Source organism: Neovison vison, chromosome 1 (assembly GCF_020171115.1).
Source record: "Neovison vison isolate M4711 chromosome 1, ASM_NN_V1, whole genome shotgun sequence".
Lineage (NCBI taxonomy): Eukaryota > Metazoa > Chordata > Mammalia > Carnivora > Mustelidae > Neogale > Neogale vison.
Genome location: NC_058091.1, coordinates 282,091,173 through 282,163,261, shown reverse-complemented (window position 1 = coordinate 282,163,261; position 72,089 = coordinate 282,091,173). Strand labels below are relative to the sequence as shown.

Below are 72,089 nucleotides of genomic sequence, written 5' to 3'. Positions count from 1 at the left end.
AAATTATTTTATGAGACTAATAGTCTGAGACATTGCAAAAAAAGCAAACTAAAGACCAATATTTCTTGGGAATATAGACAAATAACTTACCAAATATTAGCATAACAAATAGTAGCACAAAAAAACATTCAATCTTGACTACACAGTGTTTTAAATGCCTTTTTAAAAAAAGATTTTATTTATTAGAGATAGAGAGTGTGTGAGCAAAGAGGCTTGGGAGGGGGAGCCTGACTCAGGACTCAAGCCCAGGGTCTCAGGATCATGACCTGAACTGAAGGCAGAGGCTTGGTGCCCTTAATAAGATAAATATGTAAATCAAATATGCTAAATCTTGACTAGGCAGGGTTTACTTTTAAAATATCCTATTTTAACATTTAAAATAAATATTAAAGCAAAGAAAAATATTTGAATATTTGAATAAATGCAGAGGAAAAAAATATTTGAATATTTGAATAAATGCAGAGAAAAAATTGAGAAAATTCACCCATCTATGATAAAAATTCTCAGCAAAGAATAAGATGAGATTTCCTTAATCTGCTAAATGACATATATAAAAATAGATAGCTAATAACATACTGGTTGATAGAATAATGATTATTTTTTCCTAGATATTGGAAACAAGGTAAAAATACCTATTGTCACCACTTTTATTTAACATTGATTGGAAGTCCTGGGTAGTCATTGGAATAAGACAAGATATAATCATTTTAAGATATAAAGATCAGGAAGAAAGAAAATTGTCTGTAATTCACAGGTAATATGATTTTTTTTTAGAAAATCCTAAGGAATCTATAAAAAGTACTGGAAATTAAATTTGACAATGACATAGGATATTATGTTAATATGGAAAAAAACCTATGTACCTTTACAAACTAGCAGTAAAAAATTGAAAAATAAAGTATAAAAAATTTTTGTTGGCAATCATGTCACAATATGTAGAGTACTTAAGGGCAAATTAAGCAGTAGATATACGAGCTAGCGACACTAAAAACAACAAAACATTCTTGAGAGGAATTAAAAAGACCTACATAAATGGAGTGATATACCTTGTTCATAAATTGAAAGACTCAGTATTTTTAAGATGTTAATTGTTTCAAAATTGATCTGTAGGTTCCATGTAATCCTAATCATAATAGATTTAATTTGTAAAAATCTAAAATGATTCTGAAATGTGAATAGCCATCTAAAAATCTAAAATATTTAAAGCACTCTTCAAGAAGAATAGAAGATTTAAAGACTTACTGTAATTCTGCATCATCAAGACAGCATGGGACAGGCCAAAAAAAAAAAAAAAAGTGACAATGGAATAGAAGAGAAATTTGAGAAACAGATCCATACTTGTATGGTGATTTGATTTTCACCAAAATTACTTAAGCAATCCAGTGGTAAAGGAAAATATTTTCAACAAGTGATGTTGTAATAACTGGGTATCCAGATTAAAAATTAAAAAAAAAAAAAGATTTAATTGAGATTGAGGATTTCCAAGCCAGCATGTAGGCAGCTTAGAAGTCATAACAACTGTCCTAACAACAAAAACTGGAAAAACTGAAAAATCAGCAACTCTTCTTAGATCTTTTTTTAAAGTTTTATTTATTTATTTTTAGAGAGAGTGCAAGTGAGGGGAGTAGCAGAGCGAAAGGGAGATTCTCCACTGAATATGGAGACCCTCACGACTGAGATCATGACCTGAGCTGAAATTAAGGGTTGGACACTTAACCCAATGAGCTACCCAGGCACCCCTCTTAGATCTTTTTAGAGAAGTGAGATCATAGATCAAACACTGACCCAAATATTGGAGAGACAGGCAGATACAAGGAAACAGAACTTGCTAGAGCAGAAATGCATGAGCAGATCTCTCCATAGGAACCAGCACCAGGGCAGGAAAATATGAATTGTTATTGACAAATTGCTGGAGGACAACTCTGAGAATTAAAAACCATGGGGACCCAAACTTAAAATTCTCCACAGAGAATTTTACTTTCAGGAACGCTACCAGGTCCTCACAGTGAATATTGGAGAAAAATCTTCTCCAGCTTCCACAAGGGGAAGAAACAGAAACCATGTTTAAATATTCCAGAGCATTACATTCTTCTTAATGAGGTTTCTATGCAGGAAAAATTATTTTATAGGAGTATAACCTTCTGAGTTTTATCAGAACCTAATTTAACTATTGGAAAGGAAATGTCCAACTTTGGCAGGCCCTAGCTTTCTATATAGAAGAAAGGAAATACCAAATCTAGTCCCTATGTAGCCATCCTGTTCCATCTAAGGATAGGAAGGTGTACTGAGAAGTCATGGTGAAGTTCATAGTCCGGGGTGTAGATTCATCAAAAGGCAGACATAATCATAGGTCCACAAAATGCTTTTCTTCCCCACAGCTTACCATTGCATTATTAAAGGCCTATTTACCACAGTCCCTTTTAACAAGTACATCATGTCTGCCTTTCAGCACAAAATTGCCAGGCATGTTAGAAGGCAAAAAACATTGTTTGAAGAGACTAAACAAGTATCAAAACCAGAGTCAGATAAGGAAAGAATGTTGTGTTTATCAGAGATGGAATTTTTAAAAACTGTATTAATATGCTAAGAAATTTTATGACATGATAGATTATATGCAAGAACAGACAGGTAATGTAAGTAGAGAGATGAAAATTCTAACAAAATAAAAAATGCTAGAGAACAACAATAAAACTGTAATCAAAATGAAGGATACCTTTGATGGACTCATTAATAGACTGGACATGGGTGAGAAAAGCATCACTAAGCTGAAGGACATGACAATAGAAACTTCTAAAACTAAAAAGCAAAGAAAAAAAAGAATGAAAAAACAGAAGAATATCTAAAACAGTGGGATAACTGGAGAAGATATAATGTATGCACATAGGGAATACCAGAAGGGAAAAAAGAGAGAAAGGAACAGAAGTAGTAATTAATTCCCCCCAATTAATGTCAGAAGCCAAATCATAGATTCAGGAGCCTCAAAGTGTACTAAGGCATATTATATTTAAACTTTAGAAAATCAAAGATTAAGAACATCCATTTTGGAAGATACCAGAGGAAAAAATACCTATAGAGGAACAAAAATAAAAATTACATCTGACATCTCAGAAACTATGTAAGCAAGAAGAGAATGGAGTGAAATATTTTAAAATGTTGAGAGAAAAAAACCTGCCAACATAAAATTATATACCTTGAAAAATTACCATTCAAAAGTGAAGAAGAAAGAGACTTTTTCACACAAATGAAAACTGAGAGAGTTGTTTGTCAGTACATCTGTCTTATAAGAAATTTTAAAAGAAACTCTTCAGAGAAAAGGAAACTGATGTAGGTAAAAAATTCTGATCTACATTTAAAAAAGGAAGAACATCAGAGAATGAATAAATGAAGGTAATTTTTTTTTATTTTTCTTATTCATAATTGATATAACAAATAACGGTCCAAAATAATAGCCCCTCTGTATTTGATTATATGTATGCTAATATATACTGTTTATAGGAGAAATTAAAGATAACAATGATACAAAGTATAGGAGGGAGGAATTAGGAATATTTTATTATTAGAAGATATTTGCACTACCTGTGAAGTGGTATATGTTATTTGACATTGGACTTAGATTAGTGGTAATGTATATTTTGAACTATAGGACAATACTAAATATGATTGATATGCTAATGAGAGAAAATGGAATAATATAAAATATTCAAATCCATAAAATATCTGAAAAAATGTGGAGGATAAAAATAGGAACAAAGAACAGAGCCACAAATAAAAACAGTAATAAATATCATGCATATTAGTCCTGCAATATCAGTAAGATCTTACATGGCAATGATTTGAATGTACCAACTAAAATACAGATGGTCAGATTGGATCAAAAAGCAATATCCAACCATATGTTAACTATAAGACACCCACTTTAAATATTAAAATACACATAGATTAGAAGTAAATTAATGGAGGAAGTTCTACCATGGTAACACTAATCAAAAGAAAGCTGAAGTAGCTATATTAGACTTTAGAGCAAGGAAAGTTATCAGGGATAAAGTTGGACATTTCATAATGATGGAAGGGTCAGTACTCCAAGAAATTATAATAATTTTGAATGTGTGTGTCACTAACAATAGAACATCAAACTACATGAGGCAAAAACTGACATACTACAAGGAGAAATAAATGAATTCACTTTCATATTTGGAAGATTTTTAAAACATTCTATCAGAAATGGCAGGTAAGGTCAGAGGATCAGTAAGGACATAGTTGATCTCAACAGCACCATCATTCAACTAAATATAATTGATATTTATGGATTACTTCATCCAACAACAGCAGACGAAATACTCCTCTCAAGTTCACATAGAACATTAACCAAAATAAGTCACATTCTGGGTGATAAAACACACCTCAACAAATTTAAAAATAGAAATCCTGCAACATTTGCTTTCAGGCTAAAATGAAATTAAACTAGAAGTCAGTAACAATTAAAATAACTGTAAAAATTATCCCTAAATACTTGGAGATTAAACCACACACTTCTAAATAAAACATGGTTCAAAAAAGAAATATCAAGAGAAATTTTAAAATATTTTGAATTAATTGAAAATACAGCTTCCCAAATTTGGGGGATGTAGTAAAAGCAGTGCTTAAAGGAAAATTTGTAGCATGAATGTATATATCAGAAAAGAATAAAGAGCTAAAATTAAGATCTAAGTTCCCACTTTAGGAAACTAAAAAAGTGAGAAGATTAAAGAAGAAAAATAATAAATGTACTGCAAAAAGCAATGAAATTGAGAATGAGCAAAACCAGAGCTAGTTCTTTGAAAAGATCAATGAAACTGATATGCCTCTAGCCACAATAATTTAAAAAATGAAAACAAACACAAATTATTGATATCAGAAATAGGAGTCATCACTACAGATCTAATGATTAATAAAAAGATAATCAAGGAATATTATGAATAACTCTCTGCCCCCAAATTTGGTATCCTAGATGAAATGGATCAATTTCCTGAAAGACATAATCTGCCAGAACCCACAGAAGAATAAAGAATCTGAACTTGACTTTATCTATTAAATAGGCTGAGTCAATAATTATTAACCTTCCAAAATGGAAAGCAGCAGGCCCAGATGGATTCAGTGGTGAATTCTATCAAACATTAAAGCAATAAATTATATATATTCTCTACAATCTGTTTCAGAGGCTAGAAACAAAGAGAATATTCCCTAACTCATTTTAGGGAGCCAGCATACCCTAATACCAAACAAGACAAAGATATTACAAGAAAAGAATATTTGCCATGAATGCTCATTCAAATATATTTAACAAAATATTAGCAAATCAAATCCAACAATGTACAAAAATAATGATATACTGTGATCAAGTGAGATTTACCCCGGTATGCAAGACTAGTTGAACATTCAAAAATAATTAATATAATCTATCACATTAGCAGACTATAAAAGAAAAATCATATGGTCATATAAGTAGATGCAGAAAAGCACTTGACAGAACCCAACATGTATTCATGGGTATAAACTCTCATCAAACTAGGAAGAGAAGGGAAAACTTTTAAAACTTGATAAAGGACATCTACAAAACACCTTCAGCTAACGTCATACTTAATGGTGAGAAACTCAAAGTTTTCCCACTAGATCCAGGAATAAGGCAAAGATGTCTTTTACCTACTGCTTTTCATCATTGTACAATCAATGTAGCTAACAAAATAACCCAAGAAATTAAGGTATATACAGAATAGGAAGAAAGAAAGAAACCTTAGCAGATGACATAATTATCTATGTAGAATTTTTTTTTTTTAGTGTTTTTCTGAGATAGAGATAGCAAGAAAAAGAACAAATTGGGTGGAGAGGCAGAGGGAGAGGGAGAAGCAGGCTCCTGGCTTAGCTGGGAGCCTAATACAGAGCTGGATCCCAGGACCCTAGGATCATGACCTGAACTGAAGGCAGACACTTAACCAACTGAGCCACCCAGGTGCCCCTATGTAGAAAAACTTTAAAAACAACAACAACAAACAAACATCTCACAGAGCTGAAGCATTTATAGTAAGATTGCAGATATAAGATTAATATACAAAAGTCAATAACTTTTCTGTATACCAGTAATAAAGAATTAGAATTTGAAATTAAAAACACATTTACAGGGTGCTTGGGTAGCTCAGTAGGTTAAGCATCTAGCTTTGTCTCAGATCATGATCTCAGGGTCCTGGGATCCAGCCTGTATCAGGCTCTCTGCTCAGCAGGGAGTCTGCTTCTCCTTCTCCCTCTGCCTGCCACACCCCACTCATGCTCAAATAAATAAAATCTTAAGAAAAAAACCCAAAAACCCTTTAGATTAGCATCCCCCAAATGAAATATTTAGCTATAAAACTAATAAAATATGCACAAGATCTAGATGAGGAAATCTACAAAACTCCGATGAATGAAATCAATAACTTAATAAATGGAGAAATATTCCATGTTTATGAATAACGAGGCTAAATATTGTTAAGATGTCAGTTTTCTCCAACCTGATCTGTAGACTCCATACAATCCCAATTAAAATCTCAGCAAGTTATTTTGTATAAGCTGGTTCTAAAGTTCATTTAGAGAGGCAAAAGACCCAGAAAAGCCAACACAATAATGAAAGAGAAGAACAGTTGGAGGACTGACACTATCTGACTTCAAGACTTCTAAAGTTACCAGTAATCAAGACCATGTGGTATTGGTGAAAGGATACACAAAAAGATCAATGAAATAGAATAGAGAGCCCAAAGGTAGACCCAGAAAAATACTGTCAACTGATCCTTGACAAAGGAGCAAAGACAAGACATAGAGCAATGATAGTCTTTTCAACAAAAGGCGCTAGAGAAACTGGACTTGTACATAAAAAAAAATTAATCCAGACACATACTTTCCATCTGCACAAAAATTTACTCAAAATGGATCATAGACCTAAATTCAAAACACAAAACTATGAAACTACTAGAAGACAACATTGGAGAAAACTCAGATGACCTTGGATATGCCAATGACTTTTTAGAAACAACACCAAAGGCATGATCCAGGAAAGGAAGAATTGATAAGCGGGGCTTCATGAAAATTACATACTTAAGCTCTATAAAAGATCATCTCAAGAGAAAAAGTAGACAAGTATAAACTGTGAAAGAATATTTTCAAGACACATCTGGTTAAGGACCATTATCCAAATAGACAAAAACTTTTAAAACTCAACAATAAGAAAATGAACAACTGAATTTAAAAATGGGCAAGTGACTTTGATACCTCACTGAAGAAGATATATGGAGGGCAAGTAAGTATATGAAAAGTTGATCAACATCATGTTACTAGAAAATTCCAAATTAAAACAACAACAACAAAAATACTACTACATGCCTATTAGAATGGCCAAAATCCAGGATATTGACAGCACTAAATACTGGCTACAATGTGGAACAATGGGAATTCTGATTCATTGCTGATGGGAGTGCAAAATGGTATATCCACTTTAGAAGACATGCAGTGTCCTAAAAAACTAAACCTATGCTTACCATGTGATCCAGCAGTCATATTTCTTGGTATTTACTCAAATGAATTTAAAAACTTACGTTCACACAAAAACCCACACAGAGATGTTCATAGCAGCTTTATTCATAACTGCCAAAACTGTGGAGCAATCAAGACATACCTCATTGGTAAAGGGGTGAATAAACTGTAGTACATCCAAAGAATGGAATATTACTCAGCCCTAAAATGCAATGAGCTATATCAAGCCACGAAAGACATGGAGGAAACTTAAATGCATATTACTAAGAGAATGAAGCCAATCCCAAATGGATTCATATGTACTGTATGATTCCAACTATATGACATTCTAGAGAAGGTAATACTATAAAGACACTCAAAATAATTAGGGGTCACCAGTCTTGAGTGGGAGGGAGAAATGAATGGGCAGATCACTGAGGTTTTTTGTGATAGCGAAACTACCATGCGGTACTATAAATAGTGGAAACATGTCATTATACATTTGTCAAACTGAGCGTAAATCCAAATATAAACTATGAACTCCACCTGATAACAATGTGTCACTTATAACAAATACACCACTCTGGTGCAGGATGTTGATAGTGGGGGTAGGTTATGCATGTGTGGGGACAGGCTGTACGTGGGAATTATTGAGGAATGCGGTCTCATGCATTCAGTCTTTTGATCCCCCCTCTGCTGTAAAACAAGGATCCTTGAGTCTGCAACTGTAACTCACCAACAGATGAAGAACCTCACAGCCTGTGCGGGATTTACCACCTTGTCCGCAAGTATCTTTTCCTGTTTCAGGAGCAATGAGTGTTCCTTTGTTCTGCTTTGGCATGGAAGTCATTGGCCCTCAGGCATTCCCCCAGCTTCAAGTATTGCAGACTCCACAAGAGAGTCCCAAGGCTAGAGCAGGATATAAGTGAGCAAATTGTCCTGTATTGGCTGTGGGGAGAGACCTGTTGGCCATGTGTCACACACAACATGGAAGCTGATTTTGCTCTCTTTTCTCTATGTAAGCAAAGTCTTAGTTCATCTAGTGCTTGATTGTGTTGTGTTTTCCTACTAAGATCCAGTGGACAGAAATATTTGTAGTTCCACCCTGAGCCTGGTAACTGGTAATGCACAGTACCCTGACTGACAGGAGCTCTCTGTGCTTTCTGCTCAGTTTTGATATGAACCTCAAATTGCTCTAAAAATAAAATATATTAATTAATAAAAGAAATAGCTTAACTCCTACTTTGCTATACACAAAAGTTAATTCAAGATGAGTTATTAACTAAAATGCAAAAGCTAAAATCATCAAACTTTCAGGGGAAAAAAGAAAAACATCAGAAAATGTTCTTTCCCTGTGTGTATAAGCAAAAGTTTCTAAGGTTACAGAAAGCAGCAACTTTAAAATTGATAAATTATACTTTATCAAAAGTTAAAACTTATGCTTGTCAAAATACAAAATTAAGAAAATGAATACACAAGCCACAGATGGGAAGAAAATATACATAAAGCATACATCTGACAAAGAAGTAGTATCTAGGATGTAGAAGGAAACCCTGTAACTCAATGAACAAATAACAGCCTAATTAAAAGTAGGGAAAATATTTGAATAGACATTTTATAAAATAAGATATATGAAAGGACAATAATCATATGAAAAATGTCCAATATCGTCAGGCATCAGTGACATAAAAATTAAGCCTGATTTCTGCAATTTACTGTGAAGTGTATAAAAAATAAGATGGCTGTATGGAATGAGGATAGAGAAGGAAACATGATAACACAAATACAGTAAAATGTTACTGGTCAAATGTAGGTGATGCGTATTAGATGTCTGTTGCAAGACATTTTCTAGTTTTTAAACATTTTTCATAATCTTGGAAAATACAAAGATAAAAATGCAATGATGAGAACTGAATGTGATTTGCATTAATGTATAAAGTATCCAGCATAATCTAGGATATGTCAATTATTGATTTTATTTAAATGTGATAAACACTACAAAAGAAAGTAAGGGCCATATAGGGACTGGGACATTGGAGATGATTAAAAAATTCCAATAGGATTGTTAGAGAATCTTCACTCTGGAGACCTGATATATCTTAAGAATGACTCTGACCCCTGTGTTGAGAATAGATTATAAGGGAACAAAGATAGAAACAGAGAGATCATTTTAGCAGATTGAGCCAGGATCCAGGAAAGAATGATAACTTAGACCAAAGATTGTGACAGTAAAGATAGTGAGAAGTGGTTATATTCTTTTTTTTTTTTTAAAGATTTTTTATTTATTTATTTGACAGAAAGAGATCACAAGTAGGCAGAGGCAGGCAGAGAGAGAGAGGAGGAAGTAGGCTCCCTGCTGAGCAGAGAGCCCGACGCGGGACTCGATCCCAGGACCCTGAGATCATGACCTGAGCCAAAGGCAGCGGCTTAACCCACTGAGCCACCCAGGCGCCAAGTGGTTATATTCTTTTTTTTTTTTTTTTTAATATTTTTTATTTATTTATTTGACAGAGAGAGATCACAAATAGGCAGAGAGGCAGGCAGAGAGAGAGAGGAGGAAGCAGGCTCCCTGCTCAGGGAGCCTGATGCGGGACTCGATCCCAGGACCCTGAGATCATGACCTGAGCCGAAGGCAGAGGCTTAACCCACTGAACCACCCAGGCGCCCCGAAGTGGTTATATTCTAACATATATTAAAACTATATGGAAAAATTGAGTTCGTGTGGGAGAGAGAAAGTGCAGAGCATTGCTAGAGTAACAATGTTCTTGGGCAGGAAAGGAGGGAATGAGAGAGTATATGGACAGAGACATTGGATTTAGAGAGGAGAATGGATGGATCATTTGTGACCAGTGGAAATACATGGTACATGATGCAGATCCTGGCCAGTGGAAATGTATCTGAGGCAGTTTGTGAAAATTCTTCTCTGTTTGCTTCTATTTTCTCAGGGATATAGGAAACAAGGTCATCAAATGAATTTCTCTTTACCTTTTAAAATTAGAAACCTTTGTACTTTTTGACCCGGATATCCCACTTTTTAGTATCTCTCCTATTGTAATAAAACACTGGCATATAAGGACATAGGTACACAAGTTTTTAGCTTAGCATTATTTACAGTGACATGCTTTCCCCTCTCTCTCTGCCTGCCTCTCTGCCTACCTGTGATCTCTCTCTCTCTCTGTTTAAAAATAAATAAATAAATAAATAAATCATCTGTGACAGTACCACAATTTTCAGTCTTCTGCCCAGATTCCTCCCCCCCCCCCCGCCAAATGTCTTTTATTCCTTCATGGAGTACCAACCCTAGGTGTGTTGCACTTTGGCTTCCAGCAGCCTATACCTTTGACTATTCAAAAGAAAACTACTTTTGCTTGCCTGTGAAGAGAGCTAGAAGTACCTGGTGTTGATGTCTGCACAGGGTGACTCCTAGCTAATGCTGTCTGGTACAACACAGGGGTGTGAAAGGCACTCCTTCTCTGGGACAGGATAATTCTGAGGTAAGCCTACACTCCAGAAATCCCTGGTGGAATCAGGTTGCTACTGTGCTGCTGGGGCAGGGGGCTTTGCTGAAATTGCATTCTTGTTTGGGTTTCCCCCCTCCCTGTGTCCTCTTTCTCCCACTCCCTACTGGCTTTTCCTGGGAGCGCTTGCTTCATAAATCACTTGCACATGAATTCTTAGCTGGGTCTATTTCAGGGAAATCCAATCTAAGAAAGTTACACTCAAAAAATACTGCTATTAAATTCTCTCCCTGTCATAATCAAACCTTTACTCTTTAGGCCTCTGCTTTGTTAGGTGACAACAAATTAAACTGTTTCAAAAGAGGATGCATGACTTAGTGTTTTGCTGGTGTTCCCAGATTTTATGTAAGTCTACTCTCAGTAATTGATTATTTTCCACCAATGACTTTAGCGGTTAAATTTCAAAAGTCTTTTTGAAAATTGAGTCAATAAAGAATATGTTTAGGAAAAGCCAAGATCTATGGGCTTTTCTCAAATCAAGTTACATTTGTTATGATTTATTTCACATCCCTAGAAGTCTTCTCCGGTAGAATTAATTTTTATCCTAATGTTTTAAAGCCAATTTGCTCACTGTCTGCTCTGTCCTATTTAATATACTGGTGTGTTCTACTTTACAAACCACCTAAAAGAAGGATGGCCAAAATCATTAGATCCTGGTCATTACCTCCCAGTTCCCATTTTTGACCCATTGTTTCTTAGTGTAGCCTTGCCTGGATTCTCTTGGCTTTGACTCTGAGGCTTCTTTGGTTTGACAGCACATTTGGACACATTTCTGCAAATTGACCCTTGGCATCTCTTCTTGGAACACAAGTGGTATTTGGATTCTGGCGCCATTAAACCACAGATGTAGGCAAGAGCTTTGCTACCTTCTGAGGAGGCCCCTCAAATTCCAGCCAGCTAGGCCAGGCCTGTCCAGGCTTTCCTTCAGAGAGGGGGATTGGAGAGTTGCCACTTACTGATTTTCCCAAATGTCATTGTTTAACCAGTTTTCTGAAGACTGAGTTTCATGAACATGGATTCTTGCCTATGGTTACAGTTCTAAAATATAATATCCTATTTTCAGCCTTAGCTTTGGTTGTTTATTTCCTAAATTTATCTTGAAAATGCCTATTATCTATTTAATTTGTCCTAATTTTCTGATCTTAAGAGAAGATCATCAATGAAATCATAGTGTAAAGTTTCCAGGAATTACTTCTGAACTCTACGCTAGACTTTTAATTTTTTTGAAGATTTTATTTTTATTTAATTGTCAGAAACAGAGAGCACAAGCAGGGGGAGTGGCAGGCAGAAGAAGAAACAGACTCCCCACTGAGCAAGGAGCCTGAAGCAGGACTCAGTTCCAGCCATGCTGGGATCATGACCTGAGGCAAAAGCAGACACTTAACTGACTGAGCCACCCAGGCATCCCTAGACTTTTAAATTTTTAGTGAAATAGGTTTTATAGTAAATTCTATGAAAGTTACCAAGAAAATAATAAATAGCACTTATAATAAGGTAGTATATAGTTTCTGTAAAGAATATTATTTCTGCTTTATAAACTGGAACTTTGGAAGCCACTTGAAAAAGATGGCAGGACCTTCTTCATGTGTCTGTGACCCTGAATGAATGAGTGAATGAATGAATAAATTCTCATTGGTCTTTGCTCAAATTTTACATCTCATCTAGATTTCTTTCTTTAGTCTCTATTCCTGTATATATTCCTACCAATGTTTAGGCTCATCTCAAATTCTTAGGTTCATCTCAAATACTACCAATATAAATTCCTACCAATGTTTAGACTCATCTCAAATTTCTAACAAAGATGCCAGAAGGGTTGGATTGGGGTATGAGATATGACTGGTGGGTAATTTTAAACAGTATGACTGTCAGAACATATATTTGCTTCTAGTGATTTTCTTTTGAGGGTTGATGAGTTTTTTGGAAGTAGAAAACTACATTTTCTCTTAAATACTAAACCTGCAGATATAATTTATGGTTCATAAGAAAGCTCCAAAAGCCAAGGTACAAGGAGGACCTTGAACCTTTGTAGAAGTTCTTACATTTAGCCACATGGACTAAAGATCCTAGTGAATCCAATCTATTGTAAGAATCATGTGCAGATCTTAGGGACATGAAGTGCTCTTCGTGTGGACTGAAAAGCTGTCTGCTATATTCTGAAACACTAGGCTTAGCCTATTGCCCTTTAAAAGTTTATGAATTTTTATTGGAAAGTGATTTCCTGTGTTGGTACCACATTTCCAAACTATTCTTGTCATTATGTGTTATTACCATGACTGAGTTCTGTCCCATCGATTATGATGGGAAGTGATAGTGCTACTTCCTGGACTGGCTTATAAAATTCCACATGGTGCTCCTCTGTGCTCCTTTCTTGTTTTTAATACCTGTAATGGAGACCTCTCCCAGGGAACTTTGGAAGCCACTTGCAGAAGATGGCAGAACCTTCATACATCTAGGTCCCTGAATGACTATATGGGAGATGGCTGTACCACCAACATGTTCTCCTACCTAGTTCTATCACATGATCAAGAAATGAACTTTTATTGCTTTGAGCCTTTTAGCGTTTTGAATCTACTTGGTGTAATTGTAAGTCTATCCTTTCTGGTACAGATGCCCAACCCATCCACCTATGGAACCCTATCCTTTTCTAATATAGTAAGCTGGAACACTGCAAAGGCTACCGACATACTGCAGTACTGTTAGGGCTGAAAGCATTAATTGCAGATGAAAGGTAAGAATAGGCACCTTAATTGCAGATGAAAGGTAAGAATAGGCACCTTAATGGGTTCAGAAGCTTGTATGAGATAACCAGAGCATCAGTGAGTGTTAAAGGTAGAGCTTGGAGTAGTAGGGCGGGGAGCTATGGTTTAGTTAATGTTGGAGTGCATAGAAGACCCTTGCTGCTGAAGTGGGGAGAGGGTCAAGGCATTTGAGTTCCTGAATAAGCAGATGGGAAGTTGGAAATAACAATATTTGAGTACTAATATTAATGTGGTCTAAAATGTTCCATAGGTTGGTGAGGCATATGGGCATTGTATTATGCTATCCTGTAATCAGGCACAAAGCAGACATTCAACAGATGTGTGACTCAATAGATGTATGACAGCTGTGTTGATAACTGAAAATGTTTATTGAAAATGCTCTAGTTAAGTAGATCAGGACTCTGCAATAGAATCTATGCTCTTAGGTGATTCTAGGCAATCAGATTATTCTAATACTTATAGATGGAGTAAAAGTGTCAAGTACTCGAAGTACTCATTCAATCGCTTAGGTATTCAGAAACATTCACTGAGCATTTCTTCTGCTTATGGACAATGCTAGGCATGGGTGATAACACATATGATAACAGAAATGAGACCTCTGGCTCTGCTTGGGGTTTATTTGCCAATAGGGAAAATAGCATAAAAATTAGTAAGTGAGATCAGAAATGTTGAAATTAGTATTATGAGGGAAATAAAAAGGGCCCTTTAATAGAGAAGATCAGGGGATGTGCAAGTCAAACATGAGAAGAGTGTTGTAGTCAAAGGGAAGAACAAGCCTAAAAACACCGTGGCAAGAAAAAGCTTGGGAAGTTCAAAAAGCTTAGAAAAAGCTGATGTGGTTAAAACATGGTTTATAAACAGTGGTGTTGCTTGATACAAGACTGCCAGTGTTGGTAGGGGCCAGATCAAACATCTGTGGGTCATGGTGAGAATTTTGAGTTTTTTGTTTTTGTTGTGTGTGTGTTATTGAATACATTTGACATATAGCATTGTGTAAATTCAAGGTATATAACATCTTAAATTGATAAATTTGTATATTGTAAAATGATTGCCACTAAAGTGATAATTAGTACCTCTATGATATTACATAATTATCCTTTTGTTTTAGGGAATAATTAAGTTCTAGTCTCTTAGCTAGTTTGATGATTATATGAATATAATATTGTCTGTATTAATTATGCTGTACATTAGGTATCTATGGCCTATTTACTTATTGTAAGTTTAGGATATTGAGTTTTATTCTAAAGATAATGAAAATAAAGTGAGAATTTTAAGTATGGTAGTGAAAAAGAACTGAGAGGAAGTGATATAACAAATTAGGGGGCTACAGCCATAAACCAAACAAGAAAGGATGGTGGCCTGGGGTGGTGATGTCAGAGATGCAGAAAAGAGAATAGGTTAGAAGAATATTTTAGAGGTGGACACAACAGGTTTTACTATGCTGATAGAAGGGAAGGGGGGTGGTCTAGGGTTACTCTGAATTTCTTGTGCAATTGGGCGGATATGCGATGATTAGGGATGGGTCAAGTGTAGGACAGAAAATCAAATAGCCTTTAACATGTATTCTCTGAAGTATCTTTAATAAAGCAGATGTAAGTAGCCACAGAACACAATGATATTATCGTCACACCTGTGCTAGCTTACCCAAAGAATATACAGCTTTAGGAAAGCTAATAGTTTGTATGAAACAGCTCCATGTAAGTTGGCTCTTACATTGGACTCAAGATAAAAGATAAATGTCTCAGCTCTTAATTATAGTCCTTTATATTGATTACTAGTTGTTAATAGTATATTTCTGTGTAACCAACTATCCCAAAAATGAGAAGCTTAAAATAATCACTGTTTTATTATATCACATGGGTTCTGTGAGTGAGGAATTCAGGTAGAACTCAGTTCTTTTTCTCCTTACGGTATCAAATAAAGTAATGTAATGATGTTCAGTCAATAGGCTGGTCTGTAGAGTCTACGATGCCTTCATTCATTTGTTTGACACTGCAGCAGTGATACCTAGGACAGCTGGCTTCAGTGGGGACTGTCTGCATTAATGCCTTTGTGTGACCTCCCCAGCATGGCAATTTCAGACAAGCAGAATAGATTTCTTACATGAAAGCTGTCCTCTCCCAGAGTGATCATCCCAAGAAAACCTGAAAGAAGTTGCAAGGCCTTTTATGACCTTGCCTGAAGTTATGTAATATCATTCTATTTGTTCAAGCAGACACAGGGCTTCCCAGATTTAAGGAAAGAGGACATACCTTTGGATAGGAGGAATTTCAAAACAAAAACAAAAACAAACAAAAAACCCCCAAAATAACAAACTAACCATTTTCGAAAACTGCCACGTTAGTATAAACAAACTTCCGAGACTTACACCTTCTAGTTCCATAGTTCTTTAAGTTGTTTTTAACTTCTGAGTGCCTTTAAAAAAGTGAGTCCATTATTTTCAGGTGAATGTTAATTCAGTAAACGGAAAAATGAAGAGGAAAAGGAAAAAAATAAGTTCTTTAATGCCAGAGACCTTGGATTGAGAGGATTCTCTCAATACAACATCTCCTAAGGGAAGCAAAATATAAAGAAAGAAGCATAGGTCTAGAAATAAAGGAAACCATGGTTTCTTTTATCAGTTCTTTACTTTGGCTGGTTAGAACACATAGGTAACCAAGAAGCTGAATTTGTAGGAGAATGCAATTCTGTTTTATAAAAAGCAAGTTGGTCCATCCTTCTTTTGTGTTGTAGTTAGTAAAGCATAACAATTAATTTTATATGTCAACCTACCTAGTCATAGTACCCAGGTGAACTACTCTTCTAAATGTTGCTGTGAAGGTTTTCTTTTAGATGAGATTAACATTTAAATGAGTAGACTTTGAGTAAAGTGGATCACCCTCCATAATGTGGGTAGGCTTCATCCAATCAGTTGAAGGCTTAAAAAAAAAAAAAATTGAGGCAGAGGTTCCTGATGAAGAGGATACTATTTTCAATCTGTCTGCAAACTTTCCCCTGGGTCTCCAGCCTGCTGGTCTACCTTGCAGATTTTTAGACTTGCCAATCTCTACAATCGCATCAACCATTCCTTAAAATCTTTTCTTTTCTCTCTCTCTTTTTCCTTCTCCCTTCTTCCTTCTCCATATGTGAGTGACTTTTCTAGTTTTCAGCTTCAAGGGATAAGCCTTAATAGTTTAGTGCATGACATCAGTTTGAATTGAGCATTTGTACTATTTGGATAATTTTAAATGTTGATGGACCCTGACTGTGAAGACTTTTTCCTGTTACTAAATCTTTTTGTTTTGAGGCTGTTGCCATGTTTTAATTGCCCTTTGTATTTGTGTCTGTTTCCTTAAGCTTTTATTGGAAATGTGAATCAGTAGAAAATCACTTGTGTAACTTGCCAAGAAATGCACATTTCATAGCTTTAAATCTGTAGTTAGTAATTTAAAAAACCCCAAAATATATAAAAATGTTATGTAGAATATATGTATTTTACAAATACAAATTTATACACATATATATCTTTTTTCTATTTCCCTGAAGAACCTTGACTAATACATAGAGCTTACAAAAGTTATGTTCTGGGACAGCTGTCTAACCAATTAATACATGAAAGAAGATGGTGTAGGGGATCCTTTCACTACCACTTGAGAAACAGTGAATTGGCTTTATTGTAAATGTGTTTACCAGCCTCTTCTGACCTACAGAAATTAACGAAATTAACTCAGCAAAAACAAATTTTTTCATATAATACAATAAAATATATCTAATATCTGTTATTTATATCTGAGGTTCTCAACTCTGGTTGACATTTGTATCACCTAGGGAACTTATTAAAAGATACTGTATTCTGAGCCCCACCCTAGACCAACTGACCCAAATTCTGGAATAAGAACCTGGACATGTATAGTTTTGTTTTGTTTTCCCTCATGCAGTGATTCTAATATCCACATAGAAATAAAAATCCACATAGAGTCTCATGTCCTCTGCAAAGAGTGAGAGTTTGACTTCTTCTTTGCCGATTTGGATACCTTTTATTTCTTTTTGTTGTCTGATTGCTGAGGCTAGGACTTCTAGTACTATGTTGAATAGCAGTGGTGATAGTGGACATCCCTGCCATGCTCCTGACCTAAGAGGAAAAGTTCTCAGTTTTTCCCAATTGAGAATGATAATTGCTGTGGTTTTTTCATAGATGGCTTTGATGATATGGAGGTATGTACCCTCTATCCCTACACTGTGAAGAATTTTGAACAAGAAAGGATGCTGTACTTTGTCAAATGCTTTTTCAGCATCTATTGAGAGTATCAAATGGTTCTTGTTCTTTCTTGTATTAATGTATTTTATCACATTGATTGATTTGCAGATGTTGAACCAACCTTGCAGCCCAGGAATAAATCCCACTTGGTCATGGTGAATAATCCTTTTAATGTACTGTTGGAGCCTATTGGCTAGTATTTTGGTGAGAATTTTTGCATCCATGTTCATCAGGGATATTGGTGTGTAATTTTCCTTTTTGATGGGGTCTTTGTCTGATTTAGGGATCAAGGTGATGCTGGCCTCATAAAATGAATTTGGAAGTTTTCCTTCCATTTTTGTTTTTTGGAACAGTTTCAGGAGAATAGGTATTAATTCTTCTTTAAATGTTTGTTGGAATTCCCCTGGGAAGCTGTCTGGCCTAGGGCTCTTGTTTTCTTGTTTTTTGGGAGAATTTTGATTACTGCTTCAGTCTCCTTACTGGTTATGGGTCTGTTCAAGTTTTCTATTTCTTCCTGGTTCAGTTTTGGTAGTTTATACATCTCTAGGAATACATCCCCATCTTCCAGATTGTCAAATTTGCTGACATACAGTTGCTCATAATATGTTCTTATAATTGTTTGTATTTCTTTGGTGTCAGTTGTGATCTCTCCTCTTTCGTTCATGATTTTATTAATTTCTCTCTCTCTCTCTTTCTCTCTTTTTTTTTTTTAATGAGTCTGGCCAGGGGTCTATCAATCTTACTGATTCTTTCAAAGAACCAGCTTTCATTGATCTGTTTTACTGTTCTTTTCGTTTCTATTTCATTGACTTCTGCTCTGATCTTTATTCTTTCTCTTCTCCCACTGGGTTTAGTCTTTTTTTGCTGTTCTTTCTCCAGCTCTTTTAGGTGTAAGGTTAGGCTGTGTATTTGAGACCTTTCTTGTTTCTTGAGAAAGGCTGTATTGCTATGTACCTCCCTTTTAACACTGCCTTTACTGCATCCCAAAGGTTTTGAACAATTGTGTTTTCATTTTCATTTGTTTCCATGAATTTTTTAACTCTTCTTCAATTTCCTGGTTGACCCATTCATTCTTTAGTAGGGTGCTCTTTAGCCTCCATGTATTTGAGTTCTTTCCAAATTTTCTCTTGTGATTGAGTTCAAATTTCAAAGCATTATGTTCGGAAAATATGCATGGAATGATCCCAATCTTTTGGTACTGGTTGAGACATGATTTGTGACCTAGTATATGATCTATTCTGGAGAATGTTTCACATGCACTCAAGAAGACTGTGTATTATGTTGTTTTAGGATGTTATTCTCTGATTATATCTGTGAAGTTCATCTGGTTCAGTGTGTCATTCAAAGCCCTCATTTCTTTGTTGATCTTCTGCATAGATGATCTGTCCACTGCAGTGAGTGGGGTGTTAAAATCCCCTACTATTATTGTATTACAATCAATGTGTTTCTTTAATTTTGTCATTAATTGGTTTATGTAATTGGCGACTCTCAAAGGGGTATATTTATAATTGTTAGATCAACTTTTGGATAGATCCTTTAATTATGATATAGTATCCTTCCTCATCTCTTATTTCAGTCTTTGGTTTTAAATCTAATTTGCCTGATATAAGGATGCCACCTTTCTTTTGATGTCCATTAGCATGGTAAAGGTTCTCCACTTCCTCACTTTTAATCTGGAGTCTAAAGTCTAAGTCTTTGGGTCTAAAATAAGTCTCTGGCAGACAGCAATTGGTAGGTCTTGCTTTTTTTTTTTTTTTTTAATCCAATCAGATACCTTATGTCTTTTGATTGAGGCATTTAGCTCATTTACATTCAGAGAAACTATTGAAAGATATGAATCTAGTGCCATTATATTACCTGTAAAGTCACTGTTTCTATATATTGTCTCTATTCTTTTCTGATCTATGTTACTTTGGGGCTGTCTCTTCACTTAAAGGATCCCCTGTAGTATTTCTTACTGGGCTGGTTTAGGATAAAAAATTCTTTTAGTTTCTGTTTGTCCTGGAAGCTTTCTTTCTCTCCTATTTTGAATGACATCCTTGCTGGATAAATGCTCTTAGCTACGTATTTTTCTCCTTTAGCAACCTGAATATATCATGCCAATCCTTCTGGTCTGCCGGGTTTCTGTGTTTAGGTCTGTTGCCAGTCTAATGTTTCTACCCTTATAGGTTACAGACCTCTTCTCCTTAGCTGCTTTTAGCATTTTCTCTTTGTCTCCGAGATTTGCAAGTTTCACTGTTGCCTGTCAACGTGTTGAACTATTTTTATTGAATTTGAGGAAGTTCTCTGGACTTGAATTCCTGTTTCCTTCTCTTTTCCATTCAAGTCCTTCTCTGGACTTGAATTCCTGGACTTGAATGCCTGTTTCCTTCCCCAGATTAGAGAAATTCTTCATTCTAATTTTCTCCAATATGCCTTCTGACCCCCCTTCTTCTGTGATCCTAATTATTCTAATATTGTTTCACTTTATGGTATCCCTTATCTCTCAAATTCTCCCCTTGTGATCCAGTACTTGTTTATCTCTTTCTCAGCTTCTTTATTCTCCATCATTTTATCTTCTATATCACTAATTCTCTCTTCTGCCTCATTTATCCTAGCAGCTAGAGCCTACATTCTTGATTGCTTCTCATTAATAACCCTTTTTATTTTAACTTGATTAGATTTAAGTTCTTTAATTTTTCTAGAAAGGAATTCTCTTTTATACTTTTTTTTTTTTAAAGCCCACCTAGTATCTCTATAATCATTATTCTGAACTCTAATTCTAACATCTTACTTAGATCCATACTGATGAGGTCCCTGGCAGTCAGTACTGCTTCTTGTTTTCTTTTTTGAGGTGACTTTTTCCATCTTGTCATTCTGTCCTAAGAAGAGATGAACAAGAGAGCAAAATACTGAAATGACAACAACCACCCAAGAGAAATATACACTAAGCAATTCAGAAGAGATCCAGAACCAAAAAAAAAAGAAAAGAAAAAAAAAGAGAGAGAGAGAGCGAGAGAGGAAGAGAATATAATCAGACAGGTGAACAGAACAAAGCAATACACTGGATTCTGTATGTATTTTGATCCCTTTGTTAGTATCCCAAAATTGTAAAGAAAAAAACCTTATATATGTGCAAAAATAAAATTAAATGCATTGAAAGGATAGAATGTAACTGTAAAGATGAAAATTGAAAAAGACATTTAAAAAAGAGGTAATAAAATAAGAAATTGGTTGAAAAAGAAAGAGAAAAAAATTAAAATTGAAAGACTAAAGGGTTGTGGGGAAAAAAAATAAACATATATTCTATATACTATTTTCCCCTAGCTCTGGAGTTTTGCAGTTCTGTGTGATCAGTAAACATGGTCTTGGCCAGATGCAGGGATCTTGCTGATCTTCTGTAGGAGGAGCTTGTTATGCTGATTCTCAGTTGTGTTTGCCCTGGGCAGAATGTACCACTGTTGCCAGGGCACCAGGCCAAGTAATCTGCTCTGGATTGCTCTATGTGGTTTTTATTCCCTGAAGGCTTTCCCTGCCACTTTAGAGGATAAGAATGAAAATAGTGGCCTCCACTCTCCAGCCCCAGAGCCGAAAGCTCAGGGCCCCACTCCTCAGTGCACCCTCAGGGTAAAGCAGTCAGTTACTCCTCTCATCTCCAGCCCAGCCGTACTCTGAGCTCACCCAGCCTGTGATGGTACATTTCTGTCTCAGGCATGCAACTCGGTTTGGAGTCTCCAGTCCTTGCAGATTGCTGCAGTGCATACCTGAGCCACTCCTACTAGGGGAGGAAGGGAGGTTTTTGCCCTGGTTCTTCCACTTACTGGGCCGCTGCTCAGATAGCCATTGTCCCACCATGCCAGCGTTCATGGTACATGGCAACCCTGAACTGAGAGACCATTCCTGGGCTAGGTAACTGTAGCTGGCTTCCCTACTCTGATGCCTAGGAACTCTGCCACACTCAGGCACCCCCAGTGTTCCTGTGACCCTGAGGATCTAGAGACCACCCTGTCTCACTTGGGATTCTGCCCCTGCTTCACCACATGAGCAGGAATGTCCCTCGCCAGAGCAGACTTTTAAAAGTTATGATTTTGTATTCCACTGCTGTACCACTTGCTGGTATCCGGTTTTTGGAGACTCCCTCCCCACGCAGTTTGTCTTCAGATTCACTTCTCCACATCTCCTACTTCTCAGAAAATGATCACTTTTCTATTGGTAGAGTTTCAGTAATTCTTTTCTTAGGTCTCTGCTTGAGTTCACAGGTGTTCAGAATGATTTGATAATCTCTAGCTGAATCCCTGGGACCATATGAAACTAAAGTCTCCTATTCCTCTGCCATTTTAGACTCTCCTGAGTTTCTCAATTTTTATATTTTGGCATCAAGTTCAAAATTGTCTATTGTATAGTGGGTTAAATCCTATTATATTCATTACTTATGCCATGTTTTAATCCACAGGAAGGGGCAAACAATATTCTTTGGAAAAACTTAAATCATCCTAGAATTTAATGGGTGCAGGACAGCCAAGTCCATGCAATGGCCAGTACTTTGGTTTGGTTTACATGGCATCAGAGTTCTTGATATCAAACCCTTCTAGATCTAATGTTTATAAAAATTATATGTTATATTTCACTTCAAACTAAAACCACATGGAGATTCTTAAAGAGTTCATTTTATGCTATTGTTCAATAATCCATATAGAATGAGTCTTTGAAATTCTGAAGCATTTTGTTTAGGCTCTTCATTCAATTACAGGTTATTTGCCTTTGTAATCAGTGCCTCCCTTGCATGCTTAAATATCTCATGAGCATTATCATCAATTTCTGGAGCTCTAATATTTTCTTGGCCCTAACAGCTATAATAGCCTTTTCAAAACAAAGAAAATAAATAATTCATAAACTGGAAATAGGCCCCTGAATAATTGAGTTAATAACTTATATTTGAATAGATATTAGGAATCAGCAGAACACATTCCACTTTAAGTTCTTTATTATGGTACATAGATATTAATGTACATTATGTGACTCAAAGTCATAGTTATTTAAACTGGGAGTACAACCTTTCCAAGAAAGGATATTTTCTCCTACTAAGATATTCCTGAAAGTTTGGCTCTAAAACAACTTGGGAATATATCTGTTTAATCATGTTGAATATTGATTTGCAAATTCTCTGAATTTTTATTAAGATTAAAATGGATAATTGAAGCATCATGATATGATATGTTCTGTCTAGCATTATTTAAAATGTATGCAATATGTTTGGGATTAAGAAAAAGATCCTAAAATTCAGTGATATATTCTATTTTCCTTTAAGCTGCAAATTATTTTGAAAGTATATAAATAAAAATGTATTAAAATTCAAATTTATACATCCTTTCATCACATTACAAATTATTACTAATAATTAACTCAGAGAATCTCATTTACATAATGTGACTGTACATTGGTTGCCCCTTTCATCAACATCAAGTAGGATACTTACACCAACAAAAAGAAAGAAAGAAAGAAAATAGCATTTGAAGAGGAAAGAACGCTAAAGTTGTTCATGTAGAGGGTATTTTGAAGAATACCACAGGCAGTTTCCCATTACCATTCCACCATTTCTCACCAAAAACCAAGATTTTCCAAGAACAAGGTGTTCCCAATTATAAGATGATATGCTAGGATATAAAGGAATATAACTGGTATATGCCTTTTTATCATTTAGATTTTGGTTTTATTATTTACTTTTATTATCTTGATTATTATTTTCAATGTGTACTAAGACAATAATATTACTAGTTTGTTGAATTATTTTTTAATTAGTATGAAATGGGAAGAATCTCATGGCTGAACATCAGCATGTTTTATAAAGCTTATATAAAAAATATATTTCCACCCATAAAAATTTCCATTCACTTCCTAGGAAGGATTCAGCAAAAGCTGCCCAGTCACAGATGAGAGCCACTGAGGTAAGAGATGCAGTTACATATTTTTATTAAAATAAATTTATTAGCATTGAAATATAATTTATTAAAGTATTTATTTATGGGGAGCCTGGGTGGCTCCATTATTATGCTTCTGCCCTCTGCTCAGGTCATGATCCCAGGGTCCTGGACTCGAGCCCCACATCAGGCTCCCTGCTCAGTGGGGAGCCTGCTACCCTGCCTCCAACTCCCCCTGCTTGTGTTCCTGTCTCATTGTGTCTCTCTCTGTGAAATAGATAAAATCTTTTTTAAAAAGTCTATTAAAAAATATTTATTTACATATGTTTGAATATTCATTGCAAAAGCAATTTTATGTGAAACAAATTAAAGGGTAAGTAAATTTTAAGTATAGTTGGCCAGTTGAGGGTGTGTCACTATCCCTGGATTCCAGAAGCTAGCAAGGAGAGAATCAAACATCAGTTTCTGGCATATTTGGAACATGATCTCATCAAGAAAGCCCAATAGAAAAGTCTTACATATTTAACCATTATGCAAGGTGATTTAGGAGGGCAATTTTGACAATGTGGGGGAGGGTGATTTTAGCAACTTCATAAAACAACCACAGATTAATGTTGCTAAGAAGAGTTTTATGTTAATTATACTTATCAATACAACACTGGCACAAGAGAACTTGAGAGACACTGTGTGTACAGAAAGAACATTACCTAGTTTAATATACTAGATATTTAAAAAATATATATATATACTAGATATTTTAAGCCATAACATATAGTAAGCATTTAATCTAGGTCTATTAATTTGGGTCTATTCAAGCAATAGACAATAGGGAGTTCTAATATAACTGTTAAATAATGAACATAGTGTAAAACATGCTATTCTGTGTCAAACAGATCTGGACTATAAAAAACAGTTTGTACAATCATTCTCTATTTTCAGTTGATATAGTCTGATTAAAAGCAGCTAAGACGATGACCTTTCCAACAGGCTTTTAGGATAAAAGGAAAAATGGCGGGGCCAGGCAATAGAGTCACTATGGTAATCAACAATCAGGAGAAGACTGATTGTTAAGAAGCAGGTTGGTAAGGAAGGATGAACAAACATAGAAGGGAGACATTGCTTTTCAAGGAAACATTTTGGGCCAGGTTCTTCCAGAAGGGATGATGTTCCTTCTATAATGCCATAGAGGAGTCGATCCAGCCAGAGACCAGACTTCTAACCAGAGGAGTAACCATAGGGACAATAAACTCCAGTCTGAAATTCTCATTAGTAAAAGGTCCAGCTTTAAATAAGGCTACTGCAGCTAGTGATAATGATGATGGTGATGATGATAGATGACATTTATTATGTGCTAACCATGGTCCCAAATACTTTTCATATAGTAGCATATTTAATCTTTATAATAACATCATGGGATAGGTACATTTTTATTTTCATTTCACAGATAAAGAAACGGAGGCATCAGAGTTGTCATTTTACCATTATCAATGTTAAAGTATGAGGGAACAGAAAAACATACCAGAATTCAACTAATAAAGATAGAAAAGATGGTGACACCCCAATTTTTGCTTTATTTTGTCCTAAAATTTGATTCATTCAATAAACAATCCGAATTGCTGTTTATACCACGATCCGTGCTAATCTCTGGGTATGCAAAAGGTAGACAATTCAGATATGTGTTGTGATGTTCTTGGAATTTATGGTATTATTAGGGAGACTTGTAATTTCACAAGAAATATTTTCTCACTTTCTTAAATACTAAATTGAGCCTGGAGGATTCAGTAAGAGTCATCAACCTAATAGCTGAGGGGTTGGCATAATATTTAGGAAATTGTCCGTTACCTCAGTGTCAGTGAGTAAAAGAACCCTGTTTGATGTTTTGACATTGTAAATTGATATTTATTTTACTTTAAATGTAATAATTCTTCAAGACCACTTTGAAACCCAAAGAGTAAGGCCATCTTGTAACCTAGCAACAACTCTCTCATAATGACCTTCAGGTAGGGAAGGACAAAGTGCAGGAAACTCTTAAAAGCTGTTTTAGGGTTTATCCCAAAACACACCCACACACACACAGAATAGGATAGGTCACAACACCTCTTGGAGTCTAACAAGATCTTTAAAAACCAAACAGTATTTCTAAAGAAGCTTTGCCGTTATCTTTTTTGATTCTTTTTAAGTTGTGTTTTATTTTTTAAAACGTGTATATTGTGATTTCCTTAAATCTATCAATATAGTCTTGGAAAAAAAAATATTTCTTCCATTTTCTAGGTAAATATTGATGATTTCACATACTTTTGCCATTAGGTTTTTCTCTTTTCTAAATGTAGAGTTGCCAGATAAAGTTGAAATTCAGATGAACAAGGATTTATTTAATTATTCTAAAAAGTTCTTTTTTTATTTTTTAAATATGGTAAGTTTAAAGTGGTTTTCATGAGCTATCCTTCTACCACCCTTATCAATTTATTTCCTTTTTATTCATATTTTCAAATATTTGAGAACTAGTTATATGTCAGTATTATTCCAGGTACAGGGAAGTATCTCCTTGAACAAACAGGCTTTGCTCTCATAAAGCATATATTCTTATGAAAGGAAAAGCAAAGAAGCTTCATAATACTGAACATTGTGAGAAGTTAGGAGATAAAAATAATTTTTTTTTAATTTTTTAAAGATTTTATTTATTTATTTGCCAGAGACAGAGGGAGAGAGAGGGAGCGAGCACAGGCAGACAAAGAGGCAGGCAGAGGAAGAGGGAGAAGCAGGCCCCCCGCCGAGCAAGGAGCCCGTTGTGGGACTCGATCCCAGGACCCTGGGATCATGACCTGAGCCGAAGGCAGCTGCTTAACCAACTGAGCCACCCAGGCATCCCTAAAAATAATTTCTAAAACATTATCTTTCCCATGGTGAACAAAGTACCTGCTGATTAAAAACCTACTTAGAATATATAGTTTATTGCCCAGTTAAGGTTTTTAAAATTATTTCATCCCTAATAGACTTGAAATAGCTAATGTTATATTTAATCAATCAACCCATTGATCTTTTATTTTTCATTCAGTCAATGCCTGAAAAAGTAGAATAAATTACTGTATAAGCCAATTGGCTTTTATGTGAAGGAAATTTGTCTTTCTCACTTAGTTTTGTTATGACTGTGTAAAATGGGATGATATCTCTTGAGATATCTAAGCAGAGGGTTGTTGACCCCTGTGGAAGGAGGTTATTTGAGCATTAGATGGGCAGGTGGCCCGTATGGCCTGTGAGCTTCCTTTCAATCTTGAGTTTTTGTAATACTATAGAGAAACTCCTCTGCAGAAAAACATCTGTCCATGGTATTCCCTGGACCCAACACCAGCAAACTTCATCTGGATAGTTTTAAATTAACTATTCATTCCTTTCTAGCTTAAGTCAGCATTTTCTAGTTGCTTGTTCAGATCTTTCAATCATTTCTCACATCTTTCAACATTAAAAAATTGAAAAAAAAAGGAAAAAAAGCCCTGAAAACTAAATAATATTTCAGCATGAATCATTTTAATGCTCATAGTTTTGTGACATAGGTGCTATTGTTATCTCCATTTTTCAGAGGTAGAAGCTGAGATTCGAGAAGTTAAGCAGTTTTCCTAAATTCAGGAACTGAATCTGGAAGCAGTCTGAGCCCACAGTTGGGTTCTCTCAATTCCCAGGACCTATCATCTCCTCCAGTGACTCTTCTAAAAGCTTGTATTTTTCAAAATGTTTTATCTGAAAAGCCTAAATATCACACTTAGATAGATAAATGTATAGAGTAATTAATAGATTATCTGACCTCTGTGTTGAACCCTGGCATACATGTATGTGAGATGAAAATTTGGGACTTATGGAGAACAACTGGCAAAGGCATTCTCAAGTTTGGAAAGTCATACTCATTAAACTTGACATTTTATAGTGCTCTATGATCATACACAGGTATACATACAAATAAACTCCTATCAGCAGTAACTTTCAAAATGTGATAAGAGAAGCCCCAGACACTGTGTAAGCCTCAGTGACTTTATTCCACGTGGTTTGCTCTCCTTGCTCTTTCTCAAGTACTTGCCTTACCTGCACTCTAGCCTCTTACTTGTATTTGGGAGCACATCCCTATCTGTTCTGGGAAGTTCTTTTTGTAGAGGACTTCCAAAGAAAAGCCTAGAGAGGGAATTTGGCAAACTGGGTTCTAGCCCAGTTTGTGGGCTAAAGTCTGTGTCTAAAGTCAAATTTTTGTCATTTTTCTGTGCCTAAAGTTCTGTGTCTACAGTCAAATTTTTATCATTTTTCTGTGCCTAGGTTCCTCATATAAGGGATAGAGCTCAGGTGCTGTAGGAACCAGCTAGCCTAGCCCTCCCCACTCTTCAGTGCTTCAGTCTCATACTTTTCATCACTCCCAGCATTTTCTCTAAATCCTGCTTAAATACTTCTGGGCATTCCATTCTACGTACTCTGACTGAGAAAAGTTTTCTTTTGAACCTAATTCTTCTCCTATGTGGTCCAATTTTAGTTTCATTTTTGTTCTCTTGAGTGTCCTAGATCAAGGGTGCTCATTCTTTCATTTTTGAAGGCAGCTATCCCCTCTCTTGTCCCTATAACCCTTCTCAAATCTCAGTTCCAGCTAACAATTGTAGGTATTTTAACCTTCCATATGATAAATGGTTTTGAGTCTTGTTTTCTTGGCCATCTGTCTCTGGACTGGGTTCCTTACTGATGGTGTTCTGAAAATGCAGGACCCAGAACAAATAACAATGAGAACAATAACTAATGTCTAGGGCTTGTCCTGTGCTAGCTATTGTTTTATGTGTTTGATACATATTGTTTCATTTAATCCTTGTAGCAGCGTTATTCGGTAGCACTATTATAATCCACATGAAAACTGGGAGCCAGAGAGGTAAAATGGATTGCCCAAGTACAGATAGACCTGGTAATGCCAGGAATTCAGGCTTTTCTGGGATATAGAGCCCATGCTCTTAATAATTTGGATAAACTGCATTTTCTGAAATTGGTATTTGAAACCGAGTTTGTGCACCACTCGGTCGATCGGGACTTACATCTTCCTTACTCTAGATGTGAAATTTCTACATGCACAGCCTAAAATTCGATGTATATGTTTTACGTGTGAGGACTTCAGTTTTGAAGCCTGTAGGAAACATCTGCTCTGTATCATGTACTGTGCAGAACATAAGGATTTTCGGGATAAAAATAAGCCCTTCTCTGTCTAGTTGGAAAATAGACATGCAAATAAGTAACCCAAATGTAATGTTAAGTATAGTTACGTTTGAAGTAAAGTAAGAACTTTATTAAGATTAATGAGAACACGGAGAATGTAACTAATTCTATCTAAGAGAAAGAGAGATTACTCCAAGGAAGTTAGATGTGGATAGGTTCTTTAAGGATGAATAGGAGTCCACTGGACAAAGAAGAAAAATCTTGGAAAAAATACTTTGTCTTTATTAATTATCTTTGTAAAAATTATGTCTCAAAATCAGCCAAGAATTAGCATCATGTTTATTAGACAATGCTTCACGGAAACAACTATTAAAACAAATAGGACAATGCTTGGTCACTTAGGATCTTCTAGAACTTTTATGTTCATCATGGTTTCGCAAATTCTATTCAGCAATCTTTAATTAGTATGAAATGTAATCTACTCAAACAGAAACATTTGAACTCACTTAGTGGAATTATGTGCTATAATACAACAGTCCCACCACTAACTAGCTTTTGTCCTTTGTACCTATTTTAATTTTTTACTTCTGAATCATAGATCATGGTTAGAAGCAAGCTAAAAAGTGAGGAGTTTGGTGTTCTTTTTATAATCTGTTGACAAGTTAATATTTTTTATAGATGGCCTATTTCATTGTGTTCTTCCCACTATAAAAATACCTTTAATATTAATTTTAGGTGGCTTTTGAAACCTCAATAAATTCTAGGATTCGTTATTCACTTATATGATTTTTTAGAGGTCTAGACCTCTCCTCTCTTATTTCTGTTCTTTCTTTCCTTTTCTGTATACGTAATTGTTTTTTAAGTTGTTGCTTGTGGTTATATAGAAATCCCCTTCAGAATTATATGAAATTATAGAGCCAGAATTTCTTTTTTGAAAACAACATCTCATATCATTGGTTTTGGATTTGAACCATCTTTTCTTAGGGCTTGATCTAGGAAAGACTTCTGCTGCCTCTGAAATTTGCCTTCCTGAAATCCATGTTACATGTCTGACTTCTTGCCATATTTCCTTTACTCGTTTTCAGGCATTCTACGGCCTTTTTACTCAGTGTGGTATATGGACCAGCAGTGTTAGCATCCCTGGGAGTTTGTTAGAAATGAAGACTCTCAGGTCCCCATTCTAGGCCAACTAAATCAGATGGGTTTATTAAAAACTCACTCGGGTGCCTTTTAAGTACACTGAATCAGGGAAGCACTGCTTTGAGATGACAGGGCAAAATAACTTTCTCCGAAGGTCTTCTCATTTCCACCTGTCTAACCAAGTCTTTTTTTAACAATCAGGTTGAAGGACCTTTGGTAGAAAAATACAGTATTTCAAGGCAAATAAAAAATTTGTCATCTACCTTACTTTTAGCTGAATTTCAGTAATACAAGTAAGCTAGCATTCACAGAGGGATTACTATGTACTCAGTACAACTCTTCAAATGTATCCTCTGATTTAATCTTTGTAATAGCACAGAGATGCAGTTAGCATTGCAATTCTCATTTTACAGGTGAGGAATTTGAAGCCAGTGTAGAGATTCAGTTCTTACCCAGTATCACAGAGCCCTGCAGAGCCAGGTTTCAAATTAAACCTATTTGATTCTAAAATCTATGTTTTAAATAATGTCAAAGCACTGTTACTCATGACAGGATGAAATTTTTAACAGATTACAGGGAAGCTGAAAATTTCCTGCTCCATTGTATTTGTCCTCTTTTCCAGGTCCGTATTCCCTGACTGTTTTCAGCTGCTGCCTCTACCACCTGTTAATATTCCACACCCATGTCTCATATACTAAACATCCCCTGTGAGGGTAATCCAAACACTCTCTTTGCTCTCTGTCTGTTGCTTTAATTGTGAATTGCTTGTCACAAACTTTTCCATAACATACCAGCTCACCCTTAATCCTTCCGGTTTCTAATCACTCCTATTTTCTGCCTGGTCTTGATCTTTAAATCTGCTATTCAATACTGTTATCCTTTCAACGAAGATCTAGGTTTTTCTTCCAATTATAAGACCTTTAACTCCTTAGGTAAACACTGTTCCTGATGTGACTAGACGTGGACTCCTACCTTCGGGTCAGCTCTAGGCACAGTTCCAGAATCTAAGCTTACTCTTGTTCTAAGAGAAAGAACATGACTTTCTTTCAGTAATTAGGCTGTAGAACATTCTTTCTAACACTTTACCTTGTTCTCTCTCTCCTTGTCCTCCACTGAAATGTTTCCTTTCATGCTATCAAAAGCAGACTTGAGTTCCACACAAGCTTTTATCTTCATGACACGTTAAGTTCATCTACATCATCTTCTTCTAAGGCTTTACTAGAACAAAGTATCATTGTTATGATCAAATGATAAATCTTACTGACTTTCTATCTTGAATTGTACTTTAAAGTTTGTTAATGCTCTGGGCTTTGAATATACAGGAGAATTCTTGACCCTCGTTTTAGTCATTTTTAACTATGGACTCCTTTGTCTATATAAATTGCATAACTTTTTATTGTAATGGTCGATGTCCTTCATTATATCCAGTTTTATAGTTTTATCTGACAATGTTTTCCTTCCCTCTAGACTTTGACTTTAAAGTTAACATAAACCCGACAGACTTCCAGATGATTCTGTACAATGTAGTCTATAGTCAGTTGTTCATCAATCTGGCAGAATAATCCCTGATGCAGGACCAGATACAGTTTTGTATCTCTATTTATTTAGCTAATCATTATTTTTCCAGTCTTTTTTTCTGTCTACAAAATCCCCAACTCTTCTAAAATGGAAGTGTTGGTAAGACTATGCTTTCAACAAACACTTTGCTTTTTGGCTTAGAGCTCTGATTCCTGGAGATATTTCCCAAATTTCTTCTGTTTATGTTATTTATCCATATTCAATATTATAAGTAAGTGATGGTAAGCCAGAAGATGCATTCATTTATTTATTCATCTTCAAACTACTTTTATGGATGGATCTTTGTTCCAGGTATGGTGCTGGGCCAGTAAATTGGTAAGCGCCAGTGGACTCTGAATGGAGATGATGGATTTCATTTCAAGAAGAGGAAACAACTATGATTGTCCATGTGTTTGTACAAAAGGCTATCTCCATTCTTATATTTCTTCTTTGTCTGGTAACTAAGCTCTTCATGTTTCCTAATTCTAGAAGCCCTCTGTCTTTTCATAGAAAGGGAGAATACTGCTTTCCTTCCAGAAATTATACATCTCTTCCCAGAGGATTTCTCCAGTGGATCAAATTTCCTGCTCCTTCCCTTCTTCCTTTGTGTAATAGCCTTCCATTGTACTTGACCTGTTTTAATCCATCTTTGCCCTCTCAAAACCTCTTCCCTTTCCATTTCTTGCTTCAGCTGCTTCTTTATGTTACCCAGGAAGTAGTTTTCTCTTTCAATATAGCAGAAGATAAAAACCCATTAATTTTGGTGTTTTAACTTTATGAATTTAATTTTACTTTTATCACATTGCAGCTACCAACATAATTTTTTTATTACTTTTGAAAAGAGGGATAGCAGAGTCTTTTTTACCAATTACCGCCTCCCCCATCCCTAGGGAAACTCTATGAGCAGATGTAGGACCCTTTTAGGTGCCCTTAGTACCTTCTCATCTTCTGAACTTCCTGTATGAATTTGACCAGTTCTTATTCCTAGTATTGTGACTTTTAGACTGTCAAATATTAAATGCAGCCAGTAAGTGGAGGCAGCTAATTAAAAAAAAAAAAATGTATTCTTCCCTCTTACTTTGTTCTTCCTACTTTGCTGGTCCTTTGCATGAGCTCCTAGTTGACTCCTAAAATTCCTTCCAGTGCTTCAGTGTGGCTTTCTAGTGTATAGTACATGTTTGTGAACCACTGACCTATTCTCTGATACTTAATTATTACTTAGTGAGGACTGATACTTAGTTTTTTTTTAAATAAAAGTTTTACTGGAGAAAAATAGAGCCACCATGTACTCAGGGAGAAGAGCACAAAAAATTAACAGATACAGAACAACTGGAAAGTCACAATTACCCACTGTCATTTGCAGTTACTTTTCAATTTCTTCAATAGCTCCCATAGACTTGTTTTTTAATAGTCTTGCCAATTTTTTGGTTGAAACAGCAACAAGTTTTCAAAAGATTAAGAGCATTCAAGATAACAAGTGATACCAAGAGTCTGTTCCTAACAGGCACTGATTCTACCTAAAAATTCCTTAAGAGTGACTACTGAATCTTATGGAATAGTCCGTAATCTCAGAGACCATCAGGGATGAGTTAGAACATTGACCGATAGTTCAAAGAGAATTTCACATGGTATGGAAAGTGCCAGAGGAGCATGTTAAAAATCAACAAAGGTTTAATTACTGCGAGGTGAGTTTACTATAATATTTTGTTTCAAAAGAGGAAAATAATCCCCTAAAAAACTGAAATAATATTACCAATGTGTTAAATAAGCTAAACATTTTTATATGCATTTCTGGTGCAAGGTGATTCTTTTCTTTCATATTGCCTTCATAATGTGGAAGATTTCAACTTTTTAAAGTTATGTGCTATGCACACAACCTGATGTTTGTTGATAGCCCCATGACCTCAGATGTACCTGTGCTATTCCTAAAGGGTAACCATGATGCCCAAACTAACTTCAACAGGATACATTTAATTTATGAATCTTTGTGTCCATAATCTCCCTCAGACAGTTTTTTTTTTAATGAAAGGAAACGGAAATTACAAAATACCTACATTTAAATGAAATTAAGAATGTAACACTGACTGAAGTTGGCAAAAGAACGTTTTTTCTTCATCATTTGTGGTTTCAAAGAACTGGACTGAATTTAGAGTTCTCTGAATCTTTTGTGACTTAATTTAAGATCTTTTCTTTATTTTAAATGGGATAGACTTCTTATGACGTGAAAGGAGTAGCTGAGGCTGGAAAATTCTAAAGTATAAGCATTATGGTTTTCACACAGTTTGAAGTGCTTTAAAATTGACCTAACAGGGATTCACATGTCAGATCGGTACAGTTGGAGGCAGGTTTCATTTTGTCAGAAATGCCATTCTAGAACTAAGGCAAAAAAATGTTTCAGCGTTTTCTGCTTTACAGAAAGTTCCATCCTTGGTTAGTTAGTAGGATCAAAGTGTCCCACCTTTTGTTCAGAGTGCCTCCCCGCTTTTCCTTTTGCTTTTGATACTACTTAGAGTGTTCTACAGTTAACAGTGTTCCTTCCCACATGAGAAAATTAAGTCCTATATATGTTAATTTACTTGTCTGTGGTGGTGTAAAAAGGATATTAAAGGGTATGTGTATTTGTCTCTAGATTTCAGCTTAATTCCTAAAGTTATAGATACTAGGCATTAGAAATCTCCATATCCTGAGGAGTTTTGAGGGGATTCCAGACACTACTTCTAGGACTAAAGAAGAGATGGCCAGTGGCATCTTTCTACTCTCATACTCAGGATGACTCTCAGGCTGGAGCTTAATGAAGAATGAATTTATGTATTTCATGAGTGTTTAGCTTAGCGGGGAATGTGGTAAGATCCTACCTTTCCTCTTTTTTAAAGAAAAGATGGTGGCTACTCCCTTACATAGGAAAGGATTCAAGAGAATCCCTAATAGTAAACTGAGGGTTTCCTCAGCAAGGAAACACTGACATCTTATTCCTTAGTTGGATGTTTGCTGAGCAGCAGAAACTTTTGGGCCTACCTCCTGGTATACCAGAATAGATCACATCAGAAAGCACTTTGGAGAAATTAATACTTGAGTTCAAGGGCAGAAGGAACACATATCTCCTGCTTCCTGTTTATTCCTGGGTAATTTTAACTCTGTGAAGCAGGTTAAAGCAGCTCCTAATATAAGGAGAAGAGATGGCATCAGAAAAACCAGTATGTGTTCCTGTTCCTTGGCATGGAAATAATGTATGACTCCAGAGCCAAGTAGATGGTGTGAACAGATTCCAGGGGCCAAGTAGATGTGAACAGATATCAGGGTGTAAGTCAATGTAGTGAAAGGTTGTCATACTGGAACCATGGCAGGACAGTGTGCGGCTAATTCACTCAAGAGTTGGAGGCTATGCAGTATGTTTCCTGGAAGTGAAGATAAATGGGGTCAGAGTGTAAGGGGTACAAAGGGAATGGTTGTTTTATTGAAGATATTTCTTTTCCAAACTTGGGAGCCTATCCAGGCTTCTCTATGTGTCTCGTTTTGCTCGTGGAATGTGAATAGGAAAGGCATGTAATACTTCTCGCTTGAAAGCTGAAGAGTCATCATGTGTTCTGTAATGGCAACAACAAGCCCCAGAGAAGGGCCACTACTTCCTTTTCAATCCCAGAGTAAAGAGGCAGGGGAAATGATGTTAACCAGCAGAGAGCTTGTAATTTAGATAGCAGCTTTTGTTATTTTAAGCCACTAAGATATGGGACTGTTTGTCGCCACTGCACAACCTAGCAAAATATGATAGATATAGCAAAATATGATAGATAGATAGGACATCAGTGGGTGAATAGTACGGATTTTTTCCTGTACAGGCCTCTAAAGAATCCACAAGTATATCCCACGAAAGAGTGAATTTGGGTGCCTGTCCATAGGGGTCACTGTGGTTGCCCATCAAGAAAGTAAATATATAAGACCTTTTTTTTTTTTTTTTTTTAAATCCAGCCTTCTTTTCCTTCCCCAGAATACCAGTGGCGGGGGGCAGTGGGGAAGGGATATCTAGAAGCGGGGGAGTAAGTAAAAAACAGAATGGAATATCTAGAAAAAGTAAAAGAGTAAAAGAGCATACTTTGTTGTTCCTCTCCTCTGTGATGTGGTTCAGGCTTGAATTTAGAAGGCAGGTACAGATTTTTATTTGGATGGGAGATGAGCATTAACATTTAAAGTGGATTGGATGAAATTTTGTAATATAAAAATGAGTCTTAGGGGCCAAAATGAGACTCTTCGTATTGCATAAAAACCTAGGAAGCCAAAAGAACTTACCAAAATACCATTAATTCATGTGAAATAGAGATCTCAGCAGAGTAAAAAACAATAATAATAATGATTATGCCACACAGGGTATGGATTGTCCAATAAGCTTCTTATGTAGTTTGTAGGTGTCGGAATTGGAAACACCATCTAGGAGTCCTAACTTCCAACTATAATACTATTTTTGAACATTTATTTCTTAAAGGATATTGTCTGTGGGAATTAAATTAATCAGATTTTTAAAAATGCAAATTCAGCTTTGGTGAATGATTTGGCAGGCCATACTATGAACTATAGTGGGCAAATTGTAACACATTTTTCTTGGAACTGATACCACCAAAATAATAACTGGTATGCATTATTACTCTAGAGAGCCAAAGTGTGCAATTACTGGCAGAGAGGTCTCTATGGGAATTGCCAACAGCTTTTATTTCATAGTGTGTTTATAATATATTCCTTATCTGAATCTAAAAAGGATCTGATGTGTTGTCCTCAGTGTTAACCTTTTAAACCACACAAATATTTATTGATCATTTCCTATATGTGAAGTAGTCTTCCAGATGCAGGTGATACAAATGTTCTTGCCCTCGACAACATGCTGAGAGTAAATGAATTCATATTTGAGATTAAAAGCAATAAAGAAACAGAAAATTGCAAGTCTTTAGATCTCCCAGCAATGTGGCTCTTTGAACTTCCATACATAACATTTTAATGATGCCTTCACATGTTTATGTTCCGCAGCAACTGTTTTATACAAGGACAGTCAGTGAAATGGTTTTGCGGTGTCTATTTTCTGTATGAACTTTAATTGAGAAGAAAACACTATGGTCCAAACTACTTTAAATAACTTTTTAAAGAGACATGAATCAACGAAATCATACTTCCCAGTTCCATGTTTGCTGTTCATTATGGATAATATAATTCTAGATCAGTGAAATGTAGGACATGGGACTTATATTTTTATGTAAAAGAAATAGTTTATGGTATATGGGCATCCTTTGTGTAACAAAAGGATAGAGTGTGTTTATTGTTAAGTTTTGTGATTATTGGGTTTTTCTTTTCAATTTGGTAGAATGGAAAGAACACTTAACAAGAAGTCAGAAGATCTGGGGTCTAGTCTTTCTCCATCCACCAAATATCTGCCTGAACTTGGACATTTTATTGTGCCTGCCTGAGCCTTACATCTTAGTCTAAAAATGAAGATTTTAACTAGATAACTGTGTTCTCATTTTTGACTTAGAATTCTGTGATCTCGATTGAAAACTAAGTGGAATGTTAAAATCCACTATAATCAGTTAAGATATTTAACTGATTTACAAAAAATTGGCAAGTGAGATTATATTAAATTTCTTTCTAAAGAAAGAATATTATTATCCATGTCCAAAATTGTGTCTATTAACTGTCACACTTATATTTGCTAAGACAAATATTTGCTAAACGAGTATTGAATCCTATATTGTATAATTTGTGTCTCTTACTCCTTCCATTTAACAATATTTCTTCTATAGCAGTAGACTTCTAGCCAAGACTATTGTGTGGTTATTGAATTTTATTTTAAACTCCAGGTATTTCCCACTGCTCTAAGGTACAGTTTGGTATTAAGCTCTAAACCAAAGGTCTGAGTTGGAAAGACATTTCATAGGGTAAAACCATTTTACTTGATTATCTTGACTAATGATGTTCTGTATTGAATGTTAAGAAATTTATGAATCCTATCCAGTAGGACTTTAAAACTGTGTTTATAACATATTCTTTCCTTAGCTTGTAAATAAATACCAGCTTTGAAGAAAACATATCATCTGGTTAGAACAAAATAATGACAAAAATTCAGCCTTTTAAGTATAAAGTAGAATAACTAAAATGGATGTATGGAACATCTAGGTGCCCTAATAAGAAAGAGAAAGGGTCTCTCAATGAGTGGAGAGTGGGTTGAAGATGTCTGGGCTCATTTGTCGTTTCAAAATATTTGTTTAGTTTCCACTGTGTCAGATGAATGCATCAAAATCTCTTTCTTTAAAGAATTCAACATGTGTGGGATGAGTGGGTGGGCAGAGAAAATCAGTGAAGGTTGAAAACTGTCCTGGTAAGCACCACAAAAGAAGAGTGGTGGAAAAATCCCAGGAAACAGCGAGGATGGAAATCTAACTCTGCCTTGAAGTAATTCACAAAGAATGAGATATCGAAGATGTGTCATAATGGGTAGTGAATAATTGTACAGTGAATGCACAGTGAATGATGGTGGAAAAACATCAGGCAGACAGGCCATCATATGTAAAAATACATAAGGGCATAACATAACGAAAAAAATGAAGTACAGTAAATAGGAAAGCAATGAGAAGCAAAAGTAAAGGGATAAATTCAGCCAAAATTATATTAAGTAGTATATATAATGGCAAGACATTTGTGTTTGATACCATAGACATTGGGTACCATTGGACAATTTAAAGACCCAAAGTATAGAAGTATATGATTATTATATTAGTTTGCCAGATCTGCCCTAAAAAAGTACTATGAACTTAAACAACAGAATTAAACAACAGAGTTTTGGAGACTAGAAATCTGAGATCAAGGTGTTAGCTGTGTTGGTTCTTTTTGAGAACTGTGAGGTGAATCTATTCCAGGCCTTTCCCTACTTTCCCTAGGAATTTTTGGCATTTCTTGACTATTAGATGTGTAACTTCAGTCTCTACCTTCATGTTTTTATGATGTTCTCTCTGTATACGTGTCTCCGTCCAAATTTCCCCTTTCTATAAGAACACCAATCATAATGGATTGGTGACCTGCCCTACTCCAGTATGACCTCATCTTAACTAATCACATCTGCAGTGACCCTGTTGCCAAATAAACTCACAGTCTGAGGTACAGAGGGTTAGAAAGTTCAATGTATGATTTTTGGGGAGACACAATTCAACCCGTAACAACTGTATCATAGTAAATATTTTTTAAAGATTATCCTGGTGTCATTATTGCAGCTGCCTTTCTGGGAACAGAATTGGTACCAGGAAGAAGAGTGAGGAATGTCTTGTCATAATCCAAGGAAGAAATCATGTTGGTTTGAACTATGTCAGTAGCCATGGAGAGGGAAAGGATTTTAGAAATATTCAAGAAGTAACACTGACAGAATGTAGAGACTAATTTTATATAGGGTTTGATGCCATAAACAGAACTAGAATTTTATGAATTTAGAGATTGATCAAACTATATAATTAATAGAAAAAAGGATGTTGTAGAAGTTTTGAGAAAAGATCATGAGCTCGGTTTTAAGATGCTTATAGACATGTTAAGTGAACAATAAGACATGAGTCAAAAACTTAGGTTAAATATTTTACGTCTGGGAATCAGGATAATCAAGATGGTTACTGGCACGGAGCAAGTAAGAGCAGTAAAGGAGAAGAGAATCAAGGAAACAAAGAGAATGAAGAGTTGATTTCAGGAAAAGAAAGCCATGATGACTCAGTGTCAATGTTAACCCCAAAGTAGCAGAAGAATCAGAAAAGAATGGTATCCTAGAAACCAAGTCAGTATTATCAACTGTAGCAGTGAGTTCCAGTAATTGAAAATAATACAATGGCCACTTTAGGATAATCAATTTCAGTGAAGTATGGCGAGAATATACTACATGTGCATTTACTTATTTGAGCTCAGTTATATGCCCTCAGCCAAAATAATAATAGTAATAATAACTACTACCATTATTTAAATAGTGTGGGCAATTCTGCCTGATATTCCTCTCACTATGTATAAATATCCAGCTATAAACAGCAGGAGATATAAGTGGTTTTGCTGCTCTCCCGTTCTGTTCTGGTTTTATATGGTTCTCTAAACTGAAAATCTTGCCATGCTATGAAATTCCAGTGTTAGAAGTTATTTTTATAATTTTTGTATATCATGGCCCCTTGGCTTTAAAATACAGTTAAACTATCAGATATTCAGCTAAAACAGAACACGTAACCTATCAGATATCCAGCTAGAACAAAACAAAAAAGTAGTCATCCTTTCAATATTGGAAGAAAAACAGGAGGAGATGGATTTAAAAGACAGCAAAGCAATCTTCAGTGTGGTTTTTTCATAGCAGGTTTGCAAAGATCTCTGAGATTTTTACCTTATGTGATGACTTTAGAACTTAATCTTTCTGTATAACTTGATTTTATCTACAGTGGTAGCCCAACTGGTGATATCAGAGGAGACAAAACCAACCAACTTACCCCACTTAGGGTACAAAATGGGAGTAAAACTAATGGAAAAATGTAAAACTGTAATGAAATAAGTAAGACAATTAGTTTATATTAATCAGTTGGGTTGGAATTGACTCAATAAAAGAACTAGTTTTCAACTATCGTTGATATGATTTACAGAGGGGAGTGATGTTATCACTAATAGCGTCCAGTTTTAGGAAACCTAGAAGGCTTTTGGTATTGTCAGAATTGTGTGCCTATATAGTGCAGTGTTCCGATTTCAGGACCCTAACATCCAAAGCTGTAGGAGTACCTTGAACTCCTCACTGCCACATCCTTCCAGAGTTTTGGAATTTGAAGACCAAAAAAAGGAACTGAAAATGAGTTTCTTTATTATATATTAAAAAGCATGATAATTAATCACTCTGGTATAGTTTAATTCCAGAGATAAGGACATGGCCTAGGTTGACCTCAGAGGAATCCTTTTGCTTTAATGATTCTATGAGGTGTTTGAATTTTCTAAGGAGGATAAGTAATGGTGAACTAGTGAATATTCATGAATAGAACATATTGTGATGTTGAAAGCGTGCTTTAAATTAATTTCCTTAGAAGAGACACTTGAATGGTGGTTTGTAGCTACAGGGGCAAAACATAGAGGTCAAATTATAGATTTTGTCCTTGTTATGAAATAAAGAATGAAAAGTGAGAATGAATGGCTCATGATGAGTATAGAAAGATGTTAGAATGGTGTTCCTAGAGGGACAGCTAGGATCAGATAAGAAAAATAAACACCAAAAGTAACAGGGGAAAAGAATTTGCTGATGACAAACTGTTTAGCCTAACAAAGAGGAAAGGGGAAAAAAAATCCCAGGGAGAATAAAAATAATTGATCGACACAATAACAGTTAAATTCAACACAGAAAAGTACCATGGAGAAATAATCCTAAGAAGAAAATTAGGTAGTTTATATATGCTGATAGTTTCTTAATGTTCTGTAACTTTCCAGCATAAAATTTATGACTTTTTGTGGTCATTAAAAAAAAAAAATCCTACTCTTTAAAGGCGGCTTGTTGGAAAAATGGATGAAATAGCTGTAAAGTAAGTGGAGTAGAGAAGCTATGGTGGGATTTGGTAATATGCTAATAAGCTATTTGTGGATTTCTGGTTTAAGGAAGAATGTTGGAGGAAATACTTCATGGATTCATCCCATTTCCAAACTCGATGATTGCTCCCGTTAAGGTTTTTTATTTGTTGCTGAGGAGACATCAGCACCGAGGAAGGATCAGGGAAGGAACAGAGGATTCGCTGGTTAGAAATGGAAGTTTCCTAGAGAAAAGCTTATAAAAAGGGAGGACAAGAGATTATGGAGATAAGGAATGTTACGTTTTCATTTTACCTTGGTAAGAATATGTTTTTCTTCAGTTTGAGACTTGGTGAAGGAGTGAATACGAGCAACTACAGGCTTACTTGTATACCCACAGCCTTACTCCATCCTTCACGCTTATACACAAACATCTCCAGAGACTCTCACAGAATCATGGATATTTGCATACGTTGCTTAAATCTGTGTGTAAGGATGGAAGAGAGTTGTGCATGTAGCTTGGTTCAAGGTGGAAGGTATAACAAAAGGTCCCAAGGTTAAGAGCTTGGAGATTTCAGGGTCCTGGAATGGAGCCCCGCATCGCATCGGGCTTTCTGCTCAGCGGGGAGCCTGCTTCTTCCTCTCTCTCTGCCTGCCTCTCTGACTACTTTGATCTCTCTCTCTCTGTCAAATAAGTAAATAATTTTTTTTTTTTTTTTTTTAAAAGAGGTTTGGAGATTTGACTAGGGGAGGAGGGTAAAAGATACAAGCCTTCATTCAATGAAGCAGCCCAGAGGTGCTAGTATGATCACATTGTGCTAGGAAAACATAAAGAAATCGAAACATTCCCTTCATTTTGAAGTGTTGATGATGCCAGTATCTCCTCGCTCAGTTCCACCACCATCTGTGACCGTGGGCATGGAGCCCGTGGGCATGGAGAGAGGGACAGACACTATGGAGTAGCTAACTTAATGTCCATTGTAATCCACTGACTCATTGTGGCCAGTGCTTTAAAATTTGTTAAAAATAAAGCTAGGTGTCCTGACCTTCCTTGCAGCTATGAGGGAGCCTATAGTCTAGTTCAGATGAATGAGACGTCATTAGAAGTCTCCCGGAGTTGCCCCTTCCCTCAGGGCACGGCTACTCTGAAGACCCTGCCAGCATGGAACCACTGACTGTTCTCCAGAACAGCTTCTCTGCAGAGTGTAAAAATAAAAACTCATTTCCAAGCCTCCGTAGTCAAGTTTTCTGTTAGTCCTCTTGGATTGCAAGTCCTAACTGATAGAGGACAATAGGAGCATAAAATGAATAGGAAAGGGAAGGAAGAAGAAAGAGATGAGAAGGTGAGAAGGATGCTCTGGAGTGACGTACATTCAGAGATAGAAATAATTATTTACTTCAAACCCATGTATGAAATACAGTATGCAAGGGATAAGTTCATAATTTGAATGGCTGTTGTATCAGGGCAGAAATAGAGGATTTGATAATATGTAATTATTTATATAACTCTTGAAGTGAGATTAGTTTCAAATGTATGTTTCTTTGAGTTTAGAAAGGTAGTATGTTTAGTACACTGAATTTGATGTTGCATCCCCCTGTAGGGTCTGAATCAAATACCTTAATACTTTTTTTTGGGGGGGGGGTAAATGTTTATTTATTTATTTGAGAGAGAGAGTGCGCAGGAGCATGAGCAGGGGGAGGGGCAGGAGAGGAAAAGAATCTCAAGCCAACTCTCTGCTGATCGCGGAAACCGACATGAGACTCTAAATCATGATCCTGAGATCATGACCTGCGCTGAAACCAAGAGTTCAGGGCATAATTGATTGATCCACCCAAGAGCCCCCAACTACCTTAATATTTCTGCATAGTAATGTAAGGAGAGTTGCACCGAGAAGGATAAATAAGGACCAAAAATGATCTAATGATAGTTAAGCTCAATGCTTGCAAGTAAGTCATGAAAGATCATTTCATTTCAGGGTTTATTTGAGTTTGGATATGTGGACAAAGGACTCTGAAGCTATGATAGTTAAAACGTACACAGCATTTACGTTAGGTACTCTGCATATAATAATTTAATAATCACAGCAATCCTATGAGGTAGATGCTGTGATTTTTCCCATTTTACAGTTAGAAAAACTGAATGGGAGAGAGGTCAGTAAGAGGCTGTGATGGAGTTTGAACACTCATGGTATAGCGTCAGAGTCTGTGGTTTAACCAGCAGGCAATATTGTCCACCTAGATACAAACACATACATAATAAAAACTAAACTGTGAGACAGACCAGTTAGAAGCTTTTTCTTTTTCCTATATTGCCTCCAAATAATTTATGATCAACTTTTTTTTTTTAAAGATTTTATTTATTTATTTGACACAGAGAGAGAGAGATAGCAAGAGAGGGAATACAAGCAGGGGGAGTGGGAAAGGGAGAAGCAGGTTTCCTGCTGAGCAGGGAGCCCAATGCAGGGCTTGACCCTAGGACTTTGGGACCAAGACCTGAGCTGAAGGCAGATGCTTAATGACTGAGTCACCCAGGCACCCCTATGACCAACTTTCTTATGTAAGCAAATCAATTTTATAATATCCCCAAATGAAAATTAGATTTGTAATTGGGCATATGTTTCTAGAGGTCCTACAGTTCTAGAAATAAGACAGTTTGGAAGGGAGCAAAAGGAGGGACACAAAGAGAGGAAAAAAGAAAAAAGGTAAGAGGATAAAAGAGGGAAAGAGAGGGGTGCCTGGGTAGCTCAGTGGGTTAAGCCTCTGCCTTCAGCTCAGGTCATGATCTCAGGGTCCTGGGATCAAACCCTACATTGGGCTCTCTGGTCAACGGGGAGCCTGCTCCCCCCTGTCTTTCTGCCTGCCTCTTGCCTACTTGTGTTCCCTCTCTCTCTGTCAAATAAATAAATAAGATCTTTTAAAAAATGTAAAAAAAGGAAGGAAAGAGAAAAAACATAATTCACACATCAAGCTTGAGGTATAATATACAGAAGTAAAATATATTCAATCAATGTATATGACAATGGTTTCAAAATCAGAATTCATAAATTAGATTTTAAATGGAGGAATATAGATAGTAATCAGCTTAAGTAAAGCTAATAAAAGACCCCTTTATGATGATATGTTTTAATGCAGGATTTAAAGGAAATAATAGGGTAGCAGAGAAAAACATGGAAGTGGCAATTGGAAACTGTGTGTGGGTAAAAAAAATATGTGTGATCAGACAATTTAGCCCTTGTCTCTCTCTACCCCTCCCCTGTGATAAAAAGTGAAACTTTGTTATGCAAGAACAATAAATATAGAATCAATGAAATAAAAAAATTATAATGCCCGAGTTATCTAGTATTACTAGATAAGAAGAAAATTACTGAGATACTTAGATTAGTCCATACCATAATGCTCTAAAAATTTTGTTTCTATAGAACAGGAAAAAGTAAAGGAATCCTAAGAATGGGTAAGCATCTTTATAGAGAATGCCTGTTTCTAATCCTCAAGATTTCAAAACTCAAGGAGAATTTCACAAACATGTCTCAGTAGATTTAGAGAATGACAGTGGGAAAAGGGAGGAGACACATCAGAAGAAATTATCTTTGTGATATAACGAATTTAGAGGGCTTCCTTAAATCTGGGATTAGAAGGCTCACTTTATTCAGAGTTGGCATCTAAAAGACAAGGGATTTTGCTGATTGAAATTTTTAAGCATGAAAAGATGCTCACAATTTTTCTCATTATTTTGGTTTTTAAGTCTCAAAACCCAACCACTATAACTCAAAGCCAGCTTAAGTTTTCAAATGAACATTTGCTACCAATTAGTTCATAATGAGTATTTGTCTGAAATGTTTAATGACCAAAAGAAAGCTTTTAAAATTGAAAAACTTTTATGTTTAGGCTTAGTTACCCTGCCTGACTTGTAAGTGTAACAAGTTTGATCACCCAAAGAGTTCATAAGGTTTTAAACATAAAGGTTTGACTTTCAGACAGGATGACAGAGCTCCTGTCCCTCCTCAACGTCTTTCATAGGAAATCATTAAACAAAGGGTAGATCTCAACTGCTTGTTTTCTACTTAAACCTCACACTAATCCCATTGCCATCAATAGAAAGTCTGTATATGAATTGAGTGTGGGCTGCCCATTCATAGACCTATTGAGAGAAGGAAATGCCCCTTTATTTCATCATTAAGTCCAGTTTTCTTACCTTTTTTTTTGGTCTAATTAGTACCTCAAAGAATCCTTCCTGACTTTATTGGGAATGCTTCTAAAGTTTCACCATTAAATGCAATGTTTACTCTAAGTGTTTCTGTTCCTGGTTGATTAAGATGTTTTTGTTTGTTAACCACAAATGAGTAACTTTACTGAATTCTGTATAGCAAACATCTACAAGGTCATAGGATTTTTCCATCCTAATCCATTCATATAATATCTTAGAATAATGACTTTTCTAATTTAGAATTATCCTTGCCATATTTGGAAAACCTACGTGGTCATGATTTTTTAATTAACATTTCTGAATTAAATTTGACAATATTTTACTTAGAATTTTTGCACCTAAAGAAAGTTGACATTTAATTTTGCTTTGAATATCATATTTATACTAATCTCAAAATTAAATTGAGTAGACCATTGCCATATTTTTTCATCTAAAAATTCAAAATTATTGGCATGAGGTTGGTTGTAGAATTCCTTATACTTTAAAGTGTGGTTTTATCTAACTGTAGTTATATTCCTTTTTCTCTATGTAATATATATTGGTTCTTACTCATTTTTCTTTACTCCATCTTTCCAGAAATTTATTTTATTAATCTTTTCAAAGATTAAGCAAAAAAATTATCTCTAATATTACTTTACTTTTTGCTTTCAGTAATTTCTCCATGGTAGAGGAGATGCTTCTGGTGTTCCAGAGAAGCCAAATTTCTCTAGGCATAAGTGAATGAAGGTTAGCATTCCCCATATCTCTCTCTTGCACACACGCATGCACGCAGGGAACTGGGAATATCAGAACTACTTCGCCAAGGAAATCCTCCTAAAACCTTCCTCCTCACCCATACACTGACTGGTTTTGTTCCTTTTTTTCTTTTTTATTGAAGTACAAGTTACCACCCTGACCCATTTCCTATTTGTTATGAATATTGATATATGTAGACTTACTTTGATCATTAAAAAAAAATTTTATTTAATTATTTGAGACAGAGAGAAAATGTGTGGGAGGTGGCATGAGAGCAGCCCAAGGAGAGGGAGAAGCAGAATCCCCAGTCAAAGTCGGGCCCAGTCCAGGACCCTGATATCATAACCTGAGCTGAAGGTAGACGCTTAACTGACTGAGCCACCAGGTGCCCCTACTTTAATCATTTCATTTTCATCTATTTATTGACCCTGTCTTTTTTTCCCCTTTTTCTGAAATTGCTGAATTAATAGAGTGTTTGCCATCTTCTTCTTTCTTCTTCTGGTTTCAGTGTTATACATGCTATTTCGTTCATTTTAATGCCTTCTCTAAATATTTCACATATCTTAATCCATACAACCTTATTCTTTTTCCAAAAAGTCTGATGGTGATCAGTTTCTGTCCTTTAAAAAGTATGGGAATTTGAGTGCTTTAGATTCCCTCCAAACCTACCACCTTTTTTTGTTTATCGTCATTGCACCTTGCTTTTAAACCCTAAAAATTTAGTTATGTGTGTGGTTCAACGCTTACTTTCTTTAGTTTGACTACAGATATTTATACCACCTTATATGCTACCCAGCACTTTTCTTGGTTCTGGGGACACATTGTTAGTGAAACAGTCACTTGCCCTCTCCCAACTTCCATTTAATTTTATATTCTTAATTCCTTTGCTCACTATTTCTTCTTGTTACTCCTTCCTTTGGGTTCAAATTCTTTCTGTTAAAGTACATCCCAGCAAACATCTTTACCAGCAAGCATTTTTTAGCCTCTGTTTACCTCAAAATGTTTTTCTTTTGTTCTGTTTTTGAATTGAAAAAAAAAAAAAAAAACCCAGTAATTGAATTGTAAAAATATATTAAATAGTGCAGTTAAACTATATAAGGACACCCGGCTGGCTCAGTCAGAAGAGCTCCAGGCTCTTGAGCTTGGGGTCATGAGTTCTAGCCCCAAGTTGTGTGTGGGGATTACTTAAAAATCAATAAGTAAATAAACTTTAGAAGGGGGGGAGCTTAACTAAATACATCAGAATAGTCAATTAGAAGATAAAACCAAGACTATCACCCAGAATACAATTTGTGAAGGAACACCTAAAACACATTCCAAATGGGATTAGCACCAGTGTATTTCAATAAAATTTGTGGAAGCTGAGAGGACTGAGAAAGAGTAAAGAGATAGTGCCAAAGTGTTTTCTGGGATTCAAGAAAATGACATCACTTGCTCTATGAGTGGATCTGTCTATATTATCCTGCTGGCTTTGGTGTGCCTTTTCTATTTTTTTCTAAATCAACCTTGTTCTAAAATGATGTCCTTTTCTTGTTTTATGGATCCCATTTCATCATTTACCGTCTTGCTTGTTGTCAATTTTATGAAACTCTTCCCCAGACATGAAGGTTTTTAGTAGTTTAGGACCAGTTTTTATATTATATTTTCAGTCTTTTGTTTTGTATTGCATTTATGGTGTAAATTGGGACTCCACAATATGCTTATGACTCCGATTTGGAGCCATGATTTCTCATGGGTGACTCTATCTGCACTCATAGTGTGCTGCTGTGCGGAGGGCATTTCTCAGCTCTAGGCTAAATTCCTATGTTGGTGGTGAAGTACTTCTAGTCTCTGTTAATGTGTATCTACTCTCTGGTTCTCAGTGTTATTCAAGTGATCTGTTCCAGATCCCAGCCCTGTGCAATGATGGTGTCCTCCACCTCTTTAAGGTTTTCCTGACCCTCCCAACCCCAAAGCATCAAATATGGTACAGTTACCAACTTGCTAGAGATGTGAAGTTTCTCTTCATTTCTGACACCTAGAAATTATTCTTTATTATCTGCAACTTCCGCTTTATGAAAAATACTTCTGCTGCATTTTTGCTAACTTGTATTTGTAGTACTTGCAGTAGGATTTGTACTTGAGGTAGTTGGTACACTTTGCATCTGCAGCCCTCCATACTGCTCTGTAGTAGCCCTAATGACTTAGAACTCAGTAAAACTCACCACAGTAGTAAGCATTATTTATGTTTTTATGAGTCCGTACAAGTCCCTTGATGTACCTTCATACTTGCCTTTGTAGCTTCATCCACTCCATTTCTTAAAATGTCTTCTCTGTGCTTTCCACTTCCAGCAGACCACCATTGTTTAAGGCCCACCCGGATCTATCTGGGTTACATTCTCCTCTACTTTCCAGCTCAAAGTGATCTCTTCTTCCACAAGATTCAGTTGGCATTAGTCATGTAAAGGCATCATTCTCCACTTACTTAATATCAGGCAATAATTTTCTTTTTATGCATGCATGTGTAGCTACCATTTTGTCTGTGATTGCTTTGACAAGGAATATGGATTTAAATTTTGTAATTCCACTTTTAACCCCAAACTCTGTATCTTATAGTAGGCTATCAATAAGTATTAAATTGAATAATTGACTCTCTCATTGTGTTTAAAGGCCAGAGCACATAGTAGCTGTTAATGTTTGATAAAGAAAATAAGCAATTTCTCTTCCGTATCATCATGGTGTAGAACAAAGAATGTGGCTTGGAGTTAAGATATTTGGGTTAAAGATCTACTTCTGTTACCTTCAGCTTAATGATTCTGGGCAACTCAATTAACTTTAAGGACTGTCAGTTTTCCTAATTAAATGGGAATGATAATAAATATCTCATAGGATTCTTACTAAAATGAGCAAGAATGTATGTGTGAAACACTTTTAAACAGTAATACATTAGCAATGACCATTGTTCTCTGAACAGTCTAAACAATGATGAAAATAATAAGGATGCAGTCTTTTGGGTAAGAAGAACAAATTGAAGGGAGGAAATATACAAATAAGGGGGAAATAAATAAATATATATATATTAAAATGAGAAAAACCCCTGGTATGTATGCTCCCAAAAGTCTTCGTGGCAAAAAAAATTTGTGATTGAAACAAACCAGTTATTTGAAAATAGGTTTCAGGGGCTCATTTATAAATACTATTTTATGTTTACAAAAGTAAGTTAAACAGGAAAACATGGTAAATCAACTATCAATGGCATTTTAAGTCTTACTAATAATGGATGCAGCAATTCCATTTTTCTAGCCTCCATCCATTGAGATATCCTCTCTGTCGAATCCTTGTCATTACATTTTTCTTTCATTCTTTAAACATACTTTAATTACTTAAACATATTTATAACTGCATTGAAATCTTTGCTACATGTAATATGTGAACTCACTAAGAGTCAGTGCCTATTGACTCCTCTTGTTTATTTTTAAAGATTTACTTATTTATTTGAAAGAGAGAGAAAGAAAACCACATGGGTGGGGGGAGGGGCGGGGGGCAGACTCCCCGCTGAGCGCAGAGCTTGATACCAGGCTCCACCCCATAACCCTGAGATCATGACCTGAGCTGAAATCAAGTCTCACCACGCTGGGCCTCGCCCAGGTGTCTCGACTGCTGTTATTTCTGAGTCTCCCTTCCCTGGCACTGTATATATGCCTTTTAATATTTTTGTTGAAAAGTGAACATTTTAAGTAATATCTTATAGTCACTATCAATTCTGATCTCTGTTTCTGAGTTTTTGTCATTGTGTAATAATTTGCCTGGAATTATTGAACTACAGAATCTACACCCCTATATTCAGGGCTGTTTGTTGAAGTGTTTGCTCAGTTTTTTATTCTTTTTTTTTTTTTTTTTTTAGCTGGGCTTCCTAAGGTCACCTTGCATGTGCAAAGGCTGGTGTCTTGGGTTGAGGTTGCGCCCACACCTCAACCGCATAGGGCCTCTACCCTCTGCTAATATCGCCGTTTGCGGTTGAGGAGCACAGTCAGTGTTCCATCAGCTCGGGTGTCTGCTTTGGCTTTTATTTTCTGCAGGACTCCTTGGGGTTTCCCTGCCAGTGTGCATAGCTTTCTACTCAGCCAGACGTATTCTGTGGCTCTCTCAGTTACAGAATCCCTGATTAAATTTCTCGCGGGTCCACTATTGATTCCTAACTAGACTGTGGCGTTAGGCTGCAAAGCTGCATGTTTTCCCTGTTTATTTTATGTGGAATTCACACTTCTGTCCCCCAGCCCCAAGCCTGTGTCTGTCCTGTGTCCCCTCCCCCCCCTCGCCCCAGGCATCTTTCTGCATGTTCTGGGACAGATCACTCTGGTAAAACTACCAGTTCTGCAGACTGAACTGGGCTGGACCAGGGAGGTGGGGGAATTGGTCGGGGTGGGGGGCGTGGGGGGACGGTCGTGGCGATGGCAGCATCCCAGGCAAGGATTCAGACTTCTGCTCTCCTTACCTAAAACTCTGGTCGTTTTTTTTTGCAGACATAATTTGCCAGCCTCTTCATGCCATTGCCTGAAGGCCTTCTCCTAAGCCTTTACAAAAGCTGGAATATTTTTATAATAATAAAAAATATTATTACAAATAAAATTAGAAAGGATGGGAAAAATCTGTCTTTCTACTTCAGAGTAAAATCTGAATCCTGCCTTAATAAAATTCTAAATCATAAAGGCTTTTTCTTCTAAGGGTTTCTCAGGTTTTTGTTGTTGTTTGTTTGTTTTCTTGTACCAGGTTTGGCATGCGGTTCCCTGATTTTCTTTGTTTTGGGGCAAGCTATCTGCCCTTGCTACCTCTTGTATTTTTCCTACAAGTGACAGTAACAACACCCACCTTAGAGAAGGCCATAGAGGGTTAGCAGATACTTATTAGAGAGTTCTGAAGAAACAGTGCTTGGAATTAACCTTAAAGGCAACACAAATCCTAAATTGTTCTTAAGAAGATGACAAAAGAATGCTGCCAGTTTTTGGGGTGGAGGCTCTTGTGAAGGACATGGAAAAAACGTTAGAAGTTGTACAAAACAGTTTTCAGGGATACCTGAGAAACGTTGGCTTCTTTGAGGGACTTAAACTTGGTGATTCAAGTGACCTAAATTGAATTTTAATTGCTCTTCCTCTGGAGCAAAACAGTAACACCCAGGTGGGTGGTTGTTCTTTATAATGAGAAAGTAAGGTAAGCCAGCTACTCCTTTTAGAAAAACATCCTGTTTTGGTTTTCAGTTGCCCCAGGCAGTGGGCAAAACTATAGTGGATAAATTTGTTTCCGAAGGGCATTTAATTTGAAAGTTCATTCTCTTTTGCTTTTGAAAACACGCTCTTCCACGTGTTTTCTTTCCCTGAAGCACACAGTGACCACGGGAGGGAGGGAGCCAACAGATGGTAAAACTCCCTCAGCATGGATTTAGGCGCTCAGGCTGATAAACTTAAATATTGGCATTTTTCAGCTCTGAAAAGAAGTTGTTGGTCCTCATGGGGGACCAGGGCTACCAGGTGGAAATAGTCCAAACACCACCTAGTGATTTTCTGAAGAAAGACGAAGGTCTATTGAGTAGATGCACCAGAAGATGATTTGATTCTTTGGTAAAATCTTATTAACTTCAATTTAAGGGAGAGGGCACCTGGATTAGTAAAAAGTCTGAAAAATGTTCATAAAGCTTGGCAATTCGTTTTGTTTATTTTATTCTTATATTTATAGTCTAGGACCTATTAGTTAACTCTCAGCAACCAGAGATTGGAAATGCTTTAGATAAGATCGGTAAGATGAATTTGTCTATTTGCTTCCAATTAATGTGTTTATGCTTCAAAAAGACTTGGTTCTTTTAAAAACTGGGAAATCTTTTGCAATGTGGTTTTCAGTGTTAATTTTTTTCCTCTTCAGTCAGAGGTTATATGTAACCAAGGTTGAAAGGATTTTCAGAACATTTTAGAGCTGCCAGCAATCTTTCGGGACATCTGGCCCTATCTCCTTTCCTAAGCCATTCCTGGCAGATGGTGATCTAGTTTTCTATCAAGGCTCTTATCAAGAGTTAAGGCTCCCCACACTTAGAAACTTCAGCTTCAGTTTTAACAAATCTGTAAAGATCCAGTTATGCAATTATCATCCCGTAACTGGAATAAAGAAACTACCAAATACGGAAGGACTGTCTTGTCATACCCACAATGACATCTGTCAAATACGGATCAGAAATACAGTGTGCATTCTGCCTATATCAGGCTCTGGGTTGATTTCTCTGTTATCTCCACTTTCTGGAAGGCTGAACTGGAAGGGTTAGGAGCACAGAATGTAGAATCACTCCCTTTGTTAGTTGTGTGACAACTTCCCTTTTTGTCTCAAAATGGTGGTATTGTGGTAGCGCTTCCTTTGAAGTTGAAAATTACATAAGAACAATAACATTTACTGATTATTTATCAGACATTACTTTAAGCTCTCTTTAAATACTTTTAAACTTTAAAAATATTTTAATCATTTTATTTAACCCTCACCTCTATCTTTTTTTTTTTTTAAAGATTTTATTTATTTATTTGACAGACAGAGATCACAAATAGGCAGAGAGGCAGGTAGAGAGAGAAGACGAAGCAGGCTCCCTGCCAAGCAGAGAGCTTGATGTGGGGCTCGATCCCAGGACCCTGGGATCATGACCTGAGCCGAAGGCAGAGGCTTTAACCCACTGAGCCACCCAGGCGCCCCAACCTCACATCTGTCTTAGTAGTTGAGTATTGTTATTGTCCCATTTTAGGGCTGAATCAAGTAAAGTATAGAGAGGTCTCATCACCTGCCAACATGATAAAACCAGAACATTCAACCAGAAAAAGTCAGATTCAGGACATAAAACTAGGCAACCTTCCTCCAGGACCTGTGCCTTTAAACATTCTGAAATCAACTGCACAAAGATTTTTTTTTTCACCTTATTTTGTATTTATGGATGTAGGTTTTATTTCCTCCCCACACACCCCTTTTTACCTCCACGCTTTTCATTATTTTTTTCATAAATGATGCTTATCCAGGTGTCCCTTGTAATTATATTAATTTTGAAAATCTGAGAATTAATTATATTAATTCTGAAAATCTGAAAATCAAAATTTTGAAATTTTGAAAATCTGTTCCTCTATTGTTTTCTTCCTTTTTTCTTGTCCTTCTTCTCTTCTTCCTTTTCTTAAGCCTTTTTATTTCCCATAAAAACTACAGTTCAGAATCCCTTTAGCATATCTTTCTTCAATTTCAAAATTTTTGAGATTAAGTGTCTCACTAATGACTACCTTTTTTAAAGTAATAAATCATTGCATATCCTACATATTTATGAGTAGGTAGAAATTGGTGTCACGGAGTTAAAATAATGTGCATTATTATCTTGGTAAACAAACAAACCAAAGAACGAGAAGCAATACCAAAATAAAAATAGCAAAACAATGTTTTCCAACGCCCACTGTGGTATGTAGAATACCAGTCGTCAATAGAAATTTTCAATATTTGTATCTAAAACTTGGAAGAGTTGTTAAAATAATCTCAAATTATTATTTGTCATATTCTTTGACATATTTATCATAATGTTTCATTGTTCTGGCTTCACTACAGAAGACCTACAATATAATAGGCTTTCAAGTTAATTTTTTTGCACATTTAAGTGAGTAGCTTTGGTTTTTAAACATTTTCAAATCAAAACATTTCTTAGATATACTACAAAGTTTCCTCTGTTTAAAAAAAAAAAAAACGGACACTGAAAGTAGATCTTTTCCTGATAATCCAGGTTCATCACTATCAAGAAATATGCAAGAGATTTTCAGATTCATTAGAATTGTTCACTACAAGGCCCAATGCTTCTCTTCTCTCTCTTTTTTAAAAAAATTTTTCTTTGTATTTTCAATAAATATTTACTAACTACTTCTGTATGGCAGTTATTATCCTAAGTAAAATTGCCATAGAGGAAGTATAGCCTAATGGAGAAATGTTTATGTGCATATTTTTGAAGTCTTCCCACAAAATATGATAATACTTCATTCTTTCCACAGTTATGCAAAGTTCATAAGTGAAAGAATATATTGTATGTCATCAGTATGGCTTTGAGCTAGACACATAACTTTTTGGATTTTAGTTTTTTCATCCATAGAAGGGTATGTATTGAACCTAAAGAATGTCTCCCCAAAGTCATCAAAACCTGGGTGAGAACAGTATCCAGGGTTTCTGTTCTGTTTGTATTCATGAGCAAAGAGTTTGGATTTAGCTTATTTATCTTTCCTATTTCTAGTATGCACAATCAAAATTTTAGACATTTAGCTTAACTTTTTTTAAAAAAATATTCATTTCAGAGAGAAAGAGCACAAACAGAGGGAGAAGGAGAAGCAGACTCCCTGCTGAGCCAGGAGATCATGAACTGAGTTGAAGGCAGGCACTCAATCATCTGAGCCACCCAGGCACCCCTAGCTTGACTTTTGATGGGAAAAATCTAGATGGTTTCTAAGGGCTCTTCCATTATAGAGCATTTCAAAATTTATGATTTTATATTTGTATTAATGTATCTATACTAGTATCTTCTGGTAGATTAAATATTTTAGAAACAGAAAATAACCTGTAGGGGCGCCTGGGTAACTCAGTGGGTTAAAGCCTCTGTCTTCTGCTCAGGTCATGGTCCCAGGGTCCTGGGATTGAGCCCATGGAGCTCTCTGCTCAGCAGGGAGCCTGCTTCCTCCTCTTTCTCTCTGCCTATTTCTGATCTCTGTCTGTCAAATAAATAAAATCTTCAAAAAAAAAAAAAAAAGAAAGAAAAGAACCTATAGAAGTAACACATGAAGAAATAGAAGCCACATCCTGTAGAAATTTTGAGAGAAGTGAAATCTGCTATAGGTAAAGGAATTTAATGTAGTTAATTTTAAAAACCCTCAAGAATAAACCTTTAGATTTTTTTTGTAATGCTTTAATTTCTTATCACCATCTCTTAGGTTTTCTGGAGGTAGTGAGAATATAAGAAATAACTGATGTAATTGTCATATATAGTGGCAAAAAAACAGGTATAGGACTGAAAACATTAACCCTTTATGTATTTTTGACATATGAGAATATTAGGTGAGAAGAATAACTTTTAGCTTTTTTAAACTTGAAGCACTAAAATACACACACACAATACAGTAGAATCTCTAAATTAGCAAAATTGTTGAGAAGTCAGCGTATATTCATGAGAAAGTATATATAAAAATCTGACGTTAAAAAATTTACACTGTCAGAGAATAGAGCATTTATTTTTTTCCTTTAGCTATTTATTCAAAACATTTTCAACTTATTAAAGTTGTTGCTATTAATATTCTGCTTCTTATACATTGTCTTTACTGAAGTATTTATTTCAAGTAATTATTCCTGTTTTTTAATTTTCTTTCTGATACATGTAGGCCAGTTTTTCTTATTAAATGCATGTGATATTTTTGCATTTATGTTAACACTTCCTCTGGGAACACCTAGAATGCTTTTGAAACCTTCTTATATCCTCACCCTATCCCTAAAAGGCATTGTCATGGTATTTTCTGTCTTGAAAAATAAACCAGATAGAATGTAAATGTTAATTCTAATAATTGGTGACTTTGATGAGAAACATGATCATTTTTCTCCTTTAGGACCCAATACAGGATAAGATTTTGTGAAGCGGTAGCTGTCCTTTTTTCTATTATTTACATTCATGTCTGTGATATTTGAATTTTCCTTATGCAAAGAACTAATATACTAAAAACAAAATTTTGGAAGATACCTCACATGTTTGTGATTACCAAGAGATTTTTGAGATAAGCCATAAATGGAAAATTGGTGGATATCAATGATTCTGATGTTTGTTAGCTGCCTTAGAGTAGGACAACATTGTGGACTTAAAAATACAACTCTTATTTTCAGGGAAAAAAAAATCCTCAATCTTGTTTGTAATATTAGATGAGGATATGGAAAAAAAAATCAGAATGGATCAAATAACTTTCTCCTTGAGCTGTTAGATCACATCTGATTTTGAAAGTCTAATGTTTCAGAGTATCCTTATGCCTCCATTTCTAGAGTTAAAGATGGATACCAGATGGACGCCATCTGTATCTATCACTAATGGACTAATGTTTCTCTACAATGGGTGAAAAATATGAGAAATAAGAAAGATAAAACAGAAGTTTTTATATTACTGTTCCCTAAATGGACTATTTCTTACTCTTTGGGATAAAGTGTGCAGCTTAAAGGTTGAACTAGATGCTAAACTGTCTAGCACTGTTAACTAGCAAATATTTCATGAAAATAGAATTAATCAGAGAATGTAATTTAATGTCACCTTTATTACAAAGCTCAAAGTCAATTTTTTGAAAAAAAAATGTAGGAAAAGTTGTAAGTAAAATATACATTATTTTATTTTGTATTTATGATGTTAAGGCTCTATCTGTAAGAGTATCCAGTAATGGGAAAAGAGAGCCACAAATCTTCCTTAGAGATTTTTTCCGGAAATTATTTGTCTATGACTTCATTGCTTCCCCAAAAAGTAAAAATTATTAAAATGGCTCCATCCAAAAAAACCTATTCACAGAATAGAAAAACCTGTGTTATTCAAATACACTGAAATTGTGGTTTCAAAAAAGTATGATTATGGAAAAATAAAATGTTTCAAAACTTGTAGATACAGATTTCATGCCTAGATTTCTTCCCTGATAGTCTAATCCAATGGTTATCTATGCTCCATTTAAGTACCTCCACTGATACAAGTTCAGAAAGTCACAATTGCATTGGAGACTTCTAACTTTTAGAAAAGTGTCTGTAAATTATTACTCATGGTTTCTACCAATTCATCCTTGCTTGGCCCTAATGGGCACAATAATAATCAAACTAATAAACATTTTTAAGAGTATCTTACACATTTCAAAATACTTTTATATATTTTTTATATAATTTGATCCACATTTAGTTATTATTGTATCTGTTTATGGATAGTAGACAGATTCAGAGACTATTCAAAGTCATGTAGCTAGTAAGTAGAAGATATAAATCATAAACTGGTATTTTCTGATACCACATTATTCTACATCATTTTCATGATATATATGATACTCTGTTTTAGGGCACTTATAATCTTTTTTAAACCTATGGTCCCTCAGATATCTGGAGACAATGTATCATAACAACATCAAGCAGTATCATGGTTAGTAATTCAAACTCTAGCATTAGACAGACCTGAGTTCCAAGCTTTAACCCCCAACTTTGCAACCTTGAGCAAATTACCAGATATGTTAAGCCTCATTTCTTCATCTGTAAAATAGAAATAAAAATAGAACAAACCTGTAAAATAGAATTACATAATTTTGATGCAGTGATGTGCCTAGTGAATAGATAATAATCAGAGTTAATCATTATTATTTTTTCATCCAATTTCTGTTTTGTAAACTAGATATGCCCAGTTCTTTGTATGATATAATTTTACTTCTTATAATCTTGATTGTACCTCTTCTAATTGACTTTAGTTTTTCTGTATTATGTTCTATGTAAGGGACACAAATAAAATAACCTGCTTAATTTTTTGAAATTATGTTTCTTTTAATATGTATCATGAGCATATTTGATTATTAAAATGTTATATCACATTTTTGTCCAATTATTCTCAAAACTACAAGCTCCTTGAGCACTTATTGTATAAGTGCTTATAACTTACATTTTACCTCAAAATCTAGCCAGGGGAAGGCTGATAATAGATATTTGATAGATGTTAAAACTAGCTTTCAGCTAAAATAACTGAATTTTGTTTACATGTGCACTACTAGCTCTCTCTATATTTGTAAATTTGTTTGTTTCTGGATCTATCAGTGAAGTTTTATATTCGTTATTCTTAGATTATATCCAGTGTTTCAATTTCCTTCAAGTCAACATTTATCTTTTAATCACTTATTATGGTCCCTAAGATCTTCCTGTTTTGCAGCATCCACAATTTGTAATGACATTGTCTTTCAAGTAACTTTTCAAATAAGAGTTGACAATAAAATCTTACTAAATATCACTAGAAATTTCCCTCTAGCCAGATATAGATCATTTAATAAGTAATATAACTTAAGATATCCACCTACTACCCTCAAACCTTTCCCATTCCATTTTGAAACTTTTCAACTGCCATTTGAATGCCTTATTGAGGAGACAATGTTAAGCAGATAAAAAGTGAGGTGGAATGAAATAATGCTTTTCTTTCAAATTAAAAAATCAATTTTAACTTTATCCCATAGACACTGAAGAAGTCCTTTAAAAATTTTAGACTGAAAATGACTTGGCCACATTTTCCTTTTATAAATACCAATTTTATTGGTAATGTGGAACATTATTAAAAAAATCGTGAGATGATAGGTCCACAAAATGTTTGGAAAATTTGCAATAGAAGTTCACAAAAGAGTACATATGGACTAGAACCAAGGCAGTGAGATGTCTGCTTTTTAATTATCCATACAATATCCTGTAAGAAATATGTCTCGAATTCAGTGATACAGTAAAGAATATGAAAAGATAAATCCTAAGTATCAGGAAACTTAAAATAGGTTTACAAAGTATCCAACACAAATAGTATGCTTATAGTAAAAGTTTACTGAATGAATGAAGTTTGGAAAACTGTTAAGGTTATAAATTTTTGAAAACTTATGGAATATTGAAGTTATTCAATATTTAAGGCTTATATCAAATAATTTAATTTAAGCCTAATTCAAGGCTTATATCAAATAAAACTAAATTATTAGTAATCATCAGTTTTTCTTAGGAATTATATTGGTTTCTTGTTTTAAGTTCTTTAGTTTTCCTTAAAAATTACATATTTGCATAAGTTCCTTATTTGATATTTAACTACCTTTTTATAGTCATCAAAATATTATGTAGTATTACTCAAATTGTATAATTCTAAGATTTAATTAATAAATTCTGATGAATTTTTTAACACAGTGACATCTTCCATAAACATGCAGCATCCTCTGATAAGAGCATCAAATGAAAAGTATCTCAAACTAGAAAAGAATATAATTTTGTACATCCAGGCAATAATGATACTGATAATGAGCACATGATTTTGAACATTCTCTAATGTAATGTTTTTATAATGTTAGTGTATTTCTAAAGCAAACTAACAGAAAACCTTAATGAACTATTCACTTTGACCTGAATTGTTTCAGCTATAAAGATTCTGATGTTGAAAGTTAAACATGAGAAAAGTGGAGAGGAATTGAAGGACATATACAAAGAGGTTAAAAGATTAGAACTAGGAAACTATGGGGTAAGATATATTGGTTGGTACTGCTTAACAAACCACTTCAAAACTCTGAGATGTGAAATGGCAACTGTTTTTTTCCCTCACATATCTGTGGGTCCACAGTATTTGAGCTGATCTTGTTTGGGGTTAGTGAAGTTTGATTGCAATCTGTTAGTTGATCTCAGGTCTCCTTTGTGTGGTCCTCACGCTTTTTGGATTGGTGGCCTCACTTAGCAATGTTCTTATCATGATGACATCATAAGCTCAAGATGTAAAAAAGAATTGTCACTTCTGCCCACATTCCATTGGCCAAAGCGAATCACATGACTGAGCTCAAAAGTCATGGAGTACAAGAATACAGTGGTTTTAGTGTGTGAAATGCAGTGTCACATGTCAAAGTGTGTGGATAGGGAGGAGAGGAAATGCTGAGGCCAATAATTCGGCCTAGTATCAAAAATTAGCTGGAAGTCTGATTTTAAAACTTGGAGAAGAAAGTTGTGGGCAACCAAATTCAAATTCAGCTACCCCTCAGTTCTACACAAATTGCTTCAAAAGGTCCTAAGAATTAAGTGAACTGTATGAACTAGACACTCATCTAAACTATGCACTCCTGGTTCATGGCTGCCTTCAAAACTTATTCAAATACTTCCGGAGGCATCCAGAACTGCCAGAAGTTGTGCAGGATCATTAAGAACTCAGTCAACACCACCTTACAAGTTGAATTACTATCAGTGTTTATTACATAGTGCTTTTTGATAGTAGGAAACTGAGGAAGTCCTATTTGATTCTGTAGCTCTTGATTTCAGGCTTATATCCTTGAGCTTTCTTGCTGTTAGATGAAAGGCACATAAACTTCCTAAAACCTTACCCAAGCAGACCATTCACCCAGACATAAATCTCTTATCCTTCTTTTTATATCTTATCAGCAGGGGTGGGAAGAGGGAAAAAAGACTACAAGGCAAGTGGAACTTCATGAAGCCAAATACATCAGCTTTTAAGGCTCTGACTTCCAAATGCAAGTGCTTCTCATGCTTGTCCTATAAGGACACAGAAGAAAACCTTGTATTTCAAATGGCTGCAATTATGAAGGCAAAATGTATTCTAATTCTGTCTATATTTCCATTCATATAAGTATCATCACAGGAGAGGGACAGGGTTGGGATGCTGGATTCTCGTACTCTAGGAAAGCTGCTGGTGGTGCCTCTTCCTCCCATTCCTGGGGCCTTAAGATGTGTATTGGTAATTTTCAGTCAGTCAAAATCTGGAGTCCAGAAAAAAGACCACTCATTGTCTCCAAAATTTCTTATTTTAGTTGCTAAAAATGAGATTGTGGCTATATGTAAGAAACCAGAACTAATAAAGTATATTGATATAGCAGATGCTTGAACATCTGGAGGAGAAGAAAGGCAGCCACAGATGCACACAAAGCAAGCCTCACTCCTGGCACGAAGGGAAGGCAGAGCTCTTCCCTTTCCATGATACTTCCGTGCTTGTTTTTCACTTGGAAGTTGCGATATGAAACCTTTCTTTCTATAACTTCACCAGGCTCCTTTCTGATTAGGCTCAGATTCTGGGAAAAGGGAGGACAAATAATCATTGTAGTAACAGCAGTCCTTTTTTGAGACTACCTTAAGCTTGGATTACACATTTGAAATACACCTTCATTTTTGTGACATCAAAACTTGTATTTTGGGCACCTGGGTGGCTCAGTGGGTTAAAGCCTCTGCCTTCGGCTCAGGTCATGATCCCAGGGTCCTGGGATTGAACCCCACATTGTGCTCTCTGCTCAGGAGGGAGCCTGCTTCCCTTCCTCACTCTGCCTGCCTCTCTGCCTACTTGTGATCTGTCAAATAAATAATAAAAATAAAATCTTAAAAAAAAAAAAATCAAAACCTTAAAAAAAAAAAACCCTTGTATTTTAAGGGAGAAATTAAAACTAGGGACAACATTATTCATGACAGCTAATGATATCTTGTGTTAAACTGGAATCTAAAGTTTAGAGGCACAAAAATTAAATCTATCCCATTTTAATTTAATATATATGAATATTACGTAGAAAAATGTATTAGATTATCATTACTCTATCCATCTATGACAAGGCCTCCTGTATTTATCATAGCAGAGTCTCTTACTGAGTTCTGTTCGGCCAAGAATATCTTTACATTTCCTAGTCATGCTTAATGGGAGCTAAGACCTTGTACCTACAGACTGAGCCTCATCCAGTTCCTGAGATAAATCTAACCCGAGAAGAGAGGAATAGTAATAAAAATAACCACACATTTGTATTGACATAGTTGATCTTTGAGTACACTAACCTTTGTATTCATTTGAATTTCAATATGTTTTCTTAAACTGGAGGAAAAACCAGTGGCAGGACAGCTAGCAAAGCAGAAATTATACTTCACTGTTACCTCTCTTCAGTGTATCTTCTGAAAAACACTGTCATTTGTATTATATTGTGTCTTCTCTCTATACAGGTTTGGTGTACATTTCCACCAATTGATGTGGCTAGTTATTTTCACCTGGAAAATGGAGCAAAGACGTGGTGTATTAACTGATTTGGTAAATTTCCCAATGTTTTGTGCAGGAGTTGAACAACTTTTTCTTTGTGATGCTAGATGGCACTACTAGTCAACACTTTGTTTTTCACAGATGACTTTCTTATTCTAAAAGTGATAAGTAGGCATATGAAATACAATTTAACTCTGAAATTTAATGATTAAATATTAATTATGATGAACTTTCACAGTAAACTTCTCCCTGAAAGTTAAAATCTTTCAAATGAAGGAAATTATGAAGTCCCCTGTAAAAGAAAATAAGGGAAAAGATCAAAAGAACAAACAGTTTTGGCTTCATAATTCAATTTAAAAATTAATGTGCGTTTATTTGATAGGCAGGAAGTTGTTCTATGAGAGAGAGAAGAAAGAATATCAGTCTGTGGAATTCAGTATTCTTAGACACAATGCTACTGTTTTAACAACATCGAAAATATTTCTTAGAAGAGTATTATCATGGACCCTTTCTCTCAAATCCTTTAATCAGTAATAAAAACTGCAACCTTCTCTTACTTCATTGAGGTTTTATTGTAAAAAAAAAAAGAAAGAAAGAAAGAAATTACTCTATTTTCAGGTACTTTATATTCTAAGATATTTATGTAAATAAACATATTTTTGGATAAATGACAATAGGTTTACAGCCAAGGACACTTAAAAGTCTGTGCTAAAGAAATGTAGGACCGTAGAGTTCTATGCCACATACAGATTTGTGTCTTGAATACATTCATCCAGTGTTACTGTCTGTTCCTTCTCTTATGTTTAGTTAGTATCAAATACCAGTCTTTTGTTTATTGTATAGTAAGTGTACAAAGAAAAGGCAAATTCTCAGCCATTTATGCAGACATTTGAATAACGTGTTTTAACATTTGGGTCATCCAAACAGAACCTGTGGCATTCTGACCATTAGCTCGGTCACTAGCTAGGGACTGAGGGCCTCACCTGAGTAACTTGAGAATGCCTTCAATCTGGCTTTCACAGGCCAGTACGTTTTATTTCTTCTCATCTGCCTGCTATCATGTTAACAAGCTAAGGCGAATCTCTGGGCAGCTCATTGACAACATAATAAAATGAGATTAGAATTTCACCAGCTAAAGAATGGCTTTTTTTAGGGCTTTAGGCTTGAGATGAATGTTTGTGTGTGCCTTGGTGATGAAAAAAGAAAAACAAACAAGCACGTGAAACCATAATGGATACCTGTAAGGCCTTCTTACTTAAGTCTGCTGAGCCTACGTGAAAACCCAGATGAGGTCCAAACCGAAACTACACAGCAGTTTTCATGTGACTGACATATTACTGGTAGGTTCCCCCCAATGTTGTTTTGGACCACTAAGAATTATTATCCAATTTACATTTTATAAATATGAACACTGGTTCAAGAAGGGGCCATTGGCCATATTGGAAGCTTCTGGAACCTGCTGCTTCATCTTAGGGGTTTAGAACAAGTAGGTGGACTGTGTGATCACGGAGTCCCTGAAGTGTTTATTGTGTCAAATATCTTGTGGCTGTTGAAGATTTTGGCAACTTCGAAAGGCATTTTGAACCAACATAAATAAAAATTCCAAAAAAAAAAAAAAAAAAAAGAAACTGGAAGGAAGGCAGTGTTGTTTGTTGTGCAAGAACAATCAAGAACACTTAATGGAATATTGTGAGGAAGAGCCACAAATTAATATCTAATCTCAAATACACGCAAGACTTTCATCCTCCTAAGTAGGCTGACCAAAAAGACTAAAACAAATTGTCTTGTGTTTATATTTTCAAGCCACATTTTCCATATACAATTAAGTTACTTAAAATCTTGCAATTGAAGTACTCATCTTTAATAATAAGGTCTGGGTTTATTTGATTAAAATGCGATTTGGCATCGTTAGAGAGCTAAATGTTTTAATTAAGGAAATTAATTGCATTTGCTCCCTTGCTACTTGTCCGAACTCTAACCGGTTGTGCTGTCAGTTACACGTGACACAGAAATACCTTTTGCAAGTGAGTGTGGTGGTTATTCCTTATCCTGCAAAGTTTAGATAGCAGAGGGATATACGTTATATGTAAATAATATATGTGTGTATTAGCTTGCATGCAGTAGAAAGTTAGGTAAATAAGGCTATTGTCATACGCTCTATTCATTATTGATCAGTGCAACACAAGAACTTAAATAGCCCAGGCCATTTTAGCAGGAATAAAGATGTTTTTAAAAAGAGTGCCACAGTCCTGTAACAAATCCTGTTTCTCAGCTACACTAATTGCTTTCTTTGTGTTTAAAGCCTCGCTTGTGCTGAAAGGTAAAAGCAAGCTAGGAAGCTGCAGGACTGAGAAACCCAAACAACCCTTAAGAAAATGTTCTTTTTCAGTCCCGTGCCTTGAGAATTTGCCATCTGGATTGCATACTGTATTCAGTGCTTTAGCTCTTGACGTTTTTAAACCATAGCACTGCTGCATTTCAGCATGTTGTCTCCTGATGAAACAAATGTGCCCTTATTAAGTTCTGCAGGTATACAGTTAAAACTCGTCACGTGACCAAAGGACAGAGGGAGCCCAGGCACTTGCTGATTTGGTTTTGCTCTACCACTGTGTAGGGTTGATGATGGAGAAGGCGTTTGGTATCACCTCTGCTTTCACTGAGATGTAGAGAAAAACATGTCAGATTTTGTGTTGCTTTGGGCTTTCTTGAGGTTAATTAGTATCCAAGTGACTAAGACGTTTTATTCCTCAGTACTTCCATCCTAGGGTGATACTTGCCTGAGGTTGAACTGGTTTTGATTAACTCTGTGATAATGAAAGCCATGAATGGCCTTGTGTAGGAGTTCCTTCTTTTCTGATGTTACATATAAAACTGCGGAAGTCTTCCAATATTTAACACTGGGCTGTCTCCCCTTTCTGCACCGAGACTGCAAACTAATTATGAAAGTGTGAGGAATGATTTTATCTGAAGTCACTGTTGTGTAAGGTGTGCCTAAGTGAAGAGTTCAACTCTCTTTATTGGGGTGAAGAAAAACACATGCTAATGAGGGTTCAAGGCGATCTCGGTGCTCTCCAAGAACAGGCAGGGGATTAGAGCAGCACTTCTACACAGAAGATTGAGACGATTGGATGATGCCTCCTCTGTTGTCAGAATCTGTATGTTTTGAGCTAATCAACAATGACTTGGTATTTCCTCCCTGTTTTGAATTTAAAATAGAGGAATAACTAACTGGATAAAATTGTCAGAGTTATTTGAAAGGGGTTCTAAAAATAAAGTCATTTTTTCCCCTTTAGAAACAAGATTGTGAAAAATGGAGATTCCCTCCTCATTTATTTTACTTCTGTTTTGGTGAGCTCATTTTGATGCTGCTTTTTATCACGTGAAATACATAATGGGCTCAGTGTGTGTGTTAATTTATAGACCTAATCACAATGAGGACTGGCCTTATCTAGAGACAGCTATAATCTTTCCACCTTTCAATTTAGTCTTTACAAAGTTATGTCTGAATCCAAAAGGGAAAGATAATTTGTAAACCAATTTGTATGATTATCACACTTTCAAGAGCTTAGTACTTTATATTGTACCTTTGCTTCTACTCAATTGTCATCATTAATTGAAGCAATTAAATTTTTTTAAATCGAGGCTTAGTTGACATAGTTTTGGGTAGACAACATAATGATTCAACATTTGCGTGCATTGTGAAACAGTTATCACAATGAGTCTACTTAACATCCATACCACACATACTTAAAAAAAAAGCCATTTTAATCAATGAAAACATATCCAGTGGGCTTCTGTTGTAACCTACCAGCTTGATAGTTTTCAAGTTGTAAGAATAAGTTCAGTTTGCCTCAGAAAATTGAGGTTTTGTTGGAAGGATAGCAAGGAAAGACCAGGGAAATTGTCTTAAATGACTCACTGAGGCATCACAAACAACTATAGAGTCTTTCTTAGTTTAAAAACAAGATAGGCTGGGGCGCCTGGGTGGCTCCGTGGGTTAAAGCCTCTGCCTTCGGCTCAGGTCATGATCCCAGGGTCCTGGGATCGAGCCCCGCATCGGGCTCTCTGCTCAGCGGGGAGCCTGATTCCTCCTCTCTCTCTGCCTACTTGTGATCTCTGTCTGTGAAATTAATAAAATCTTAAAAACAAAACAAAAACAAAAACAAGATAGGCTTTAGGAGCAGGTCTAATGACCCAAAGGCAATGCCATTAACTATGGCCACAAGCAGTGGCCACTTCCCATCTGTTCACCTTGTTCCCTATTGCGAACTAACTGATATGTCTCTCCCTTTCATATATGGCAAAAAGAGGTTCCAGTTGGTCAGACTAGTCACCTCTAGAGTAGGTAGACACATTTGGCCAGAGTTTACCTGACAGCCTCCTTCCAGGATGGTTGCTCTGAGTTAGTTCTTATATTCACACATGCCACACATGGGAAATTAAGGGGGGAAAAAAGGCAATTTAAAAAAAAAAGGCAATTCAGGAATAAGAAACACATTGGATTTGTGTTGTGAGCATGTCAGTGAGTCTGAAATTTCTTACAAGACTGTTGTATAAATTGTGGGGCCTGACGAAGTATCTGGGTCCAGAGAAGATAATATTTGTTTCATGTTACTAAAATTTTACTCTTTGCTCAAAGTACAATTGATGGATAGTTCCAAAAAAAAGCCATTTGAAAGAAATGCTATATAATATATGAGATTATGTATTATGACATAAGAAACTAATTATGATGTAAGAAGCTAACATTGGTTTCATAAATTAAAGGCAGTTGAAATGCCTCATCCCCTTTCTCATCAGCTGAGTGCAATAGAATACTTATTCATTAATTCCTGAGAACGTCTAATGAAAATTGACATAGGCCTGCATGGTTGGATCCTTTTAGTTCCCTGAAATACATTTAAAAGAAATTGAATCATGATTGAAAGGAGCTAATTCAAGCAATTAAGCTGTTATTTAATGGACTATTTCCTACATAGCACAACAAATGGAACATTTTTCAAAAGGAAGAAGAGTCATGAAAATGCTTGCAGGCACAAAAGAATCATAAATTTTTTAACTACAAAGCTAATAAACTAGATAAACTGGTGTCATGCTAAGGAAACCCATCCTGGTTCATTAAAGTCTAACATCTGAAACCACTAAGCGATCTGTCCCTTTCCGCTACCATAGCACAAATGTGCTAAATTACAAGCATCAGATTAACTCCTCATACATTTAGACTCAGCTTTGCTTGAAACGCTACCATACATGTTCAAAGACAGTGTTTTCTTCGAATGTGTTTGTGAAGACTATGTGTATAGATGCATACACATGACTTGACGTACAGATTTTCTTTTAATGAGGCTGTCCTAAGAGAGAAATCAGACCTGATAGCTTTTGACAAATAAAAGTTGCACTCACTGAATCACTCACGAGACCATAAGGAATTCAGTAGATTTATCACTGCTGATACTATTTCAGGAATACCGAAAACTCTTAACTCTCAGAGCTTAAATGAACTAGTTTATCTGTGTAAAAACACATTGTATGAGTTAGTATTTTGAAATATTTGCTACTGATTTAGCATTGATATTGGGAAAAAAAACCATTGAAATACTCAAATCAGTGATTTGGTGCACTTTTCCCCATAATATCAATGTGATTAATAAACAGCTGCTTCTATCTTATACACCTGACATCTTTAGGTTTATTCTTTTTTTTTTTCTTTACTTCTTTAGGTTTATTCTAATTTAACCTGATTACTATGAAAACCTTACACTTTAGAATAATCTAGCGCAAAAATCTTAATTTTTGTTGTATTGTTGAATTTAAATGCAATTTTAGGGATGCCTGGGTGGCTCAGGGGGTTAAGCCTCTGCCTTCAGCTCAAGTCATAGTCTCGGGGTCCTGGGTCATGGTCTCAGGGTCCTGGGATAGAGCCCCGCATCGGGCTCTCTGCTGAGCGGGAAGCCTGCTTCCCCCTCTCTTTCTGCCTGCCTCTCTTCCTACTTGTGATCTCTCTCTGTCAAATAAATAAAATCTTAAAAAAAAAAAAAAAGAAATGCAATTTTAAAGCTTTACTGGATACATCATTTTATTGGAATTGATTAAATTTTCATCTTTGGACCATAAGCATATCGAATGGAGAAACTATATGGATAAGACATGGTATACAATTTAAATATGAGAAATATACTCTTTAAGAATACTTATTGTTGAGAAAAATAATCAAAAATGACAAAAAGGAAGAGATTTTTTTTTAATTTTCTGTTTACTCTTTTCTACAAATATAGTTCTCTGAACTATTGACTTGCCATATAGCACTGTCCAATAGAATGGAATGATGGACATGCTCTCTGGCTTCATGCCCAGAAACACTAGTCACTAGCCACTAGCCACTAGTCACATGGGGCTCCTGACTACTTGAAGTATGGCTAGTTCCACTAAGGAGCCTGAATTTTTCATTTTATTTATTTTAATGAATTTTAAGGTGAATAGCATATGGCTAGTGGCTGCTGTATTGGATAGCACAGTATAGACTATAAGCTCAGTGAAATGCTTACTGTCTTTAGCACTGACTTTCATGATCACTGGGAAACTGAGATTCTACATTATTTTTCAAATCAAATAAACCTTTGAAAACCAAAAAATTAAACCATTATTTCTAGGTAATGTAAGAGACTCTTCAACCAGACTGTTTGGGCCATTTTGTGTCAATGACAACATTTCTAAGTCCTGAAGTAGAAAGTGATATCTGTAGTTTCCCATAAGATATTGCTGGGGGCACTTTAACTTGCTCTTTGAATGTGTGGGCAATGCATTTTGCAACAACAACAGAAATATGCCCAATAGGATGCTATGAGCTGACTGTGCAACATCCAATCTGACAGCCAAGGAAATATTATTCAGTGATTCGTGCAGTTCTAAATCCCAAACTAGGGGCCCCTGGGTGGCTCAGTCGGTTAAGCATCCACCTTCAGCTCAGGTCATGATTCCAGGATCCCGGGATCGAGCCCCAAATCAGACTCCCTGCTTTGCAGGGAATCTGCTTCTCCCTCTGCCCCTCACCCCACTAATTCTCTCTCTCTCTCTCTCTCAAATAAATAAGTAAAATCTTTAAAAAAAAAAAAAAAAAAAAAAGAAACACCAAACTACATTTTCAACAAGAAGAAAAAAAAAAACAAATCTACCTATATCTGTGTACAATCATGCGAAATTAAAGTAGGAGAGTGTTTCTCAACGTTATGTCTTGATTCCAGTGTGATAGCTCATTAGCTTACGAATAATAATCAGTGTCAGTACATTACAACCAGTTTTCCTATTGCTGGATTAATACTTACTCCTTCTATAGGTGATCGCCTCTCTCTCTTCTCTATCCAGAATGCTGATTTTATGCTCCAGCCCTGTTAATAGCTTTGCTCTCTGAATATGTTACTGCTCCCTGGTTTCCAGTAAAGGCTCCTGGCTTCTGTGTTTCTAATCAGGGCTTCCATTAAACAGTCACAGAGGTTACTGTTTGGTTATGTTTGCAGTTAGTAGCTCTTCACTTTATCTGCTTAGGGGTGGTTTGCAAATTCTTGCTAATGCTAAACTAGAGCAGTAGTTTCTGGTGGCTTCTCCTCTTCTTTTCCCTTTCCCCTTCCCTGTTGCGAATCAGAGATGGAGGAGGAGGGGGAACCACTGCAAAATGAAGAGCTTTACCACACTCACCCTGTGGGACCATGAGTGGATAAGGAAGATCGCAGTTGTTTGGCCTGGGATCTGGATCTTATTAATGTCACCCAGCTTCCTCATCTTTAAGTGGCAGAAATTTGGATTCTTCCTGCTGTTAACAGGCCTTAACATGAACTGAAGTTCACTAAACTTTCTGTAACTAAATAAACTCAGGCTTGCTGAAATGTCCCCCTTTCCTGTAACAGTGTAGTGAATGGGACAGGCTTGGTATCGCAACCCCACACAGCTGTTCGATGTCCCCAAACTGACATATGGTTAAGCATGTTATTTGGGCTGTCCCTTCTTTCATCCATAACCTGCTTTCCTACATTCAGAGTTTAAAACATGCAGTTTGTAAAGCATGGGAGGAGAAGGTACAGTAATGTATTTCCTAAATTGTGCTCTCTTGGAGTTGAAATCGAGCAAATTTCTGCTTTTACAATATAGCTTGTAACCCCATATATTTCCATAACAAATCTGAAGAAAAGGGTAATAGGAGTGTTAAATGTTACATATGAGAAATGAGCTTTTAATAGCTCTCTCATAAAACATTTAGGGTATTAATAAAAATAATTTCATTCCATTAAAAACAAGATGTCGGTTGATACATTGCAGTAAAGTAACGAGTGTTGGATGCCTTAAAAGTCCATATCTCATTTAACAAGATAGCAAGAGTACTTAAAATTATAACAAAACATGATGTGAACTTTGAGGCTTTAGCTACATTTTCATTGTCGAGTATTTTACAGAGTAACTATCGGCTTCTATGGTGGAAACTTATTTTAAAGAAAAAAGAAAAGTTCTAATCCAACTTCCAGTTAATGCAGGTCAATAAAATTATTAAGATAAGGATGTAACTTATGGGATCAAATTAGAAGGAAAAGCAGTATCAGTGAAAGGTCTTATAATTGGTAGGGTTTTTTCCTTTCTCAAAAATTATGGTAATATAGAAAGAAAAAATGCAAACACAGTTCAATAATTCAGTTTATTTTCAAGTGTAGAATGAAGATAATTTAATAAAATGTCACTGACAAATGAGGTATAATATAGTAGCTAAGGCTTACACAGCACATACTTTGTGTCTCCCCCTTTAGATATATTACCTTGTTTCATCCTCATACCAACTTTATGAGGTAGGTACTAGTACTATCTCCATTCTTAAAATGAAGAAACTAAGATACCAAGATGTTAAGTATTCATGATCACATAGCTTGTAAATTGCAGGTTGGGATTGTAGCCCAGGTGGTGTGACTGTGGTATCTGTTATAGTATTCTTTATTGTGATGCGACTTTCTCCCTGTTAGAAAAAAACCAAAAACTTAGAGTGCCTGGGTAGCTCATTCAGTTTAAGCGTCTGCCTTTGGCTCAGGTCATGATCCCAGGGTCCTAGAATCAAGTCCCACTTTGGGCTCCCTGCTTGGTGGGGGTCTGCTTCTCCCTCTACTCTTCCCTCTGCTGCTTGTGCCTTCTCTCTCTCTCTGTCTCTCTCTTTCTCTCTCTCTCAAATAAATAAATACAATCTTAAAACAAAGACCTATCCTTTTTCTTATCATTGCTTTCAGCTCTGCTACACTGCCACCCCCCAATACCCATAGTGAATTAAGATTTAGTGTATCTCAATATGTTGAATGACTTCATAACTCTTTGGTGAATTTGGTATCAAAATGAGACTTGATCTTATCCATTTCTTTCTTTTTTTTTTAAATTTTATTTATTTGACAGACAGAGATCACAAGTAGGCAGAGAGGCAGGCAGAGAGAGAAGGGGAAGCAGGCTCCCCGCTGAGCAGAGAGCCCAATGCAGGGCTCAATCCCAGGACCCTGGGACCAGGGCAGAGGCTTTAACCCACTGAGCCACCTAGGTGCCCCAATCTTTCCCATTTCTGATGGAGATTGTGGCTAAGAGTTCTCAGAAGAGAGGAGCCTGGCCCGGCTTGGAGATATTTTTTCTCTTTCTAAATGTAAGACCTTGATTCTTTGTTGAGGGAGGTGTGGAAGGGATAAAGGGAGACAGAAATCTTCTTTTGAAACTTGTTCCAGGTTAGTGTTATATTTCTGGTCTCTACTTTGTTTTGGTAGTTACTAGTCTCCTAATAGCTGGTATGTGATTTCCTGGGGGTAGTGTTCGGAAGTGTGTCTCCCACTGGCCTCCACCCACGGTTTGTGACTATGAGCCCTTCGTTATCTTGTCTCGTTATTTGCCTTGAGTGTTGATCGGCTAGCTCTCAAGATCTCAGCCCTCTCCAACCTCAGTGTTCCTTTACCTGGAGCCACAGTGACATCAGAGTTCTCTTCTGTCCTTCCCAAGGGAGACACCTGCCTGAGGTAAAGAGCCTGTCTTTTTTACCAGATTTGGGTCCAGGCTATAAATCAGAAAAATACAAAGGAAGA

General features: G+C 35.8%; 1 long non-coding RNA gene across 1 annotated transcript; it reads left to right on the top strand.

The window, feature by feature from the left end:
- Positions 1-21,012: 21,012 nt before the first annotated feature.
- On the top strand, positions 21,013-46,217 carry LOC122902210. The gene is made up of 3 exons (XR_006383770.1): positions 21,013-21,081; positions 23,908-23,953; positions 46,179-46,217. It is a non-coding gene; the product is annotated as an uncharacterized LOC122902210 (long non-coding RNA).
- The last annotated feature ends 25,872 nt before the right edge of the window (positions 46,218-72,089 follow it).